Below are 60,948 nucleotides of genomic sequence, written 5' to 3' on the forward strand. Positions count from 1 at the left end.
ATTATATAAACAGTTACAGATAGAGTTACAGTTGATAGATACAGTTACCAGTACAGACACAAATCGACACAGTTACAGTTACAGACACAGATGCAGATACAAACATAGATCCAGTTACAGTTACAGATACAGTTATAGATACAGTTTTTCTTGTGTGTGTGTGTGGGTTTTTTGTTTGTTTGTTTGTTTTCTGTTTTTTGTTTTTTCACTCTTGTTGCCCAGGCTGGAGTGCAATGGCATGATCTCTCCTCACTGCAACTTCCGCCTGCCAGGTTCAAGCAATTCTCCTGCCTCAGCCTCCCAAGTAGCTGGGATTACAGGCGTGCACCACCACACCCAGCGAATTTTTGTATTTTTAGTAGAGACTGGGTTTCTGTGTTGGTCAGGCTGGTCCAGAACTCCTGACCTCAGGTGATCCACCCGCCTTGGCCTCCCAAAGTGCTGGGATTATACCTGTGAGCCACTGCACCTGACCTAGATACAGTTTTAAATACAGATACAGTTTCAGATACAGATACAAATACAGGTACACATACAGTTACAGATACAGTTACTGATACAGATACAGTAATAGTCACAGATACAGTTTCAGATACAGATACAGTTTTAAATACAGATACAGTTACCATTACAGTTGCAGATACACATACAGATACAGTGACAGTTACAGATACAGACACAGTGACAGTCACAGATACAGACACAGTGACAGTTACAGTTGATACAGATACAGATATAGATACAAAGCAGTTTCATGGCCCTACAATTCCTCTACATGTCACCTTACTCATCTTACCCTCCTCACTAACTCCTGGCAACCACTGATCTTTTTCATAGGGAATCATATAGCATGTATCCTCTTCAGATTGGCTTTTTTCATTTAGCAATAATCATTTAAGCTTCATTTATGTCTTTCATGGCTTGATAACTCATTTTTTTCATCACCAAATAATATTTGGTTTTCTGCTTGTGCTACAGCTTATTTATCCATTCACCTACTAAAGGACTTCTTGGTTGCTTTTAGATTTTGGCAGTTATTAATGCTATAAATATATGTGTGCAGGTTTTTTGTGTGGATTTAAGTTTGCAGCTCATTTAGGTAAATACCCAGGAGCATGATTGCTAGATCAGGTGGTAAGAGTATGTTTAGTTTTCTAAGAAACTGACAAACTGTCTGTCAAAGTAGCTGGACCATTTTGCATTCCCACCAGCAATGAATGAAAGTTCCTGTTGCTCCATATCCTCACCAGCATTTGGTGGTGTCAGTGTTCTGGATTTTGGTCATTCTGATAGATGTGTAGTGGTATCTCATTGTTTCAATTTACAGTTCCCTGATGACACATGATGTTAAATGAATTTTAAATGGGCATTGTAAGACACACTTACAATGTTGAAGGCACAAGGATGGCACAAAAAACTCAAAATAATTTTTAAAAATAGAATAATTATATTAAATATTAATTATTAAATTACATATGTTAAATAATTAAAAAATAATTTGATTTTGGATAATTCATGAAAGCCAATGAAATAATCATCATGGGAAGCTAAATTTGATATACTCCCTTGCAGCTGACTTGTGGTAGAGAATTATTTTTATGTTGATTTAGTTTTGTGGGATCACTGCCATCATTCAGCACTTTAGGACACAAAAGAAAGATCTTCACTGGCCTCTCAGGCCTCGTACCCAGTGTGCAAGTCCTGTCTAGACCACCATGACAACATCTCTTCCTCTCCGCAAAGGCTGCCATTTGCTCGACTCCCGTGTCATCTCTGTAGACCTGGACTACAGACTCTAGGCTGGCCTCTTCTAATCCTGCCTCTGTCAAGCTATGAGCTATTTTCTTGGAAAAGGAAGCCGACCAGGGTCCTTTGATTGCCCCGTGAACTGCTCCCAGCCAGTGCCGTTCCCGCCCTTTCCTGCACGAGCCCTCCAGTCCCCATCTGGGGAGGATGGTCTCAGTCCACTCCTCAATATTTGTCACCAGAAGTCTTGATCCTCCCTCGTTCCTGGGCCCCCGCTCATCCTTCAAGACCACCTCCAATACCACCTCCTGGGGGCTCACCTGACTCCTCCCTCCCCCAGCACCTTCTAATACTTCCTCATGTGTCTAACTGTGTCTGTGTTTGTATGCACGTCTGTGTGTGTGCACATCTGTGTGTGTGTTACAGACCTGGTCCTCCCACTAATGGCAGACTTCTCATTCCTCCTAGACTCAGCATCCTGCCCGCTGCACAGGGTTGGTCCTCAGATGACAGTGAAGAGGGTCCCACCTGCTCTTCTCATTCACCAACTTTGAGATTCAGAATCAACAGGAAGGCCTTCCAAAGAATGCTTTCCCTGCAGATAGCAAATCTGTGAAAGACAACGACCCAAAAGATGATAATGGGAAATAAAAGTCGCTTCAGGAGAAGTTGGTAAATGAATTTACAATTCCATTGGTTCCATAGTGTTTCCATGGACACCTCTGCTACAGACATAACCCAGACCCAAGACACTTTTTCATTTCTCTTAAGCCTACTGCTCATATCCTACCACTAATTGCAACTTTTACCTCACTAAATAGTACTTCACAAAGGAGGAAACACGGTCATGATTTCCTGAGTCGTATGGACTTTGTTAATTTTCTAGATAATTTTGGCACTAAAGGAGTAAAGGAGAGAAGAGTCAGTAAAGGATAAACCATGAAAGCAGCTCATAAATAGATTAATGATATTATATATTTTTCTTTGTTGATATTAATTTTTAATGATAAAACAAGTGACTGCAAGATACATAATTCCCCATTATAAAATATGATTATGTATTATGGTAAAATATATATAACATAAAATTTGCCATTTTATTGTTTTTGAGTGTACAGACATTAATTAAGTGCATTCACATTATTGTGTGAGCATCACCACCATCCATCTCCAGAACTTTCTCACTTTCTCAGACTGAAAATCTGTACCCGTTAAACACTAACTCCCCTTTCTCTCCTCCCCACAGCTTCTGGCACCCACCATTCCACTTTCTGTCTCTATGAATTTGACAATTCTAGGGACCTCATATAAGTGGAATTATGTAGTATTTGTCCTTTAGATGATGCTTATGTTACTTAGAATTGTCTTCCTAAGGCTGAATCACCTTCCATTGTCTGTATATATGTTTTGCTTAGTCATTCCTCGGTCAGTGGAGATTTTAGTTGCACCCACCTTTTGGCTACTGTGAATGGTGCTGCTATAAACATTGGTATACAAACGTTTGTTTGATTCCCTGCTATTAAAAAAACTTGTTTTTTAATAAATGAAAATATCAAGCAGTAAAGAAAGTCTTCTGATAAAGCATGATTGCCTCTGTGAAATTAAAACAAACTGATTCTCTATAAAGCATGGATTATGGCTTTTCTGCTTGCAACTAAGATATGATAACCATGTTTTTTTAAGTTTAAAAACTGTATTTTACAGGCTTGCCAAGTTACAGTATTACTCAGGAAGAAAACCTCATACAACAAATGCCACTCAATGCAAGTAATCAGATAACTCTAGCCAAAAAAAAAAAAAAGTTGAATTTCATCTGCACAGATCAATTATCTCAATACCTTGATCATCTAATTCCCTACAGGTCTTCCTGCAGCTCGTCCTGTGTCTCCCTTTCCAGCCTTACCGCCAAGTTTCGTTCCTTCTACCATGTCATTTTCCCCTTGTTCACTCGTGCCTTCTGCCAAATGCACTTACCCTTTTTCTTTAATGGGTTCCAGTTTTAATAGGAAGGTCTCGTTTAGTTGTCCATAAGCCTTACATGCCCCTTCACATCAATGCTGTCTTAGATTGTAAATTCCAAGAAGGCGGGGTAGGTATTGGTTTTGTTTACTTTGAGTTGGGAAGTTGCCTGTGTTTCCTGCTCTTCGTGTGGAGGAGATGGAGGGAACCTGGGCAGGGAAGTTGCAGAGCAGGTCCAGGTCTCCCTTCCATGGCTCTTTCTTGCTTTTATCATTATCAGGGGGTGAACATCTCATCAGCATACTTAATTAGCTTGTCTTATTATGGTGCAATCAGAAAGCAGACCTTTTTGTTCACAGCATCTAGTGTTTTTAATGCTCCTGGCTCCTGACGTTTTTGGCAGCTCTCATAGATTAGTCACTTTCACTGCTAAACAATAGCCTCTTTTTTAGGTAGTAAAGCGTCTAGTCCTGTTTAACATTAGAACTCCAGAATTCATTACAAATTCTCTCCTCTCTTGGCTCAGGTCAGCCTCAGACCAGAACATCTGCACTGAAGAAGGAGGGGTATGATCGGTGTCCTCTCTATTTCTTGGTCTCCCTCCTCCCCTACTTATAAATAATGATGTTTTTATTTCCTTCTTCCAATCCTTATGTCTTCAATTATTTTTGGACCTCCAGTGCAATGTTGTTTAGAAGTAGTAGTCGTAGCAGGCCGGGCGCAGTGGCTCATGCCTGTAATCCCAGCACTTTGGGAGGTCAAGGCAGGAGGATCACGAGGTCACGAGATCGATACCATCCTGGCTAACACAGTGAAACCCTGTCTCTACTAAAAATACAAAAAAATTAGCCAGGCGTGATGGCGGGTGCCTGTGGTCCCAGTTACTTGGGAGACTGAGGCAGGAGAATGGCATGAATCCGCAAGGCGGAGCTTGCAGTGAGCCGAGATCACGCCACTGCACTCCAGCCTGGGCGACAGAGCGAGACTCCATATCAAAACAAAAAAAAAAAAAGAAGAAGAAGAAGTAGTAATCGTAGCAGTAGTAGTAGTGGTAGGCATCCCTATCTTGTTCCTACTTTTTTTCCTATAATTAAATCAAATATTTTATTTGCATAACTGAAGAAAGCGTACAGCTGGTACTAGGAGCTTTAAGGAGTTCTTCTTTAAAGAAGGTCTTGCAGATAGCTATCACTTAAGATACATAATCATCTGTACAAATTCTGATATTAGCTTCTACAGTTTTATTTTTAATTAGCATAACAGAATCAGCCTTTGTGTGAAAATGTGTACTGTTCTATGAATTATAACACATGTATAGATTTGTGTAACCACCACCACAATCAGGATATAAAATAGTTCTGACACCCAAAAAAACTCCCTCATGTTACTGTTTTATAGTCACCCTTTCCCTCACCCCTAACTCTTGCTTAAGCTGCATAGCATAATTTTTGGCATGTTGTACATTTGATTTAATTTGTTTCAAAGTATTTTCTAAATGTCCTTGTGATTCTTTATATTTGTTTATTGATCATCAAGAAGTATGTTATTTAATTGCCAAATACTTGTAAATGTTCCAAATTTCCTTCATTCATTGATTTCGAATTTTATGCCACTGTGGTCAGAGAACATACTTTGTATAATTTCAGTCATTTTAAACTCGCTGAGGTTTGTTTTATGACATAACATGTGATGTAGCTTGGAGAATATACTTGAGAAAAAATGTGTACTCTGTTGTTGTTGGAGAAAGTGTTCATTCATGTCTTTAGGTCTCATTGGTTTTTATAATGTTCAGGTCTTCTATTTTCTTGTTGATCTTCTGTCTAGTTGGTCTATCCATTATTGAAAGTGTGTCAGAAGTCTTACTCTTGAACTCTCTGTATCTCACTTCAGTTCCGTCCATTTTTGCTTCATGTATTTTGGGGCTCTGTTGGTAGGCAGGTGTATGTTTACAGTTGTTACGTCTTTCTGATGATTTACTCTCTTAGCCTGATAACATGTCATTCTTTGTATCTAGTAAAAAGTCATACAACTTGTTTTGTCTCATATCAGTATAGCAACTCCATCTTTCTTTTGGGTACTGTTTGCATGGTATAATTTTTTCTGTCCTTTTACTTTTTACCTCTTTGTGTCTTTGAATCTAAAGTGTATTTCTCACAGACCGTATAGAGCTGGATCATATTTATTTACTATTCGGCCAACCTCTGCCTTTTAATGGAGTGGTTAGTTTATTTACATTTAATATAATTACTGATAAGGTAGGCTTTACATCTGCCATTTCGCCACTTGTTTTCCATATGTATTTGTTTTTTGTTCCCCTATTTATTCCTGCCTCCTTTTGTGTTAGATATTTTTGTAGTATAATATTTGAATTTCCCTGCTCTTTCTTTCTCTCTCCTCTTCCCCTCAACATGTATGTGTGCGTGCATTTTTTGAAGTTATTGTCCTAGTGGATTCCATAGAGATTATAATAACATCTTAAGACAATAAAGTTTGAATTAATACCAACTTAATTTCAATCACATATAAAATCTTTAATATAGCTCCACTCTCTCTTCTTTGTGCTATTATCACATAAATCACATGTTTATACAGTATAAACTTATCAACATGGTTTTATAATTATTGATTTATACACTTGTTTTTTAAGTCATATAGGAAAAAAGAGGAGTCACAAATCAAAAATGCAGTGCTACTGGCTTTTATATTTATATATAAGTATATGTTAATAAACATATAAATGATACTTACTTTTACCATTCTTCTTTCTTTCTTCATATGCTTTTGAGTTACTGTCTCAGGTCCTTTCATTTCAGCCTGGAGGACTTCCTTTAGCATTTCTTGTAGAGCAAGTCTACTTGTTACAAACTTCCTTATTGTTTATCTGGGTATGTCTTGTTTTCTCCCTTCACTTTTGAAGGATAGTTTTGCCAGATGTAGAACTATTGATTTATAGTGTTTTCCTTTCAGAATTGTAAATCTGTCATTCCACTGCCTTCTGGCCTTCATGGTTTCTGAAAAGAAACTATTAATCTTTTTGAGGATGACTTACATACGACACATTGCTTCTGTCTTGCTGCTTTCAAGATCCTGTCTTTGTCTTTCAACAATTTGACTAGGATGTGTCTAGTTGTCTCTTCGAGTTTATCCAATTTGGGATTTGCTCAGCTTCTTGGATGTGTAGATTAGTATCTTCAACAAATTTGAGAAGTGTTCAGCCATTATTTCTTCAAATATTCTCCCTGCCTCTTGCTCTTTCTCCTCTCCTTTTGGCACTCTCATCATGCATATATTGTTGTGCTCAAGTGTGTTCTACATGTCCCAGAAGAGCTTTTCATTTTCCTTAATGCATATTTTCTTCTGTTCCTCAGACTGGATGATCCCAGTGTCCTATATTCAAGTTCAGTGATTCCTTCTCCTGCCATTTCAAATCTATTGCTGAGCCTCTGTAGTAAAATTTTAATTTCAGTTATTGAACTTTTCAGCTCTGGAATTTTCCTTTTGTTCATTTTTACAATTTTGATCACTTTGTTTGTATTATCTGTTTGCTGAGCTATCATTCTCATACTCTCCTTTAATCCTTTAGACATGGTTTCCTTAAGTTCTTGGAGTATATTTATAGCAGTTGGTTTAAAGTCTTTGTCTAGTAATTCAACATTTGGGTATCCTCAGATATTTCTATTGATTGCTTTCCCCGCCCCCCCCCCAGCCCCCCCGCTCTGTGTATGGGCTATACTTTCATGCTTCTTTACATGTTTTGCATTTTTTGTTGAAAGCTGTACCTTTAAAATAATATAGTGTGTCATATCTGGAATTAAGATTCTTCTTTTATTCCCAAGTGGTGTTGTTCTGTCTGTTTGTTGTTGTTGTTGTTGTTGTTGTTGCTATTTGTGAGAGACAGGTCTAGCTGGATTTCCTAGGCTGACTAAGAATCCCTGAGCCTTGCTGGGAAGGTGACCGTTTCCACCTTTAAACCCAGGGCTTGCAACTTAGCTCACACCCGACCAATCAGGTAGTAAAGAGAGTTCACTAAAATGCTAATCAGGCAAAAACAGGAGGTAAAGGAATAGCTAATCATCTATCGCCTAAGAGCACAGCAGGAGGGACAATGATTGGGATATAAACCCAGGCATTGGAGCCGGCAACGGCTACCCTCTCTGGGTCCCCTCCCTTTGTATGGGAGCTCTGTTTTCACTCTATTAAATCTTGCAACTGCACTATCTTCTGGTCTGTGTTTGCTTCCGCTCGAGCTGAGCTTTCGCTCACCATCCATCATTGCTGTTCGTTGCCGTCGCAGACCCACCGCTGACTTCCATCCCTCCAGATCCAGCAGGGTGTCCACTGTGCTCCTGATCCAGGGAGGCGCCCATTGCCGCTCCCCATCGGGCTACAGGCTCGCCATCGTTCCTGCACGGCTGAGTGCCTGGGTTCATCCTAATAAAGCTGAACACTAGTCACTGGGTTCCATGGTTCTCTTCTGTGACCCACAGCTTCTAACAGAGCTATAACACTCACCGCATGGCCCAATATTCCCTTCCTTGGAATACATGAGGCCAAGAACCCCAGGTCAGAGAACACGAGACTTGCCACCATTTTGGGAGCTCTGGGAGCAAGGACCCCGGTAACATTTGTTTGTTCAATGAGTTTCTTGGACTAATTATATGAAGTGTGTACTCTTCACTGTGTGCAACCACTGTTGGAGCACATCTCTTCTCGGGCAACTCACGACTCTGTCTTAGTCTTTACTTGCTGCTTGTTCAGAACCTCAAGATCAGCCAGAGATGAGACATTCGAGCTTTCTGAGGGCTTCTCTGGGCATGCACACAGCCTTGCATTTGTGTGTGGCTTTCTCAATTCCCAGAAATACGTTGGAGTTTTTCGAAGTCCCCTGTAGTCATCCGACTCATTAGTTTCTTCTTTAAGGTTTTTGTTGTCAGCCTCTTGCAGGTCCTGTTATCACCACCTCGGGAGGATACAATGTGAAACAATTGCTACTGACTGTTTTCGAGGAATGCTCCGGAGATACGGCTGTTTATAGCGTGAACTCGGAGTCAGGTCAAACTAAGACAAACAGCGTCAAATAGAGACAAAATGAAGCTTTTCCAGAAAGCTTCCAGACAGGCCAAATAGTGGCAATTCTCTGGGGGTGGGACTTTTTGCATAGCTTCAAACCTGTTATGCTCTCTCCAGTGGCTGCCAGACTGAGCTGCTTTTTAGGCTACTGAAGAGCTGGGGAAAGGGAATATGAGAATGGGTCAAGTTCAAATGGCACAAAGCTCGTCATTCATGCAAGCATGCTGTTCACACTGTTAAAAAAAAAAAAAAAAGAGAAAAAAGCAACAAAAACTCTTTGCCTCCATCTTCTGCCTAATCTCTCTCCTTCTATGTACAACAAAAACCCTTGAGAAAATCATCTATTCTCTGTCAACGTTATCTTTTGAACCCATTCCAGTCATGGTTTTGTCCTTACTATTCTGATGATCCACCAATGCTCCTCCTCTCCAAGTCTCCGATTACCTCTACATTGCTATATTCAATGGCAATGTGGTATTTTTGTTATAGCAACCCAAATGGACTAAGACTAAATAGTCTTAGCTTTGCTGGTAACCAGGGGCCTGGGGAGAGGTGAAGGGCTAACCCTGGTAGGACCCAATTTAGGCATCTCCTTTGCAAGTCTTGCTGACTGGTCTAGCCCCTCATGCTGAGATATCAGAGTACTTGGACCTATTCTATTCTGGTCTTAGAACTTTCTGTCGAAACTCCAAGGCTACAGGAAGTCTCACGTAACATCTTGTCACACACATAAAACAAGGTGGTTACTAACAAGAGAGAGGAAGGAGGGAGGAATGGGAAAGAGAGAAGGAAGGTTTTCTGTTCATGTGAGCCAAGTCAACACGAATCCCCCGTCCAAGCAAAAAGCCGCTGTGTGGGAGCAAGAGACCCCAATGGTCCTTCGGGATACTGCAGGATGGGTCTGAGAACTGACTGTGCATTTTCCAGACTTCTCCACTAATACCTCACAGTGTGGGGGTCTGAATAGTGGCCCCCTCCTACTCGAAGATGCTTATGTCCTAATCTCTGGAACCTGTGAATATGTTACCTTATATCGCAAAGAAATCTTTGCAGAAGTGATTCAGTGAAGGATCTGGAGATGGGAGACTATCCTGGATCATCTGGGTGGACCCAATACTGAAATCACAAGATCCCTTAGAATAGAGGGAGGCCAAAGGGTCAAAGTCAGAATAACTGGGTGTGAGGTTGGAGCCAGAGGTTGGGTGATGCACTTTGAAGACGGAAGGAGGGGCCGCAGGCCCAGGAATTTCGGTGGCCTTCAGAAGCCGGAAGAAGCAAGGAAGTGGATCCTCCCCTTGAAGCCTCAGGAAAGAACCAGCCCTGCCCACACCTTGATGTTAGACTTCTGACCTCAAGATCTGTAAGAGAATGAATTCCTCCTGTTTTCAGTCACTAAGTTTATGTTAGTTTGTTACAGTAGCTACAGGAAGCTAATAATGTACACACAGCTTTTATTTGCCTTTTATTTGCCCAAAGGAAGGAAAGTTCTCCAGGTACTTTCAACATCTAGAGAGCATAATAATATACAGTTATGAGGCAAACGCAGGTGCTAAATGCAAATGGGTTTTCCACTGTCTCCTGTGGATTTTCAGCACCCTTAAAGGGGACACTGGAACACATCCAACATTCAGCTGAATCCCGTTGTGGGCTAATTTAAGGATGAGTTCCTCATGTCCATAAAGCCAAGTTCTGATTCATTTGTTTTTCTTTTTAGAAGCACAATGAAGAGTGACACCTGAATTGCGAGTGACAACAACTGTTCACAGCTTGAAACCCTAAATAATAATCCATGACCAGGTTACCTGCCTGAATTCATGACTTAATTTATCTGGCTCATCCAATAGGAAACATGTGTTTTAAAGAGAAATAAACTTTATTCAGGGTTCCCAGCAGCATTTAACAACTGAGTCCATCTGTTCAACAAAATCTTTAACTGGGAACTTGTCTTCAGTTGTATTGAGGGAATTTTTAAGCCACCCAACTGAAAGGTAAGTTTATGTTAATATTTCTGTCTTAGTTCAGGCTGCTCTAAAAGAATGCCACCAACTGGGTGGCTTAAACAACAAACATTAATTTCTCAAAGTTCTGCGGACTGAAAGTCTGAGATCAGGGTGCCAGCGTGGCCTGGCTCTGGTGCGGACTCTTATCTTGTATTATGGATGGCCGCCTTCTTGTTATATCTTCACCTGGTGAAGAGAGAGTGCTCTGATCTCTCCATCCCCTTATAGGGACACTAATTTCCTTCATAAGAGTTCCACCTTCACAGCCTAAGTAGCTCCCATAGATTCCACCTCCAAATACCATCACATTGGGGATTTAGGCTTCACCATATGAATTTTGGGAGGATACATACGTTCAGACTCTAGCAGTCACCCATATGTTTCCAGTCTTAGCCAACCGTGACTAAGAAGTAAGGACACAGCTCCTCTCTATGCCCATGTTCTAGCCACACAGCACTCCTGTCAGCTTGACGTTATACATTTGCTCATCTCATATGTCCTCCATAGTTCTCAGTGTCTCCAATGGGGTGGCTCAGGGCCTCACACTGACCCCAGGTCTCCTGGCCCTCCTGTCAGCTCCAGCACCTGAGGGCACCACCATCCCCTCTAGGCTCAGCTGGGTGCTCCCTACGCTGACAGCCCTGCAGCATCAGCTGGCCTGGGATGCAAGCAGGAGACTGGCTGCCTCCCCAGCCTGGGGTCACGCTGCATCCCAGAGCAGTGCCCTTGTGGTCAAGCAAATTCTGCCTGGGCCTGGTCCTCACGCCCCTGGCCACAGGCCCCAGGCCCTGCCAGCAGCCTCAGCCCTTCCTGCTCCTGCTCCTACCTGCTCCTGCCCCCACCTGCTCCTGCCCCCACCCACTTCTGCCCCCACCTGCTCCTGCCCCCCGCAACCCAACTCCCAACTCCAAGGCCTCACTGGACCCGCAGTTCCAAAAGAAGAAAAACCTTCCCTACACATCTCATAAACACACCCCGAAGGAGGAGTGATGGGAAGAAGAAACCCCATCGCCCATGCCCCAGCTGCCTCCCTGACTCCTTCATGGGCCCAGAACCCCGTGACCCATCACCCTGAGTGCACAGAAAGTTCTCTAGCTTCTTCTCAGACACCCCGTCCTTATGGCCCACTATGCTCCAGAAAGCAGGCCTGGATTTCAGTCAGTGGTCCTCAACCTACTGGGCTCAGAGACACCCCAGGGGCAGGAGTGTCTTACGCTCCTGCTGCACCACAGACCAGTTACCTAGACTTTCTGGGACACTGGGGATATGGCTGTACTCTTTAAAGCTTCCCAGGAGATTGTCCGTGGACTGAGATAATTCTCGAAGATCATCAATATTCTAAGCTAAAAGTGGTGGTGGAGCTGCTAGCACAGATGGTTTCTTATATTTTATTTCGTCAAATTAAGTACAATGAAGAGCTAAATGGTTTTTGCAAATAGACAGCATGGTTGAATCAGGAGATGGCAGAAGCCTCCAGAATGGGGCCCATGTGACATCCTGGGCAGTGATCTGTGGCAGCTGCTGGGACCCAGGGCTGGGGTGCCTTAGCTGTCTTTGCCTGACGGTTCTGAGCAGCTCTGCCCTCCTTAATTAGCCCAAGGCTGGAACCAGGCTTGTGCAACATGAAGGTTTTGCAATTTAGGGATTGCCCTAAGAAAAGGAACACAAAACCATGCATAGAAAAGTGAGGCACAAAAGTGATTGCTTATTTAGAAGGAGCCTGTGGGGGAGGAGCCCTGCACCTTAAATTTTATTAATTTCATGGTAGATAACTTCTCTGACTTGGCTTCAATATCCTAGCACAGGCTGGGCTCTCTTTGGTGCTAATCAACCATCAATCAAGTGTCACTGTCAAGCTGTCCTTGCTTCCTCGTGTGTGGATAACTGGTTGTGTTCTTAGGCCTTCTGAGGAGGGACTCCTATGTTCAAGGGCCACAGGGCTCTAGACAGTGGGCTGAGAGAAGCCATGCATTCTGTGTTATCTGTGCCAGGACTCCCCAGCCCTGCTCCCAGCACTCTATGGATGAATGGCACTTATCTGCCGCATGCCCCACGAAACTAGCCATTCCTATACTACAGTTCCATGCAGTGAAATTACTGGAAGACCCAGTCTCGGGCATCATTTCACTCACACTTTTGTGCTTCAAATGTGTGGCTTAAAGCAACTCACCCGCGATACCGTGGGTGGCTGGGGTATTCATTTCTCACGCTGGCCCAGGGGAGGCTGCTGCGCCCTGAGAGTCAGCCCCTCGGCTAGGGGCTTGCACTGTCATCTCCTGGCTACAATTTCTGGTCTCTGCTAAGCATTCTTTTCTCCCCATTTCCCATCAATTTTTCTTCCTCTTTTTATTTCTCTTCTTCCCTTTAGAACTACCAGTAAACCTCAGCTGCCCTAGACATTGCTCATTAGCAGGTTTGTTTGGCTGACTCTGCAGCATGAGACATGGTTGGGCATAGAAGCTGTATTAGTCTGTTTCCACACTGCTGATAAAGACATACCTGTGACTGGGCAATTTACAAAAGAAAGAAGTTTAATGGACTTAGAGTTCCACACGGCTAGGAGGCCTCACGATCATGGTGGAAGGTGAAAGGCACGTCTCACGTGGCAGCAGACAAGAGAAGAGGGTTTGTGCAGGGCAACTCTCCTTTTTAAAACCATCAGATCTCATGAGACTTATTCACTATCACGAGAACAACACGGGTAAGACCTACCCCCATGATCCAATTACCTCCTCTAGGGTCCCTCCCACAGCACGTGGGAATTCAAGATGAGATTTGGGTGGGGACACGGCCAAACCATAATAGGAGCCATTGGAGGATTGAGTCAAAGTGGCTTTCAGGAGGCCAGGAACACAGAATGTGCTTTGTAACCCTGTGTAAATAATACGCGACTCAGGATAGCATGCCCCAAAATTCACGTCCACCTGGATTTCAGAATGGGACTTTATTTGGAAATAGGGCTTTACCGATGCAATTCATTAAAATTAGGTCGTACTGAATTAGGGCAGGCCCTAAACCCAATGACTGGTGTCCTTATAAGAAGAGGAGGGGCACAGAGAGACACACAGGGACGAAGGCCATGTGAACACAGAGCCAAGGTTGGAGTGACATGACCCAGGAGCCCTGAGGCTTGCTGGGGAGGAAGTGTTCTCCCTCATGGCTACAGAGACAGCGTGTCCCTGCCAGTGACTTGACCTCAGACTTCTGGTCTCTGGAGCTGTGAGACAATGCATTTCTGGGCTTTGTGGGCCACCCAGTTTGTGACAATTTGTTACCACAGCCCCAGGCACCTAAAATACATGGAAATAAATTACTTTGGTAAACCAAGTCTCAAGTGTGTGGCTGACTGTAAGGTACTGAGAGAGAAAAACACCTCAACTTGCCTGTTTATGCCTGGATTTTTCAGCATGGCTTTCCTTTTCTAACTAAAGGTAAGACCTTAAAGCAAAATCAGGAAAGGTAATACATTGATTTGACTCAGACTTCATGATAAGTGATGTTTCTGAGCCAAACATTGTTTTGAAAACCTTACTTGGGCACTGACAGTGCCAAGTATTTGAATGCAAACAGAAATGCAGTCACGTAAGTGGACATTTCTTTGTGCATTTGGTTATTTTGCTATGTCCGAAGAAGGAATGAAAATCTCCAGTCTCTGCTTGCAGACTCTGTGTGGTAACACATGAGGCACAGGGCGTGGGCTGGTGCTTGGCCTGCCTCCTGCTTTCTTCCATTCCTCCGGCTCTGGGTAGACTGCTATCGCCTAAGGCACACAGAACTTTGGATATTTGCAGGAACTTTTAATGGTTTCAATTTCCCTTTTCTTATCAAGGCGTTTTTTTGTTTTGTTTTGCTTTTTTCTGAGACGGAGTCTCACCCTGTTGCCCAGGCTGGAGTGCAGTGGCGCGATCTCGGCTCACTGCAAGCTCCGACTCCCGGGTTCACGCCATTGTCCTGCCTCAGCCTCCTGAGTAGCTGGGACTAAAGGTGCCTGCTACCACACCCAGCTAATTTTTTGTGTTTTTAGTAGAGATAGGGTTTCACTGTGTTAGCCAGGATGGTCTTGATCTCCTGACCTCGTGATCCTCCTGCCTTGGCCTCCCGAAGTGCTGGGATTACAGGCGTGAGCCACCGTGCCTGGCACTTATCAAAGGTTTTAAAGCTGTTTATATTCTGAAACAGGATAGTGCTTTTTTCTCCTCTCACATAAAAAACAAGTTGGGAAAATAGCTTCAAACTGCCAATAAAAGGTGTAGAAATGATGAATGTTTTTAAATCCCCAAATATACCCTTTTCTTCTCAAATAAGAAAATGAAAGGTAACTGGAGAGTCAGTCCATCAACAAGAGAAAATTAGGCCGGGCACAGTGGCTCACGCCTCTCTAATCCCAGCACTCTGGGAGGCCGAGGCAGGCAGATCACTTGAGGTCAGGAGTTTGAGACCAGCCTGGCCAACATGGCAAAACCTCTTCTCTACTAAAAATAAAAAAATAAGCTAGCCATGGTGGCGCATGCCTGTACTCCTAGCTACTCAGAAGGCAGAGGCAGGAGAATCACTTGAACCCGGGGATAGAGGCTGCAATGAACTGAGATCACACCACTGCACTCCAGCCTGGGTGATAGAGTAAGACCCTGTTTAAAAAAAAAAAAATGATTAAAAATAAAAAAAGGAAAATTGAAACCATCATCTCCTAACTGCCTTTACTTGCAGAAGAATAAACCATCTTGGCTTAGAAATAGTAATGATATAAAAAATCATGAAACAGTTAAGTACAACAGAGATGTTTTGGCAGAAATCTACTACAAGTTATTGATTAATGAGTATAACTTTGGGTGAGCACACATATTTTTGTTATGTTTTAGTCCCTTTATTTTAAATGTGAAGTAAGTTGCAACAAGTGTTGTATGTTTATCATTAAATTCAGCATTTAGTTCTCTTCCACATAATCCATGCAAGATGAGGAGTGAGGACCAGCAAGATTCAACATAAAACAAGGGTTTTTTCCTGATTAATTAGTAAATATAATCTTCAAATATTTGGATTTTTAACAATATCAATGGGAAATGAATAATGACATTCTTGCAGTATCTAGGGGTGACATAAATCCAGAAGGCTCACCCCGGGCTCACAGATGAACCCTGACAGTCTGTCACCTTGTAGAAGGTGACAGATCTCAATCAGCATGATTAGTTGCAAAGTTTCTAAATTAGCTTGAAGCTCACAACAGCATGGCAATGAAAAATACATTAGTAGAGTAGAATAGATGCAAATGACTACAATAAAAATAAATCATTTTATTCAAGCTATTGTTATAATACAATGCATATATGAAAACAGAGCACAATAAGTAAACTCAGCCACTGGTCCCCCTCACCGGCCATCTCAGACCTTCCCACCACTGTGCGCATCCGTGTGACAGCCCGGGATTCTCAAAGCTCCCCTGTGCTGCTCCTGGGGCAGCTGCCTGCTTCCCATCTCTGTGTTTCCTGAAATCTCCTTTCGTGTAATGGGCCACAGCATGACTTAAGTTTTCTCTTCATGTATTCAGATACCCCCGCTAACTACAAATGGAGTGCTACCATTTCTCCCAACAAGAAGCTCATGGTTTTCTCTTTGAAATACAAAGAATGGGGGACTTTGTGAAGCTGTGTTTAAACCACATTTTGAGAATTAAACTATAGTTTGGAAATTCTGTCAAAGTTAACTTTTTTATGTTGAGAGTCTTACTTTTTTTCTTTTTCAATAAAAGACAAAAATGCATGAGTCCAGTTGCCTTTCAGGGTTTTGGAAAGCTTAACATGGACATTTTCACAACTGTAGACAAGCCAGCCCCTCTTCTCAGCCACCACTCTCAGCTTGCCACACATGCAGGTTAAAAGACAGTAACTAGAAAGGTAGCAGATTACAGAGGAAAAAATACAGCCTCCAGGTTTGCTCTGAGGATCGAAGAATGAAATAAATAATGAAACGTACTTTGTTAACTGTTAAGAATTACAATTTTTGAACAGTACTTTTTTTGGTGGGGGGACGGAGTCTCGCTCTGTTCCCGAAGTGGCAGGATGTTGGCTCACTGAAACCTCCACCTCCCGTATTCAAGCAATTCTCCTGTCACAGCCTCCTGAGTAGCTGGGACTACAGGTGTGTGCCACCACCTTGGCTAATTTTTATATTTTTAGTAGAGGCGGGGTTTCACCATATTGGTCAGTCTGGCCTCAAACTCCTGACTTCAGGTGATCCACCCACCTAGACCTCCCAAAGTGCTGGGATTACAGGCATGAGCCACCGCGCCTGGACTGAACGGTACTTTTTAAAGGGCATTTCTGCATTTTTCTTAGATTTAATGACTGCAAGAGACCTCAAGGGAAATTACCACAATTTAGTTTCAGATACAATCTAAAGATTCAAGTCTACCTGAAAACGTAGAACCATGTGAAGGCTATTTAAACAGCGATCACACTCAGCTGGCAATTGGTCCAGCATCTCAAAACCTGTACATGAATCAAGGAAGGGGCTTTCTTTCCTTATGTCCAAGGACTGTACATATGGCAGAAATTTTGGACTGTGTTGCCATTTTGTTGGGGTCAGGGATTATACTTATTTTTTGCCTTGGATAGAATTAGATTGCCTATAGGCACTTATAACCTGCAAAAGTAGTTTTATGCATTTATTCAGATGTGCAGTCTCAGATTATAAGTAACTATAATCTTGAGTCTCAAGCCTTTTCAGCCTATATAAATATATATAAATATACATATATGTACATACACACATATACAATACCTATATACATTTTTTTGAGATGGAGTTTCACTCTTGTTGCTCAGGCTTGAGTGCAACGGCATGATCTCAGCTCACTGCAACCTCCACCTTCCGGATTCAAGTGATTCTCCTGCCTCAGCCTCCCGAGTAGCTGGGATTACAGGCATGTACCACCACACTCAGCTAGTTTTGTATTTTTACCACAGATGGGTTTCTCCCTGTTGGTCAGGCTGGTCTTGAACTCCCGACCTCAGGTGATCTGCCCGCCTCGACCTCCCAAAGTGCTGGGATTACAGGTGTGAGCCACCACACCCGGCCAATACATATTTTATGTATGTAATCTCGCTGTATATATATATAATTCTGCTTTCCAGTGCGGGAAGAGTTGGGGGAATAGAAAGCATTGTAACTTTCCTGCAGCTATAAACCTGCTTGAGAGGAAGATCTGAAGCAGAGAAGGAAAGAAGCAAAGAAAGAATAGCTTCATCCACCCATTCATTTGTTCACTTACTCTTCAAATTCATATGGAGCCGGGCACATGGCTAGTTCAGTATTTGAGGTCAAAGTTCAGTGTCAGTTGGCGCTTTGTGCTGGCATGACACACAGTGATGTTTCAGAACAGTCTTTCCAAAAATGTCATATTGTGAACATCTATGTGCCACTCTAACACATCAACAGTAATGCATCTCTAAAAGACAAACGTTAAAAACGAAAAATGCAGCGTTAAGCTGATCACAAGACTCCTATTCAGACACATGGCAGCCAAACCCTATCTCTAGTAAAAAAATATATGTATGGCTAAAAATAACTGCAGTAAAACAGAGAACATACTGTCCGGAAGGCACAGACATGACAACACAAGACAAAAAGCCGGAATGACAGATCTAACCGCTAACCACAGCCGCAATGAGATTTACTCTCATTCCGTGATGTTTTGTTGACCTTTGCAAAAAGCCTGTAAATATTAGTGGAAAAAAGCGACGTCTTATGTTTTGAAGCTCTTTTGAGCTTTTTGAATGTGAAAATCTGTGGTGTAGTCCAGGAAGGTTTCACTGAATTGGAGGAGATGGCAGCCAATTTTTTGAATTCATTAAATTAACTTTCTTTAACATACTTAGAGTTAAGGTATTATATAATTGTTCTGAACCAGAGAGCAAGAAGTACCCATAAAAAATGTTTAGACTAGATTCTGCTGCTGCTGCTGCTGCTGTTTTGGGTGGAGGGTAGTCATGGGAATAATTGGAGTTCCTTCAAAGTAGTGATTTACAGACTTTAAGGGCTTAATTCTGTATGCTTGTTTGCATCTTCTTAACTGCCTACTTGAACTTCTCTGCCCAGGTTGGCCCCTCTAGATTCTTGGATAAAAATGCTGCCTGGGGACCATGGAATCGAGAAGCATGCACTGAGTCCAGTGGCAGCTTTTAACTTGAGGATAAAAATAGTTCTGTTTTTACAATGCAGGGAGAGAGTCCCAACCTGATCCCAAAACTGTGGAGAAAGAGGGCACGGGAACCTTCTGCCTCCTGCTGCTTGCTTCTTTCCAGCCCTTTCCCTAGTGAGCCAGTGAAAATGGCCAAAAGGCCTTTCCTGCTATATGTCCAGTGAGCTGGGCTGTCCCACAGGCCCTGTGGGGTGTGCCAGCTGCGCAGCCCCTGTCCTGGGAGAAGTCCCAGAAGGTCCTCCATGCCCACACTGCACTACGGGGTCCCCAAGCACAGATGGCCACACTGTGTGCTGTGTGGTTCTGCGAGGTGGGCACCAGACCCAAAGGCAGCCATCAGTATGTGGGATTGGGCCAGTGGTCCTGGTGGCCTGGAGAAAGCCTGGAGCAAACATCCTGCCCAGCTGGGGAAGTTTAGTTCTAATGATAACTTGCTAAATGAATCACACACTCTCTTTTGAGAAATTTCAACCTGAGATGTAGAAAACGAAGGATCCAAGTAGAATCTGGAAGCAGAATGACAGACACCTGGGAGCAAAGGCCTGGGTGGTGTGGGCGCCTCGGCAGCTGCAGGTCATCAGAGGGGGGCTGACCGTCCCGTGCAGTGTGCTCTCCCAGTTCACCATAAGAAGCTCTTCCCTAGTAAGCCCCGGTAGGCTTAGCAACCTGTGTGCTACTGTGTTCCTGGTTGCTTGAAAGTCTAACCCAGGGAGGTTCAGGAAATATGTTAGGCCTGGTTCCAATCCTAGAGGAGACTCTCCTGCAGTAAAGGCTGGGTGGGTGGGTGGGTGGCGTGGGGGACAAAACTAAGGATCAACAGAGAGCAAGAAGAAGCTGCCTTACCCTCCCCAACCTGCCTTCAATCTCATTCTCAAAGCATCTTCCTGGGCTGGGAATTGGAAAACACACGGTTATTTGTTAGGTACAAAAGTTACTACCTGCGGGGTGTTACACTGTCCCACATGTACAAGCCATTATTCTAGAGAAACAGATTCTGGGCAGAGAGCACATTCCCACTTTCTGTGCTCATAAATGCTGTCTGCAGGGACACACGACTTACCGGGCGGGGACTGTGGCAGGATGAAGTGAAGCAGGAATCCAGGGGTCACTTGGTCCCTGCAGTCCTTCGTCTATCCTGTTGCTGTCACTTAGGCCAGAACTCGTACCCCCTGTGGCTGGGGACACGCAAACTGAAAAGACACCAGCTGTCCATAGACAGCAGCGCGGCCATCAGCCATGAGCTTCACATCAACCTGGGGGAGAGGGGAAAGCAGGAGGCGAGGGGAGGGACATGAATTCTAACTACGACTAGGTCCCACAGGAACTAAGAAAATTCACTGGAGTGAGTGCCTCTATCTGGAAAGGATTCTATTAGTCTCTACCTCAGATAGACCTGGGTCTTCGAGATCACAATCAAGTATAGTTACAAAAAAAATTAAATTGTGCTTTTGCAGATAAAGCGTTGGGGCTTAAATTCTCTAATACACACGAGGCGCTTCGCAGCACCCCGCGTACAGCGGGTGCACAGCCAGGCAAGCGGGGATTCTGTCTCCCATCCATACAGTAGGATGGACTGTTGGTGGGTGACAGGAGGGACACACTGGACTAGCACACCGGATGCTGCAGCTGAGACATGCGGAGAGAAAGGCCCAGAGGATGGCAGCTGTGCAAATGAGAGAAGTGTTTGCATGTGGAAGCCATTCCAGATGAAAATCATGTAAGTTGTATTTAAATAAGTATAGATCTGTCCTGGGTCGAATAGTGTCTCCACAAAAGTCATGCCCACCTGGAATATATGAATGTGGCTTATTTGGAAATAGGGTCTTCGTAGATGCCATCCAGTTAAGAGGCGGTCAGGCCAGGCGCGGTGGCTCACGCCTGCAGTCCTGGCACTTTAGGAAGCTGAGGTGGGAGGATCACTTGAGCCCAGGAGTTTTTGACCAGCCTGGGCGACATAGGCAGACCCTGTCTCTAAACAACAACAACAACAAATTAAGTTATTTTAAAAAGTTAAAAGGGGCTAGGCGTGGTGACTCACGCCTATAATCCCAGCACTTTGGGAGGCTAAGGTGGGCAGATCACTTGAGGTCAGGAGTTCCAGACCAGCCTGGGCAACATGGTGAAACCCCGTCTCTACTAAAAAAATCAGCCGGGCATGGTGGTGGTTGCCTGTAGTCCCAGCTACTCAGGAGGCCGAGGCAGGAGAATCACTTGAACCCACGAGACAGAGGTTGCAGTGAGCTGAGATCATACCATTGCACTCCAGCCTGGGTGGGGGAGCAAGACTCCGTCTCAAAAAAAAAAAAAAAAAAAGTAAAAGGAGGTCCCCTGGATTAGGATGGGCCCTATCCAATGACTGGTGTCCTTCTTACTAGGCCATAGACACAGACATACACAGAGGGAAGATAGCTGATATGGTTTGAGTCTGTGTCCCCACCCAAATCTCATCGGGAACTGCAATCCCCATGTATCAGGGGAGGGGCCTGGTGTGAGGTGATTGGATCCTGGGGGCGGGCATCCCTGTTGCTGTCCTGGTGAGTGGAGTGTGTTCTCACTAGATGTGGTGGTGTGAGGTGATTGGATCCTGGGGGCGGGCATCCCTGTTGCTGTCCTGGTGAGTGGAGTGTGTTCTCACTAGATGTGGTGGTGTGAAAGTGTGTGGCACTCCCCTTTTCTGTCTCTCTCCTGCTCCACCATGGTAAGACGTGCTTGCTTCCCCTTCGCCTTCCGCCATGGTTGTAAGTTTCCTGAGGCCTCCAGTGTGAGAACAGATTCACACAATGGCCATGTCCAGATGGAGGCAGAGACTGGACTGGAGTGAGGCAGCTACAAGCCAGCAGACACCAGGGATTGCTGGCACAGCCCCGAAAGGAGAGACAACAATGAAACGGCCCTCCCTCAGAGCCCTCCAGCCCCAGAAGGAGCCAACTCTGAGGACAGACACCTTGATTCTCGACTTCCAGCCTCCTGAACTGAGAGGATAAGCATCTGTCGTTTGGAGCCACCTGATTTATAGCACCTTGTACAGCAGCCCTAAGGAAACGAGCAGAATCCACAGTGTGAAAGCCGACCGTTCCTCAGGTGACATGAGTTCTGGGTCAGACCTGTTAACTTCGAAAAGAAGTGATGTCCTGAAAGCCCATGGGCCTGGGCAACTGAAGGATCTCAAAGGTGGAGGGGAGGAGGTAAATGCTGTCCTCTCAGAGGAGGGCCAGGGACCCTTCGGAGAAATTAGATGGACCAGAATTAGATCCATTGGGTGAAAGTGGCAAAGCACAGGAAGATATTGTGGAGGTTTGGGGGTTTGCTCTTTAACAGCTGGGCACATTCAGAATTGACAAATCCATTGGAGAACTGGAGACAGGAGAGGGTCTGGAGGAAATGCAAAGACAATCAGTTCGTCTGCGATATCTGCCCTCCCAGGAATGTTGGCTCTTCCTAGAATAATCAATATGTTCTTGAAGAATATATGAGAATCCAAACATATAGCCTTCAAATTCTTATTTGGAACTTTGCCAAATCAAAACCCATCTGATCTATGAGGTGTTCAGAGGACGTTCCTGACTGCCTTATCTTAGACTAGACAACTGCAACTTTCGGTCATCCTTTGCTATTTAAGGGTTAATATGAGAACTAAGTGTTTAGCCAAGAAGCTGAAATTATAACTTGAGGTGTTTTTGTCAGCCCAGGCTGCTATAACCGAACACCACAGCCATGGAGGGCTTAAACCCCAGGCACTTTTTTCTCACAGTTCTGGAATCTGGGAAGTCCAATATCAAGGTGCCAACAAATTTGATGTCTGATGAGGGTCCGCCTCTGGGTCTTCTTACTGTGTTGTTAGAGGGGAGAGAGAGAGAGGGAGGGAGGGAGGGAACAAGGGAGGAGGGCGGAGAGAGAGAAAGAGGGAGGAAGGGATGTAGGGAGGGAGGAAGGGAGAGAAAGGTCTCTTCCTCTTCTTATAAGAACACTAATCCCGTCCTGGGGACTCCACTCTGGTGAACTCATCTAAACCTAACTACTTCCCAAAGTCCCCACCTCCAAATACCATCAGATAGGATATTAGGGGTTCAACATATGACTTTTAGGGAGACACAAACATTTAGTCCACGGCATGAAGCAATAAAATTTACTAAGAAAGTTAGTTCCGGAGGCATAGTGGGGACTAAGATTTATTGGCCTGGTAGCTTTTTTTAAAATCAGCTTGTTAACAAAAAAAAAAAAAAAAAAAAAACCTCAGAAAATACACACACATAACCTTCTAGACCAGAGACCAAGCCATTACATGTCCTGTACTTTTATAAAGGCACACAATGACATAATATCTTTCCCTGAAAAATCACTACTAAAAAGAAACATATTAAATAATCCATGCTACTTTTAAAAGAGGAAATGTTCTTCTACTTTACTAATAAAACCAAAGCTTTCTTTTTTTTCTTTTTTTTCGACATGGTGTCTCGCTCTGTCACCCAGGCTGGAGTGCAATGGTACGATCTCGGCTCACTGCAACCTCCGCCCCACCAGGTTCAAGTGATTCTCCTGCCTCAGCCTCCTGAGTAGCTGGGATTGCATGCCAAATCTAATTTTCACATCGTGATTTGTGAGCTGATTAACCTGTATAGTTGGAACTCTTATGTCTTGTGTATGAATTGTAATATGCAGACAGCAAACTCTTAAAGAAACAATAACCACCATATAGCTAGTCTTACAATTTAGAAACGTTTTCCCACATGTGAGTCTGTCATCAGAAAGAACACCAGGGACTATCACTGCACACACTCTGAATGTGCCACTGTAACAGAAAATGCAAAAAAGGAAATAAAAGATGGCCAGGCGTGGAGGCTTATGCCTGTAATCCCAGCACTTTGGGAGGCCGAGGTGGGTGGATCACCTGAGCTCAGGAGTTCGAGATCAGCCTGGCCAACATGATGAAACACTGTCTCTACTGAAAATACAAAACTTAGCTGGGTGTGGTGGCATGTGTCTGTAATCCCAGCTACTCAGGAGGCCGAGGCAGGAGAATCGCTTGAACTTGGGAGGCAGAGGCTGCAGTGAGCTGAGATCATACTGCACTCCAGCCTGGGTGAGACAGAGTGAGACTCCGTCTCAAAATAATAATAATAATAATAATAATAAAAAATATGCACTGATATAAGACTTACAGTGGGTAACAGTCTACTTTCTTGATCTTCTGAATGAGATAACCTTAAAAATTACAAGTTTTACTAGCCTCAGAACCATGTTAAAGGTTATAGAGCAGAGATTTCCAATGCTTGAATTTCTCCATTACAAAAATTCTGAACTCAATATGTTTAAGGTGAGATATGTTTATTATAAGAATTGTAGCAAGTTTGACCACATGGGTGGTACTTTGATGAGAAAGGATATTTAAAATGTGAAATACATTGAGATTGAGTCATGATTCCCTTAGGTATTGACTTTTACAATGTTTGCATTCCCTAAATTCTAAGAACAGTCACAGCCTTTCTCTTTCTGAAGTACTTAACCTGTGGTCACTCATCCACATACTTCTTTCTTTGTTTTCTCTCATAATGTCCCTGTTGTCCTCAAACTCAGCAGAGAGGAATAGGAACACATTTACCTAGCTCTTTAAGCTCAGATTTGTTGCCACCGAGCCACCTGCAATGCACCCTTTAAGAAGCAATGGACTTGCGGGGCCACCTGCTGGAAAGTCAGAACTGAACACACAGGCTCCACTACCAGCTGCTTGCATTACCAGCTGTGTAAGGCGGTGGTCTTGAGACAGACGACTGAGGGCGCAAGGAGACTTAAGGACTCAGAAAGTTCTAAAGGGCATCAACCTCCAGCTGCTCAAATTTTCCAGAGGCTCTCTCCTAGAGCATGTGGGTGGTGCAGCTGACCTGCTGACCTCAACCAGGGTCTCCTCTTCCTAGGAGTCCTGGTCCCTGCACAACGATGAGTAATTAACACTCACGAGGCACCTTCTCAGTGCCAGGCATTGTTCCTGATGCTGTCTGTCATCAACTCTTGAAGGCTGGCATGCTCTAGACAAAGGGACAATTTGAAATGCCACATGGTATCACTGCAGGACGACTCCTTACTCAAGGACACTGATCAGGTACTGACTTAACATTGTTGCCGGGGAATAATTAACCTATTTCCAAGTAACAGAGTTCTATATTAAGGGTAAATTTTGTGTTTTGTATTTTCTTAACATTTATTCAGAGTCATAGGAGAAACATGTTCACCAACTTCTGTTAACACTGAGTACTGCAAATGCATTTTCATGTTTTCACTTGGACTCAAGCATCTGATTGCTCTTAACAAGTTCTCAACTACTTCTTTGCTCATTATTTATTCTTACCTTGAGCCTATTAAATTTTGGTAACAGTAGTGTGTTATGGCTTCTACTCTAAATCACTTCTTTTTGCTACATATATATATGGTTTTTTTTGTTTGTTTGTTTTACCAAACCCTGACTCTTTTCAGCAATCATCTCATTTACGGATACCTGAAGGAATTTATTTAAAAGCCCAGTAGATATGACTAAAGGATGTATTTTCCACCAATGTTTACTTTTTGCAATGTTTGCAAAATGTGTAATATAGTTTTTTCTTTTTATCATTTATGTACTAATTGTTATGAGAATTTAATCCAGAAGAACAAATTGTAATACTTAAAGCTTTTTGGTTATAGCAAAGTGTCTACAGCCATACCACCCTGAACATGCCTAATCTCATCTGGTTATAGCAAAGTAAACATTAATTCAAATTTTTATCATATTCTGTTGTAGAGAAATATGATTAGGGTATGAGTAAGACTATTAAGTATAAAAATATTACATTTAACAAAATTCTATGAGAGATGTGGAATGGAAATAAAAGATAAAAGAGGAGGCCGGGCTGGGTGGCTCATGCCTGTAATCCCAGCACTTTGGGAGGCTGAGGCGAGTGGATCAGTAGGTCAAGAAATCCAGACCATACTGGCCAACATGGTGAAACCCCGTCTCTACTAAAAATACCAAAATTAGCTGGGAGTGGTAGCGCGCGCCTGTCCCAGCTATTCGGGAGGCTGAGGCAGGAGAATCGCTTGAACCCGGGAAGCGGAGGTTGCAGTGAGCAGAGATTGGGCTACTGCACTCCAGCCTGGTGACAGAGAGAGACTCTGTCTCAAAGTAAATAAATAAATAAAAATAAAAGAGGAAACAAACCATGTAAATTTTAAGGGGGGAGGCAATTTCATTTTAACATTTTACGTTATGTGGGAACGTACACATCTCTTACAACTATTAAATTCATTTTTAAAAAATAATAACCCCCGAGCCATCACTCCTTAAAGAATGTGGTAGTGGCACAAGTTTTAAATTCTTTTGAGAATACTCTATCGGAAAAGTGAGCAGGCCAGGGAATAACAATTTTACCCCCAAGAATTGTTGTAAAGATCAAAAAGGAAAGCGCTGTCACAGATGCTCATAAACGGTGCTGGCTCTGCTTCCTTCATCAGTTCCTAGGGTCATGGGACACAAATACTAAAATATTTCCACTATCGGTAACGGTGCTGACGAACAATTTGCTAATCCAGTCCAGACCGACCTCCCATTGGAGCTTGTGTGACCCGCATGAGTCCGTGCCCCGACTCCGCACCCGGAAGCACAGTGCTGGACGCGGGAGGGAACGGGAGTGTCGTGGGACCTCCAGAGCCTAGGAGGTTAGAGGGTGGAGTCAGGGCCCCCCAGTTTTGGACTCCATTGCAGCACTGCAGGCGACTTCTCGGACCCCACCGTTGAAGCACCAGGCCCTCCCGCCCACCCGGGAGCGATCGGGAAGGACAGCGCAAGCCCACAACTTGAACACGCGCTCCGGCGAGTCCTGCCTCCCCTGAATCCCAACCCACGAAATCTCCACCCCTCGCCACGCCCACATCCCCGTCCACCGTCGGGGAGGGGCGGAGTGACGTAAGCCCTGTAGACCAGGCCAGGATTGGTTGGCGAGGCGGAAATGGAGCTGGGAGAGGTGACCTCAGCCTTCCGCACCGGGCGCAGGACGGAAATGGGGCGGGGAGTGGGTGACACCACCCCTCGGCCTCTGGCCGGATTGGTGGGCGTGGCGGGGGCGTGGCGGGGCGTGGAGGGGGCGTGGCGATGTCCGCCCTCCGGACAAGGCGGGGTTGGTGGCCGGGGCGACAGCGGGGCGGGCCCGCGCCGGGGGTCGTGGCCGGGGCACGTGGTGCGGAACCGGCGCCGCGCTTTCTGCTGGTAAGAGGGCCTTGCCTAGTGGGCCTCCCTTCCCGGGTTGGTCTTCCTGATGGACGTTCCTTCCCGGGTGGGCGCCCTGAGCGGGGAACGGGGTGGGCGGGGAGGACCCCGGGCAGCGGCGAGAGTCACGCCTCATTCGTGGGGAAGCGTGGGGAAGCGTGGGGCGCCCGGCCGCAGCCACGCGGAAACAATGGTGTCCGGGCTGTTCCCTAGCGCGCGGTCGGGGGCGGAGGCCCGTGACACAGCCATGGCCCCGGGGCCTCTCGCACCTCCGGAGCCCTGGAGCCCCGCTCACCCGGGCCACTCCTGTCCCAGCAGCACCGAGCGCGTCCCCGGTCCGCAGGGACAAGCTGGGCGGCGCACTTGGCCTGAGCCTGCGTGGCCCTCCCTGGTGGAGTCGAGTGGAACGACCCTGGTTGCAGATGGGGTTGCGGGGAGCCGAGCGCTGGTCAGTCCACTCCCCTCCACAGGGGCCTGCTGAGAACTCCAGCCTTTCTCCAAGGGATCCCTTTCCCGGAGACCTGGGGTGGGGGGTGTGGCGGGACAGACGCGCCCCAGGTTCAAAGGGCCCTGGACAGGGTCCCTAGCTCCCACCAGCATTTAGGCTGCTTTTAAGGCTATAGGAGGAAGCATCTGAGGGGAGACAAAATTCCATGCCAGCTTGATGATCTGGAGCAGGTGTCTCATTCGGTTGGCTTCAGTTTCCTCATCTGTGAAATAGAGACAATATTTGGTCCGCCTGGACCAATGTCCTTGAGACCTTCGTCCTCACAGACAGGGCCACAAAACTACCCCTCCCCACCGCCTGCCAAGGTCAGATTCCGTAGATCATCCAAGTGTAGACTGCATGAAGAGGCGGAGAACCCGGGGCCTGCTACCGATGCCTTCCTTGTCCCTAATGTTTGCAGGCAGGAGTGGAGAAAGAGAATTCACATTGTGTTTAGGGATCAAGTTCTAGCTTGGGCAGTCTGGAGATTTTTTTATTGGTTCTTATACAGACATGAAGGTGTGATTCAGTTATTTGTGTTATATATGCCTTCAATTATCAAGGGACAGGGACTGAGATTCTCAGAACTAGAAGACTCATTTGTGTGTATTGCTGATGGTTCCAGGTGCCACAGCAATTTCTCCTTCCCTCCACCAGTCTCAACATTCAAATCATGTTACTCCCTTGCCAGGCACGGTGGCTCATGTCTGTAACCTCGGCACTTTGGGAGACCGAGGCGGACAGATCGCTTGAGCCCAGGAGTTCGAGACCAGCCTGAGTAACATGAGGAAACCCCGTCTCTACAAAAAATACAAAAATTAGCTGTGTGTGATGGTGCACACCTGTAGTCCCAGCTACTTGGGAAGCTGAGGCAGGAGGGTCATTTGAGCCTGGGAGACAGAGATTGCAGTGAGCCAAGATTGCACCAGTGCACTCCAGCCTGGGTAACAGAATGACACCCTGTCTCGATAAATAAAGTTACTCCTTATGAACTTTAGATTTTTAGAGGGGAGTGAGGTGTCATTTAAAAGGATAATGCTTGCTTTTGCTCGATCCAGCATACTGCTTTTACCTTAATTAGTGGTGTTCTCCAGAGCATATAAAAATGGTTCCATTTAATGGCTTTGTAACGGGGGGAGGTGAAACGGGTAACCCAGAAGTGTGAGTGGGAGGAGAAACTGGAACCTGGCCCAACCTGGTTTGACTGGATGAGTGATTAGCAGGAGTTGCTTTTTAGCCCATCTCTGATGGTGGAACAATCTGATCTTTGTTTCCTCGCTTTTAGTGACAGTTGTAACTTAGATAATTACAGTCGTGTTGCTTCAGGATGGGGATACATTCCGAGAAAGTGCATCGTTAGGCGATTCGTTGTTGTGTGCACATCCTGAGCTGCGCTCACACAAACTTGGACGGTACAGCCTTCTACATACATAGGCTATGTGGTGTAGCCTATTGTTCCTAGGCTGCAAACCCATACCTGTTCCTTTACTGGATACTGTAAGCAGTTGTAACACAGTGGTAGGTATTTGTGTATCTAAACATACCTAGACAGAAAATGAATTTTTAAGCTCCATTATAATCTTTTGAGACCACCGCCGTTGTTGATGGAAATGTTATGTGGCACGTGAGTACATTTTTGAGTGACATTAGCTATAATGCCATTGGTTAATTTGACTACAAGAGCATAATATTAATGAGAATGTACCACAGTGAGCTTGGGATTTGTGGCATTTAATAACCAGGAACTCATGAAAATCACCACATGTAGCATATTGTCCTGCTAAATAGGATTTCTTTTAATGTGAACAGGTAGCTTCCCTGCGTACATTTTTGGCAACAGGTGGACGACAATTTGGTGTATTAACACTGATAAACGCCTCTCCGGCGTGCTCATGGGCTCCATCTTACTTGAGGCTCCTCCAAATGAGTGCCTCAGTGCAGAGATCCCAGCTGGCTGGGAGGTATGTAGCTCTTCCGTGCTCTGTGGCTGGTGTTTGAAGAGGAGGAAGAGAGCACTTGAGAAGGCAGCGGATGGGTCTCCCACCCATCTAGAAATCACATTTGCAACTTGCAGTGCCCTACGATTTCACCCTGCACAGCAACAGCCACTTGTGAACAGTTGCCACGCTTGGTGTCACCGTGGATAAAGTGACCTCTCTGCCGAGAAATCACTTTGAAATCCTATACCAAGAAAACAGTGCTCTTTACCTGAAGCACATCAATGCACAGGCATTTGTCTGGCACGTAGACACGGGGCTGTAGTAGGGTCCTGTCACTCCGCAGCTGTGATTCCAAGGCACTTCATGGCCCCGCAGTCTTGAATTTGCTCAGTACAGCCGGGTGCTTTCTGCTGCAGAAAGCCAATTATAAAAGTCCCAATACCAGAATCGTTTTTACATTCATTCCAACTTCTAAAAAGAGTCCGATGACGTGTTTTCACCTGTATCTGTGAGTGGGGTGGAAGTTGCTGGGCGTCACACGTGGAAGGGGGGTGAGAGCATGTGTCCTGGAGCCTGTGTGGCCTGTTGGTCAGGTGCTTGTGGAGGTTTAGCTGTTACCCTTTGGCTGTTTCTGGACTAAGATCATCAACTTTCTTAAACTGAATTTGGGTTTCCTTGGGCTCTGTTGTCTGTGTTGTGGGTTTGTGGTGGTGGACACAGGATGTGACATTCTTGCTGAGATCCCTGAAGTGACTATATCCTCTGGGATAACAGAAAGTGGAACTTACTTTTGGGCTTTAAGAGTGTAAAAATTTTTATTAAAGTACCGGTAAAACGAAAAGTGCCTACTTTTAGTTTTCACCGTATTTTCTTCAACTCAGGCCCTCCCTCTGTTACCTGTCATCTGACATGGAATTTTGTGTAACTTTCCTTCCAAGTAAAGGAGGGAAGATTAGCCCCAGCCTCTCACTGGTTCCCAGAGCTTTTGTCTCTGAAGCTGCAGTCACTTCCTGGAGCGTTTCTGGCTGAGGGTGTTGCAGTGCTGGCTGGGAGGGTGGGGCAACACTTTACAATTCTGAACAAGTGCTTTCTGGGTAGGTTGCCGGTCAGTGCCTACTAGAGACAGGACTGACCAGTTGCTCTTCCTTTCAAGAACCTTCAAGATCTGCGGTCTGGGCTTTGGTTGAAAGATGGCGGCCCTCACGACCCTGTTTAAGTACATTGATGACAATCAGGATCGCTACATTAAGGTAAGGGAATATTCATTAAAATCTGATATTCACTAAAATCCCTATTCATTAAAATCTGATTTAATCCCATGGGGCCCAGAGAAACTGTCAAGAGCTAATATGAATTATGCCATTTAAATCCAGGGTTAGAAGATCTGCCTAGAGATCTGTTCCATTAGCTTCTTCCTACAGTATAGGTTACACTTTTGGTTTTTGATAAAGTGTTAATATATGTTTCTAAGAATAGCAAATCTAATTGAAATTTTTGTTTCATCTCCATCAACAATTTCTTGTGATAATTACAGATTAAATAGATTGCATTAAGTATATTCTAAGTAATTCAATAATGTTATATATAAATCTGTTTCTTGATGTTAACTTAGAGCATTATGCTGTAAACGTATTCTTCGTAGACACATTACAGATGAAATCTTTAGAATTCTCATTCTGAAAATTATACTTTAGAAAATTTGGCCATTGTCAAGATGATAAATAAGCTAATTTGGACTGTGGCAACATTGGGTATTTTCTGTATCTTTCAGTTGTAATTTAGTTAGATTCAGATAGAAACTTATTTGTGGAACCTGGTACATTTTACATTTACTTCCTCCTTAATCGTTAAAAATAAACCATCTGACATTTTTCTTTTGTACTCTAGTTCTTGGTACAGGGTTAGAACAAACAGTTTTTAAAATCTTAAACCCAAAGCACATGTGATGGGTCTGTCCTATTTCCAGTCAGCCTATTCAAATGCAGCAGCCACAGAGGGTCAGGCAACCACGTGTGCCTAGAACATGGCAACATTATGGAAACCTTTTCTCCCTCAAGGACACCTTTTCAGAATCCTTTGTTGCTTGTTGTCCACAAACAGAAACTCGCAAAATGGGTAGCTATCCAGAGTGTGTCCGCGTGGCCCGAGAAGAGAGGCGAAATCAGGAGGATGATGGAGGTTGCTGCCGCAGATGTTAAGCAGTTGGGCGGCTCTGTGGAACTGGTGGATATCGGAAAACAAAAGGTAGGAGTCAGCATTCTTTGCATTGCAAGACCACAAACAGATTCTGCCTGAGGGGTTGACAAGACTCCACAAGTTCTTAAAAGGTCTTTCGCTTCAAATACTCCAGACATCTTTAAAACAAAAAAGGAAGGGCCAGATTTGGATGGTAAGTCCTGTACGTGACTGCTTCAGTTGTACTGGGACAAAGGTCTTGTGGCACTCAGCATTTTTCTCCAGGAAGGAGAACTGCTGACAGTTACTCAAGACTAAGTTAATGTAACAGTCCTTCTTAGAGAATGGCTGAGATTCCCGTCCCAGCGATCCGTAGCTTTCAAACTAGGAAGTTACACTTTATTCATGTCCGTTTAAAAATTATAAAGACTCCTCCCAACTCCCAGCTCCCCCACACACACAGTGCTGCGTCCCTGAGCCTTTTTTTTTTTTTTTTTTGAGACAGAGTCTCCCTTTGTCACCCAGGCTGGAGTGCAGTGGTGTGATCTTGGCTCACTGCAACCTCCGCCTCTCAGGTTCAAGCGATTCTCCTGCTTCCGCCTCCTGAGTAGCTGGGATTACAGGCGTGCGCCACCACACCCAGCTAATTTTTATTTTTTTTTTATAGAGACGGGGTTTTGCCACTTTGGCCAGGCTGGTCTCAAACTCCTGACCTCAGGTGATCCGCCTGCCTCGGCCTCCCAAAATGCTGGGATGCCAGGCGTGAGCCACTTTTTCATAAGAGATATTTTGTGTGGGGGTCGGTTGCTTTTCATTGCAGGATTCTGACAGGTGAGAATGGTTTGTTTTCTTCCTAAATGAACAGTCTCACTTTGTGGTACAGTAAGTACTCACGTCATCCACAGGTTCTTAGAAACTGCAGCTTTAAGCAAGACAGCATACAACAACGGGTGCTTGAATAAGGTAGTTTTGTTCACTTAAAGTCACAGTTTCTAAAATCCTATCCATGAAGTTGAGTGAGGACTTACTAGGTGTGTGTATGTATGTGTGTATGTGTGTGTGTGTATATATATATGTGTGTTTGTATATATATATTTTTTTTATTGGGACGGGGGTTTCCAGGCTGGTCTCAAACTTCTAGTCTCAAGTGATTTACCTGCCTTGGCATCCCAAATTGTCACACCACCATGCCTGGCCTCTTACTGTATATTATTTCACTAGTTTATTTCAAATGATTTCAGCCTTATGTTAATTGCATGTTTCATGCCATATATTTTCAAAGTTGGTAATATTCTTTTATATTCTTTGATCTAATTACAAGCTTAGGCTTATCTGGGTTCTTTGGCCTGATGATTGGGTGTCAAGCTGAAATCACAGCCCTAGAAGCTTGGGTGTGGCCGTTCAGTTCAGCGTGTTTGTTTCATCAGAAGGAGAGAGTGGAGGCCAGGCAGCTGTGTCCATGGGAGCCCACAGGAGGCTCATGCAGAGCAGGTGCACGCCCAGGCCTCCCGATTCCCCAGGCAGGGCTGTTCATATGAGGTTTTCTTCTGAAAACAAATTTAAGAATTGACTGAAGGTATATTATAACTTCCCACCAATTTCCCCCCGTCTTTGGGAGAATAAACCAAGTTTCTTCATGTTGTCTCTTTTGAGGGTCAGACTCACCTTGCTCCCTTTCCTTTCTTTTTTCCTAATATATTGAAAAATCTAGGTGAGGTAAATCATTTTTGGGAGTTGTTCCATTACAATAGTTAGATTTACTTCATTGATCACTGACGTTGCTGTGCAATTCTTAAGAAAGGGCCTTTCATAAAAAGCTAAATTACTGTTATACTATTTTGAATTACATAACACTGAGTTTTATCAAGGAACTGAAAGATTTCATCACTGGTGGAAATCTTCTGCAGAGCTGCTTGTGGCTGTGGGGTGACCACACATCTTCTCTTCTCTTCCCGCATGTCCGGGTGGCAGTGAGGTTCTGTTTTTCAGAGTGATGATGACTTGATGCAGGGGTGAAGGTGGAGGTGGGTGTTCTCCTGTGTCAGTGCAGAAGTTGGAGTATTTTCAGGCTGATGAAGGAAAGGTGATGTTTGGCATTTCAGAACAATGTTACCTATGGGCCCAAGCAGTTTCTCATAAAATGCTGAAGTATTTCAGAGGAGCCCTACTGAGCAGGAATTTATTTAGAGAAAATCTGTGGTCTTTTGAAAATCATTTTTCTGCTCAGGCAAGCTGAGGGCCAGCTGGGACTGCCAAGGCCATGGGTCCCCTGGGAGCAGAGCAGGGAGATTTCAGCAACAATTCTTTGTCCCTGGTGGCTACAGGCTGTCCTGGTGAGAACTGAAGACAGACACAGCCACAGTGCCACTGGGACAAATGAGGGGCGTCAGACCATACACTGCACATGCAGCCACAGTGCCGCTGGGACAAATTTCGCAGCCACAGTGCCGCTGGGACAAATGAGGGGCGTCAGGTCATACACTGCACATGCAGCCACAGTGCCACTGGGACAAATTTCGCAGCCACAGTGCTGCTGGGACAAATTTCGCAGCCACAGTGCCGCTGGGACAAATGAGGGGCATCAGGCCACACGCCACACACGCAGCCACAGTGCTGCTGGGACAAATGAGGGGCGTCAGGCCACACGCCACACACGCAGCCACAGTGCCGCTGGGACAAATGAGGGACGTCAGGCCACATGCCAAACACGCAGCCACAGTGCCGCTGGGACAAATTTCACAGCCACAGTGCTGCTGGGACAAATTTCGCAGCCACGGTGCCACTGGGACAAATGACGGGCTTCAGGCTACATGCTGCACACTGGCAGCCATCAGGTTACAGGAGTTACTTAAATTACTGGGAACACAAATCCTGGATCCCACAAGAATCCCAGCCACCTGCCCAGTTCCCTAAAGAGCTTGCACACTTAGAGGGGGTGCCCTGCAGTTTGGAGGGGACACTTTTCTCAGCCCATCACCAGCACTGTCCTGATCCAGTTGTCATTTCCGTGACGGCTCATTTTACCTCTTAATTGCAAACTGTTAGTTTAACTTCAGTATCACTTTAGTTTGTGTGTTATGTCTGTTAATACCTATTTTCATGAACAGTATTTTCTAGTAACTAGACTGATATATATGGATGTCATGTTTTAGTATGAACAGTCTCTTCCTCCTACAGCTAAAACCATCCCCTGCCACTTGCTTGTGGCCCTCTGTGATGAGCGTGGGGTGTTTTCCTGCTGGAATATAGGCACTGGTAGAGGAGCTGCGTGGCCACAGGAGTTTTGCTCAGTCTGAGTAGGTCTAAAGTAAAAGGCGGAGACCATTGACCTGATGTGAAAATTGGAAAAGACCTACGATTGCTTTGCCTCCATTTAGATGCAGGGGCGGGCTGGGATGCCTGTCCCGTCCTCCATTCCTATGGGATTGTGGAACACTGGTAGTGCCTTTGGGACAAAGCTCAGAAGGCATAGCAGCTACCACTAACGTTTTAGAATGGCTAAACGTGAATTTAGATATAGTTTTTTGGTTTTTTTTTCTTTATATCTTGGTTTATGGCCTTTTCCATGCATAATTGTAATCTATGCACAGAATTTCAAAAATATCTCTTCTGATTTTAGATTATAGTTGATTTTAACCATCATTTCAGAAAATAATAAACTAAGTTGCATCCCGAACTCAGCCTGCGTGTTTTGTTATATAAAAGTCAAAGAAACATCAGCCTTTAAGAATTTACCAAATCCAGCCGGGTGCAGTGGCTCATGCTTGTAATTCTAGCACTTTGGGAAGCCGAGGTGGGTGGTTTGCCTGAGCTCAGGAATTCGAGACTACCGTGGAGGCAACATAGTGAAACCCTGTCTCTACTAAAATACAAAACATTAGCCAGGCCTGGTGGCCGGCACCTGTAATCCCAGCTACTTGGGCAGCTGAGACCCTAAGAATCGCTTGAGCCTGAGAGGCAGAGGTTGCGGTGAGCTGGGATCACGCCACTGCACTCCAACCTGGGTGACAGAGCAAGATTCTGTCTCAAAAAAAAAAAAAAATTTACTGAACTGCCTGCAGTTGGAAAACATGATTCTGTGCCTGTGCTCTGGAGTACAAGAAAGTCAGGAAGTAAATCTGAATTAGTGACTGCATTGAACAGTGTGCTCTTAAACTCTACAATAGAGGTTGGTTGATAAGGACAGATAAGGAAGCTCAAAGTCTTTTAATAATCTCCACCTTAAGTACTGCGTTTCTTAAACAAAGGCTGTCCTTGGTTCCTTTCCTCTCCATGCTCAGCTCCCTGATGGCTCGGAGATCCCGCTCCCTCCTATTCTGCTCGGCAAACTGGGCTCCGACCCACAGAAGAAGACCGTGTGCATTTACGGGCACCTGGACGTGCAGCCTGCAGCCCTGGAGGACGGCTGGGACAGCGAGCCCTTCACCCTGGTGGAGCGAGACGGTGAGCCCACGCGTGCCCAGAGGAAAAGCACTGACTTTTGGAAAGTCACTGCTAGTCCGTTTTTCTGTTTCCAGTACAAACTGTTTTTATTTTATTTTATTTTATTTTATTTTATTACTTTTTTAAAATCTTTTTTTTGAGACAGAGTCTCACTCTGTAGCTCAGGCTGGAGTGCAATGGCAAGATCTCAATTCACTGCAAGCTCTGCCTCCCCGGGGTTCAAGCGATTCTCCTGCCTCAGCCTCCCCAGTAACTGGGATTACGGGTGCCCACCACCACACCCGGCTAATTTTTTAATTTTTAGTAGAGACGGGGTTTCACCATGCGGGCCAGGCTGGTCTCGAACTCCTGACCTCAAGTGATCCCCCCACCTCAGCCTCCCAGAGCGCTGGGATTTACAGGCGTGAGCCACCACGCCAGGCACAGACTGTTTTTAATACAAGCTAGAAATGGAGGTTTCTCACATGTGCCTCTGTCGCTGAACTTCCAGAAAGCCTACCTTTTCGTGTGCAAACGAGCACCCCATGGCTGGGGTCTACCAGGCTTCCTCTACTGCTGACACTTCTCAGAATGCACATTTGGAATCAAGGCAGAGCCGTCCTGAAAAGCCTGTCCCCTCGTCCCCCTCCCCTGCCCTTACCGACAGCTGCTTCTGCAGTATATGTTAGTGGCCTCGCTCACCCCGGCTGCCTCGGTAGGGGTGGCGACGTCCCTGTTATTCACCGAGTGCTTCCGTGTGCCGGGCACCTGCAGGCCTTTTGAGGCCCGTGCTGTGAGGGACCCTGCAGACCGGCCTCTCTTCTTTCTGCTTCTTCTGGTGTAAAGGCCTTCTGCTTTCATTTCTGAATTTCCACATGTGCCTGCATGGGAGTCTTTGACCAGACGAGGAATCCTCCCGCCCTGGTGCTAGGCCCCTCTGGGCTAAATTCCAGGCTCTTCTCTTCGAAGCCCTTCGTTGCATCTGTGTTCAACCCTTTCCTGGCCCAGTGTCAGTTGTGTTCATTACTGTGCAAAATTGAAAATGACTTTACTTAAAGCAACATTCCATGTCATTGTCCTTGTCATGGTGGAATTACTAACTTGTGGTGGATTGTAGGATTAACCCTCTCTGTGCACTTGGGTGCCCCTCGAGCTTCAGACCCACACGTCTGCTTGGCCATGCCCTCAAGTGCCAGACCCGCATGTCTGCTTGACTGTGCCCTCACTCCTGGAACTCGCTGTCTCTGAACAGAAGTCCTTGTCTTTGCTCCTTGTCTGCTGTCTTACAGTCTCCGTGAATGGCACCTTCTCTCTGCCACCTGCACCGGGAACTGGGTCCCCATCCCTACCAGGCTGTCCTTCGGGACCACTGCCCTTTCCACATTGAAAGCTCCCTGTCTCCCTCACCTGCTCCTCGGCTGGGGCCTGCTCTCCACTTCTGGGCCTTCACGGTGCCACTCCCTTTCTGGGCTGCTCCCAGAGTGACGTCAACATGCCACTTCTCTTCTTGACTCCTCCTGGGGGACTCAGGATGGCACAGAGGGTCCCTCCCCTCGCCTGCCTTCTGCCGGCCCCTTCTCCCACCTGTACCCAGCCACACGGGACCACTGGCAGCCCCCAGGAGCGTGTGCTGCTCAAAACCACCTGGGCACCTGCGCGGGCATCAGCCCCGCCACCACTGCCTCGTCCTCTGTGAGGCCTGCCTTCGACCATCCTCTTAGCCCTCCCTGTCCCAGCCTCAGTAGGCTCCTGACTGTCAAGGAACCTAGAAGAGCACCTGTACTGTGGTAAAGCTTCACTGCCAGCCGCCCGGCCTCCCTCTCCTTGTTGGGGAGCCTTGGAGGGTGGGCAGGTCACATTTGTCTGCAGCTCTGAGCCAGCAGCGTGCCAGCCACTGCAGTTGTTCAGTGTTTGTCGTAGGGAAGAGGACTTTTTTTAGAAAAGCTTATATTTGACTTTCAGTTTTTGTGAAAAGTTGGGTTTCATTGGTCAAAGGAAATTCCCCAGGTGGTGACGACTTTCAGCCTCATACTGCCATGGGCTGGGTCATGCTAAGACAGCGGGACCTGGGAAGCAGGCTGAGCCCCGGGAGGTCAGGAGACCAGTTGGGCAGACCCAGGCCCATGAGAAGGCCGCGCCTTGAGGACGGCTCCCTCCTCTGTCTGGTTCCATGAGGCTGGGATGGCATGGCAGAGGATGGAGGAGGGGTGGGGCCTCGTCTTCAAGTTCTCGCTCACGTCAGCTTCCCCAGAAGCAGGTGTGGTGAGGGGCCACTGTGACTGATGATGCTGATTAGAAGCAGCGTCTTGTCTGTAGTTTTCAGAGTGATAACTACAGGAAGAAAGAAGCAGACGTTAACTGATAAACATGTTAGTTCTCTGGTTTTTAATCAAATTAGGTGTCACAATTGGGTGGGGGTGAGATTATGGTTCTTCTTTGACAACGGTGCCTTGAGGTTCCTCAGTGACTGGGCTTCCTGTCCCCATTGCTCCCTGCTAAGTGACTGGGCCTCCTGTCCCCATTGCTCCCCAGCTAAGTGACTGGGCCTCCTGTCCCCATTGCTCCCCGCTGCTTCTGGTAAATAGGTTTTAATGAACTAAGCAGCTGGCTGCGACTTCCTGGAGTCAGATTGGAGGTCTCCACCCTGACCCAGCGGGAAGCCGTGCCCCCAGCTGACAGCCGTGAACACGGTGGGAGAGGGAAGGGGGGACTTGGGAGCATCCACATGGCTTATCTCTTTGATGATGGCGAATTATCTGACAAATTTAACAATAGTGTTGGGTGGAGACTGGGGGCTCCTGATCTCGGAAGGGGAAGCCTTGCTTGGCTAAGGGGTTATCAGATGTGCACCTGAGACACGCTGCTTCTGGGGTCATTGTAGTCATCACTTCATGATTTTGTGGATTGCTGTTCTAGGCAAGCTGTATGGGAGAGGTTCAACTGATGATAAGGGCCCTGTGGCCGGCTGGATAAACGCCCTGGAAGCGTATCAGAAAACAGACCAGGTATGCCCCCCACGCTGACTTCTGCCTGAGTCCTGGGTTCCGTCTGAGCCATACAAAGACAGGTTCTCTGTTCACACACGGCTTGTAAAGCTCACAGGAAAAGAGAAGACAAGCTCCCCCAGCCCTTATCAGCACAAATGATGTTTCCAGCTTTCGGAAACATTCAAAGTTTAATTGTTTTACAGCTGCTTTAAGGTCGCAATATTGGCAACTCAGCATGGTTTTTGCCACCGCATGAAATGTGACTTTTCAGTCCCTGACGTCAGTCTGTGAGTGTGGTCCCTTGCCGGAATGTAGTGTAGGCTTTGTGATATCACACAGGCCGCTCACTCTCTCTGTGTGGTTTACGTCCTCCTAAAACTGAATTGTGATTTTTAAAATGTATTCTCTGGCTGGGTGCGGTGGCTCACACCTGTAATTCCTTTGGGAGGAATTACTTTGGGAGGCCGAGGTGGGTGGATCACTTGAGGTCAGGAGTTCAAGACCAGCCTGGCCAACATGGTGACATCCCGTCTCTACTCAAAATACAAAATTAGCCGGGCATGGTGGTGGGCACCTGTAATCCCAGCTCCCTGGAGGCTGAGGCAAGAAAATCGCTTGAACCAGGGAGGCAGAGGTTGCAGTGAGCCAAGATCGTGCCACGGCCCTCCAGCCTGGGTGACAGAGCGAGACTCTGTCTCAGAAAAGAAAAAAAGCATTCTCCTAGCTGTGAAATACCGGCTCATTGTTCAAAGTTTGCTAAAAAACAGACAAGTAGAAAGAAAAATACTTGCTTAGAATCCAAAGACAATTAATATTTTGAAATTTACCAAGAATTGGGAGGCCGAGACGGGCGGATCACGAGGTCAGGAGATCGAGACCATCCTGGCTAACACGGTGAAACCCCGTCTCTACTAAAAAAATACAAAAAACTAGCCGGGCGAGGTGGCAGGCGCCTGTAGTCCCAGCTACTCGGGAGGCTGAGGCAGGAGAATGGTGTGAACCCGGGAGGCGGAGCTTGCAGTGAGCCGAGATGGTGCCACTGAACTCCAGCCTGGGCGACAGAGTGAGACTCCGTCTCAAAAAAAAAAAAAAAAAGAAATTTACCAAGATTTTCTGTTGCTTTTTGCCCAGTTGTGATCATGCTGTATAGACATCTTTGCATCTTGCTTTTCTCTAGTATCGTGATGAAATAAGAATAAGATAAGCATTTTTGTCAAAGCATGGAATGTTAGGTCTGAAAAGGGTCTCAGCCCTGCTGGTCCAGGGGATTATTACTTTACATGGTGGGAAGTGACACCCAGAGCCACCTGGCCTGGCGCGGCCAAGCCCGCATGCTGGGCGGGAACTAGGAAGCTTCTCCAGCCTCTGGCCCCGTGGAGCCCTCAGCCTCAGCTGCAGTGCAGGCACCTCGGGCACTGGGGCAACCAAGGGTGACAGGTGGCTGTGCACGGGCAGAGGTCCTGTGGAAGATTTCACGTGGAGGGCAGAAGAGGAGGAGGAGGCAGGGGAGGAAGCGCATCCATGAACAGGGCTGTCTGGGGGCAGCCTGGGCGGTCTTGAACTAGGACTCAGTAGCTTTGAGTCCTCATTTAGGACCTGCCATTCTTTAGCCCGCCTGGCCTTTGGCAAATCACCAGCTTCGTGCACAACCTCATTTTTCACCTTTGGGTTTTGGGGTCAGAGTCGGGAGAGCACCTGTGAAGCCACAATGATCCAGATACACGCAAGGTGCGCACGTTCCCGTCGGCCTCCTCAGGGAGAGCAGCGCTTCTGTGCCTGGGAGCAGCGAAGGTCGCACAGGAGGACCCACCCCTCCTCGTGTCGGTGGCGCCGCTGGTATAATCAGGACTCGTGTGCTGTTCTTCGTGTTGTGGCCCTTATTGCAGAGGGAGCAGCACGGGCTTTCCTGGAAGCTCCCCTCGGTCCTGTGGGGTGGCTCCAGAGAGCCCCAACTTGCGAGACTGGACAGGTCCAAGTGGCCCGGAGCCACAGTGGCCTGGCAGTGCCTGGGGAGGGGATGGCGACAGGTGCGCACAGAGGCCCATGCGGTCGGTGTGGAGAATGCGGGAGATGTGAAATATGTAATCCTGAGCGTGGTGTCTAGAAAGGAGGCTCGCCAAGCTGAATATCCATTCGTGCTGTTCCCTTCTCACAGGAGATTCCTGTCAACATCCGATTCTGCCTTGAAGGCATGGAGGAGTCAGGCTCCGAGGGCCTAGACGAGCTGATTTTCGCCCAGAAAGACACATTCTTTAAGGATGTGGACTATGTCTGCATTTCTGACAATTACTGGCTGGGAAAGAAGAAACCCTGCATCACCTATGGCCTCAGGGGCATTTGCTACTTTTTCATCGAGGTACAGTGCCAAGCTGTAGGCTTCACTTTTTTCTAACCCCTGAGTCTCCTGGTTCTTCCAAGCCCAAAGTAGGCAAGGACCCAGAAGTCAGGTGTGCAGGAAGGAGAGGCACAGGGCTCACGTAGTGCCCCCATTCCCAGCTTCCATAAACCACCGTCATACAGCAGGGTGGACAGCAACACTTCCAGCGATCAGAAGTTAACACACAGCAGCGTCAAGCTAGGACAGTGTGATTTGTAATGTCGCCTTACAGCGGCTGAGAGGAGATTAAATGCTAGTTCATTTCAGGAGATGCAAACACATACAAAGCATTTTAGAAACACTTCCTTGTGAAGGCTGAAACATTGATATGTTAGCACTTAGGCTCCTTATCCCATGACTTAAGGAGAAACTGAGGCCAGGTGCAGTGGCTCACGCCTGTAATCCCAGCACTTTGGGAGGCCGAGCCAGGCGGATCACTTGAGGTCAGGAGTTCGAAACCAGCCTGGCCAACATGGTGAAACCCCGTCTCTACTAAAAATACAAAAAGTTAGCCGGGTGTGGTGGCGGGTGCCTGTCATCCCAGCTACTCGGGAGGCTGAGGGAGGAAAATCACTGGAACCCAGGAAGCGGAGGTTGCAGTGAGTGGAGATTGCACCGTTGCACTCCAGCCTGAGCTACAGAGTGAGACTCCGTGTCCAAAAAAAAAAAAAAAGAGAAACCAAGACAGCACTGAGCATGGGAAGGGCCAGGCCTGGCTGGATTCTCCCACTTACTGGCTGGTGGTCATCTCCCAATACCCCACAGGATGACTGTGGTGATTACATTAGATCCTGTTTGCAGACGTCGTTTATAACCTGAACAGTGCTAGAAATCACTGCAGTTGCTGCCCTGAGCCCTCACTCTGAGCAAGGCACTGTTCTGGTTCTAAAAGTGGCCCCTTGTCACCCCCGGTGCTGGGAGGGGCACTGCGCCTCTTCCATTTGCAGGCCAGGAGGCCGGGCACTTTGCAGGCAGCTGCCCTACGCTGGGCATGCGGCTGCTCAGTGCAAGGGCGAGGTCCGACCCCAGGTGTCGGGCTCCAGGCCCGTGGTGGGTCTCATTCATGTTGGGCCGCCTCTCAGCAGAGGTGCAGGGTCTTTGTTAAACTTCTAGCGAAGGCTTTGAGTGGGAGGCAGATTGCCCTGTGGAATGCTTGTACCTGTGGCTAGTGTTACCATCTCATCTGTGGTTGGCATATGCCACAGATAAGCTGGTATTTTTTTTGTTCCTGCCTAAGTTTTTAATTGGGGAAATGCTTTGCTTTGCTCCCTGAGGGAGCAAATTTTGATCTGGAAAATTGTCAGGCCTTGTAAATGCTCTTTGTTGAATTCACTGTCACGTGATAAAAATAAGCTGCCACTAGGCAGCCAGATACAGTAGCCTTTGTTTCCATGCAGGTGGAGTGCAGCAACAAAGACCTCCATTCCGGGGTGTACGGGGGCTCGGTGCACGAGGCCATGACTGATCTCATTTTGCTGATGGGTAAGTGTGGGATGGGCGTTCCGTCCGCAGCTTAGGGGAAAGTGGACGCGCGTGACCTCCAGGCTGTCTGTCATCAGCATTGGGTGCATTTCAGCATTCCACATGAACCAACTTCTGTCTCGGTTTCCAACTGTGCCTCTCCCTCCTTCCACTCACTTGTGCCTCTGAGAGGCCCCCTTGTTTTATTTTTGCCCCTGAAGCCCTCCTGTGCCTGTCACCACCTGGTGAAACCTTACCCTGCCTCCAGCACCCAACTCCATCGCCCCCAGGTCCTGTCTGGCCAAGCCCCTCGCGGCAGATGGTGCTGTCCTTCCTTTGGACGTGGTCATTTGACGTCTCTTGCAGGGCGTGTGTTTGGGCCCGTCTTATGTGATAACTGGCCCCGTCCAGGTCCCCCCGCCTGATCAGCTCTTTGAGAGCAGGCATCTTGTCATGCTGTCCCTGGCGTCCTCCTGCTCTGAGGCCAAGCACAGCCCTCGCTTCCCGCAGCATCCACAAGCTCTCCATTCCTCCCCGCCAATGCCAGCTGCCCGCGTGACACCCACTCTGTGATACCCACAGTTTACCCTCAGCTCAGGAGCAGCACGTTTCTTGTGGAGTGTGTGTTCAAAAGGCACGTGGGGCAGTGCGGTGGTGGTTAGAGTGGGGCCGTGTGAAGCCAGTCTGCTGATTTGTGTTGCGGTCCATGACCAAGGACCATTTCCTTTCCCCACGTGTTCCTCAGTCTCCTTACCTGAGACATGGGAATGCCTAGGCTGCTCCCTCATTGGCTGTTCAGCTGATTACATCACTGGCTCTTCGGCTGATTCCATCACTGGCTGAGCCTGAGGCCCCGGACGGTGCCTGACAGGTGACACGTGCCTGGGATGCGTCCACGAGCATCATTCTGTGGACCGTTGTGGCTACTCTTGGCCCCTCCCTCAGCCGCGTGGCTGTGGGGCCTGAGCCGCATCTCTCCTGAGCCCGGCTCCCTGGGGTCAGTGCAGGAAAGAGCAGCTTGCCTTGGTGCGGCCTCCCCTGGGTGCTGTAACCCTCTCCCGCTTCCCTCAGGCTCTTTGGTGGACAAGAGGGGGAACATCCTGATCCCCGGCATTAACGAGGCCGTGGCCGCCGTCACGGAAGAGGAGCACAAGCTGTACGACGACATCGACTTTGACATAGAGGAGTTTGCCAAGGACGTGGGGGCGCAGATCCTCCTGCACAACAACAAGGTGCTGATTCAGGCCTCGACCCTGCCACCTGCCTGGGCCACGCTGTGACACAGGTGTCCCCCAGGCCCTGTCACCTTCCCTGGCTCCAGGGGGTCTCCGAGGGAAGGAGCTGGAGTGTCCAGTGCACATGAGTCACCAAACAGTGGAGACACTCAGAAAGCAGGCTGTGACCAGGTTGCTGGTCGTTGGAATTTTTTAGTATCAAAATCCACTTTTAATTCCATCAGACCTGGAGAAGCATGCAGAGGGGACATGGGCTGGCTCCTGCTGGTAGCGGCTCTGCCATGTTTGTGTTTATAGAGTAACCTCCTTACCACTGGACCCAGGGATCATGTAAGCCACACCAGAGCCGAGTGCTAGGTGGAAACTCTGCCGAATGTTTACCTCACTGTTAGGGGAAAAGTGGGTCATGACTTTTCTCTAGGCTGTAGGTTTATGCGGTATGGAGGTAAGTTCTGTAGGCTGTGGGTTTATGTGGTATGGAGGTAAGTTCTGTAGGCTGTAGGGTTATGTGGTATAGATGGAAGTTCTTCAGGCTATGGGTTTATGTAGTATGGAAGTAAGTTCTGCAGGCTGTAGGGTTTATGTGGTATAGATGTAAGTTCTGCAAGCTGTAGGGTTATGCAGTATAGATGTAAGTTCTGCAGGCTGTGGGTTGTGCGGTATAGATGGAAGTTCTCCAGGTGGTGGGTTTATGTGGTATAGATGTAAGTTCTGCAGGCTGTAGGGTTATGTGGTATAGATGGAAGTTCTGCAGGCTATAGGTTTATGCAGTATAGATGGAAGTTCTGCAGGCTGTAGGTTTATGTGGTATACATGGAAGTTCTGCAGGCTGTAGGTTTATCGGTATAGATGGAAGTTCTGCAGGCTATAGGTTTATGCGGTATAGATGGGAAGTTCTACCCAGGCTATAGGTTTATCTTGTTATAGATGGAAGTTCTGCAGGCTGGCAGGTTTATGTGGTATAGATGGAAGTTCTACAGGCTGTAGGTTTATGTGGTATAGATGGAAGTTCTGCAGGCTATAGGTTTATGTGGTATAGATGTAAGTCCTGCAGGCTATAGGTTTATGCGGTATAGATGGAAGTTCTGCAGGCTGTGGGCTTATGCAGTATAGATGTAAGTTCTGTGCCATTGATTCAGCCAGCATCAGTTGAATCAAGCAACTCAGCCCCTGGGACACAAGGGAAATAAGGCCCGGCTGGGCCCTTGAGTTTTGTCTCCCAGAGACAGACGGGCAAGAGCTCTGGAAGGATGTGCTAAGGGCCACACTGGGCAGTCCCAAAGGCTGTGCGCCTGCATGAGGGGAGGGTCATGGTGCTAGGAGCGGCTGAGGCTCATCAGAGGGTCCTGTCGGCCAGCAGAGGTACAGGGCAAGGCTGGCGTGCCCGGTGAGCAGGAGCACGGACGTATTGGCTGCTTGGGGACAGACGGGCAGCGGGGTGAGGCCTGGGACCAAGACCGACATGCCGGCCTGATGGCCTGGGCACGGCCGTGGAACTCCAGGTCTTCCTAGGAGGTGGTGAGCCCTGCCAGGCTTTGAGTTCATCGGTTCTTGCGTTGGGAAGGATCATGGGTTGGGGTGTTGGAGCTGAGTCGGTGGAGCTGGGAGACCCGTGAGGCTGTTGCAGGCACAGGAGCCTTGGCTGGCATCAGGGAGGAGCCTCTGGAATAGGAAGAGAAGGTTCCCACTGGCAATGACTGGACAGTGATGTCATGGACCGAGGGGTTGGGTGCAGGGAGGAGCGGGCCTGGGAGAAGGTGGGTCTGTTTCTCCTGCCTTGTCCCTCAGGCTCGTATTTGCCTCTGTGTATGGTGTTTTAGGGCCTCGTCTGTACCTCCCAGATAACATTGAGCTGTTTGGTTCACAAACAGAAATCTACATATTCAGTGGCTAAGTCACTGAGGAACTTTCTGGAATCCCCTTTAGGGGCACACCTACTCTCTTGACCCACCTTCTGCTGCAGGGATGTGGGGGGCGGGGGCAGGCAGGAAGGTCACGGTGTTGATGACACGCTTGGGAAACAGGAGATGAAGTCTGTCCTGGTCTGAGGAGATAGCGTCATCGGTATTCACAGGCCTGTACCAGATTTGCCGGTCAGCCTGGCTGTCCTCTGTCAGTAGGAACGGGCTGCACGCCTATGTCCTGTGGGCCTGGGAGAGGCCTGCACACAGCCTGGGCTGCATCCGCTCTTCCTCCTCCCGGGAGAGGCCTGCACACAGCCTGGGCTGCATCCCCTCTTCCTCTTGGTGCCTCTGGCTCATCAAGAGCTCCAATGTCTGTGGGATCTCGACACCCCCAGTTCTACAGGTGCTCAGTGGCCAGCGTGGCTCTCCTAGTTCTGCCGGGTGGATCTGAGCCACCCACACTGCAGCGAGAAGCAGTAAAATGCCTCACCTGAGGGTGTGCAGCCTGTCAGGGGCCTGCTTTGTGCTGAGTCACTCGCTGCAGCTGCAGAGTGCACCGGGGCAGGGTGCCTGCACCTGGACCTCCTGCCTGTGGTTGTCCGGGTCCTGGGCCAGGGCCTGTCTCACACCGCTGATTTCCCAGACAACATTCCCAGCTCCTCAGTGAGCAGACAGGGCTGGCACTGAGTGCCTGAGGTGTACCTGAGCCTCTGATTTTTCTGCAGAAAGACATCCTCATGCACCGATGGCGGTTCCCGTCTCTCTCCCTCCACGGCATCGAAGGCGCCTTCTCTGGGTCGGGGGCCAAGACCGTGATTCCCAGGAAGGTGGTTGGCAAGTTCTCCATCAGGCTCGTGCCGAACATGACTCCTGAAGTCGTCAGTGAGCAGGCATGTGGGGCTGGGACACAGGGCGGGGGCCAAGAGCTGCTGTGTCCGGGCAGAGACTTGGGTAACAAAGGTTCTTACTAGGCAGACACCCAGGCCACGCATGCCCCCACTTCCTGGCTCTGGCAAAATCAGTAATCATAACGGCAGTCGTGATACAGAAGCTAATGTAAGATAATGCATCACATGTAAGTGACCTTTGTTACTGATCTGGCCTTTGTTACTAAAATCTGGCCTTTGACCTTACCTCAAGGCTCCAGGCCAAACACCAACGTTGGGCCAAGCGTGTTCTGGTCAGAGTCCCGGAGCCGCCCCTTACCATGGTACTGTGTGGAGGGGACTCTGGTGGCTGGAGGTCAGCCCAGCTTCTGACTGCCCTGCTCAGCTGGGATTCATGGGGAAATGGAGTCGGAGTCTTTCCACTGGGAACGGGAGCCTGGGGCTCGCCCTTCGTGCTCAACACTGAGGTCTTGTCACGAGGAGGAGTCCCCGGACCAGCACCTGGCTCTATCCTGGGTCTGGATGCAGTGTAGCCTGTGGTTATTTATTTTATGAAGTGCTTTCGGTCTGCTCAGGCTGCCACAATAAAGACCACAGACCGGGTGGCTTACGTGGCAGAAACGGATTTCCCACTGTGTCGGAGGTGGGTGAGTCCAGGACCAAGGTGCTGGCAGCTGCGGCATCTGACGAGGGTTCCTCGCTTGTCCTCACATGGCGGAGGGCGAGCTCTCTGTATCTTCTTACTCAGGCTGCGTCCCACCCTTCTGGCCTCATTTAACCTTTGTCTAAATAAGGTTTAGAAAAAGAAAAAAAAAAACCTATTAAAGAAAAAAAGCCAGGCTTTTAATAATTCAAGTTAGTTTTATTCAGGCGTCTCACTGAGGACTGTGGACTGCGGCCTGGGGCCCAGGAGCAGCCTTCAAGAGGTCTGGCCAGGCTGCTCCGAGACAGCGGCTCAGCCCGTAGTTCATCTGCAGGCAGGGGAGCTTCGGTGCGTGCAGAATCACATCGCACCTGCTCAGATGTTACATTCCAGCCAAGCCACACTGAGCCTCAGTGTAAGAGCGCATGTGGTCATAGGTCACAGAGGCACAACCAGTAATGCGGTCAGGCACTATCTCATGTGTGGGAAAAGGTAAGGACAGGGTCATTTATCTCCTAAGGAATGCAGCGACTCGGGCAAGAGGCAGGGCGGTGCGTGCTCCCCCCGTTTTGTCTTCAAAGCATCTTTCCTGAGAGCTGCAGGTAGTGGCAGGGTGGAGCCTGTGAAATAGGCCGACAAGCGGATCGGCGCACACGCAGTTTCTCACATTTGTGACTTTGTCTCACACCTTAGTTACTTCTGTTAAGTTCCCAAATGTAGTCACAATGGAGTGTAGGCCTTAAATATATGAATTCTGGGGGCACACGAACATTCTGTCCAGAATATAAAGCAGGTCAGGGAAGATTGTTTTTATACGTAATTTAAATAGTTTCATCATTTGGAAGATCTTTGGAAAGAGTGAATTGCTTGATACTAAAACTTTGTCTTTTACTTTGAAATAACTGGGTTTTATTTTTTGATAAGAACTCCCCTCTTTCTGGCCGGGCGCGGTGGCTCACGCTTGTAATCCCAGCACTTTGGGAGGCCGAGGCAGGCGGATCATGAGGTCAGGAGATTGAGACCATGGTAAAACCCTGTCTCTACTAAAAATACAAAAAATTAGCCAGGCGAGGTGGCGGGCGCCTGTAGTCCCAGCTACTCGGGAGGCTGAGGCAGGAGAATGGCGTGAACCCGGGAGGCGGAGCTTGCAGTGAGCCCACACCGTGCCACTCACTCCAGCTTGGGCGACAGAGCGAGACTCCGTCTCAAAAAAAAAAAAAAAGAAGTCCCCTCTTTCCTTACTCTCGTTACACAGCTCAGTATTAAGCGACAGAAAATGAGACTCATCGTAGACTCAGCATAGACCCGTTGCAGACCTGTCAGAGGCCAATTGTAGGCTCGATGTAGACCTGTGATAGCAGACCCGTAGGTTACTAGCATTGGATCGAATGCCAAGCTTATAAAGCATTGTATGTCTGTCTTCTATCTGTGGTTTAGGTCACAAGCTACCTAACTAAGAAGTTTGCTGAACTGCACAGCCCCAACGAGTTCAAGGTGTACATGGGCCACGGTGGGAAGCCCTGGGTCACCGACTGCAGTCACCCTCATTACGTAGCTGGGAGAAGAGCCATGAAGACAGGTTGGACACTCCTTGTGGATGATGCTGGGCAGGGCCCTTCGCATGTCTGATAGGACTCTTATACCCGTGGGCACATAGCTATGTCGGGGCACTGCTGTATCGTTGGGCATGTAGTTAAGTCAGCATGAGGACAGCCAGTGTGTGGGAGCCTGGGCCCCTGGCAGACCTCGAACATGGGTTTGCTGTCCCCAGGGCCTCGCACGGGGTCTGACTAAGTGCTACTGAATAGTGATCTGAGACAGATCCCCAACCTTGGGGCCCCAAAGCTCACGGTTTATTTTATTCCATTTCCCCCAGTTTTTGGTGTTGAGGCAGACTTGACCAGGGAAGGCGGCAGTATTCCCGTGACCTTGACCTTTCAGGAGGCCACGGGCAAGAACATCATGCTGCTGCCTATGGGGTCGGCGGATGACGGAGCCCACTCCCAGAATGAAAAGCTCAACAGGTGAGAGTCCAGGGTGCGGCCCAGGTTGGCGTCTCCTGCACAGCGTCCCTCTTGTCCCTTCCCCTTCCCACCGTGTGCAGCTGCCAAGAGAAGCAGGTAGGGGCGATGGCCCGTGACCTGCCTTCCTGTATTTGTGTGAAGTGGGAACTTCAGATGGGAGGCAGGACGAGGCCTTGCAGGAGCAGGTGCTAAAAACAAGGTTCATGCAGTGTTGATCTGTGCACTTCATCTACCCCTCTCTCCATTTCCTTTTTTTCCTGTTCATTTTCCTGTTTCCTTTTTGAGGAACTGCAGTATCATTGCTAACTGCACGTGTTGCTGCTCTGACACATCCTTGACTTGGGCGGACGTGATGGGGATTCTTCCCATAACAGGGCGGGTGCAGCCTCTGAGCTGGCCTTGGGAGCAGGAGGGGCCCAGCAGGCAGGGGTCTCGGGCAGTTCCGGGAGAGGCCTCTGGCCCCAACATAGCTGAGGAGGGCAGAAGGCAAGAATGCATCCTGTGGTAACCAAGGCAGACGATCAGGGGCTAAGACAGAGGCAGAGACCCTGCAGGAAGGAGGGAGGGGGAGACAGAGACCTGGCTGAGAGGACCGGAGGGGAGGCCTGGTCTTCAGAAACAAGTGGATAATGGGAGGAGCCCACGATCCAAGCTTGATATTCACTAGCTAGGCACTGGGGGACCAGGATTGGTCTCTGGGCTGGGCAGTCAGACTGAAGCTGCACTTGAGAACCGGGGTGCTGGATTCTGAAGGCAGGCAGTGCTCGGGGCCCCCAGGCTGGGCTGGGGGATGCTCCCCAGGAAGAAGGCAGAGTGTGTCTGGGCTCGAGAGGAGTCACCTCGCGCCTGGGTGTTGGCTCACAACACCAGCTGACACGACGATGTGTTCCTCTTTACTAGGCATAACTACATAGAGGGAACCAAGATGCTGGCCGCGTACCTCTATGAGGTCTCCCAGCTGAAGGACTAGGCCCGGCCTCCTGTGTGTCACCTCCGACGAGAAGGAATCCTGCCCTCACCTCACCCTTTTCCGACATGCCCAGGGAAGTGGAGGTTCCCTCTTTCCTTTCCCTCTTGTCAGGTCATCTACGACTTCAGAGAACAGACACAAGTGTATCCAGCTGTCCATGGGTAGAGCTACCCGATGGGCTTATGAGTGACCTAGAGTGACAGCTGAGTCACCCTGGGTAAGTTCTCGGAGTGGTCAGGATGGCTTGACCTGCAGAAAATACCCAAGGTCCAAAAGCACAAGGTCTGCAGAAAGTTCTGGTTGTTGACTGGGTACCACAGTTCACACCTATAATCCCAGCACTTTGGGAGGCCAAGGCAGGAGGATCACTTGAGGCCAGGAGTCTGAGACCAGCCTAGGCAACAAAACAAGACTCTGTCTCTACAAAAAGTTTAAGAAATGAACCAGACATGATGGTGTATGCCTGTAGTCCCAGCCACTCAGAAGGCCGAGGCAGGAGGATCGCTCGAGACCAAGAGTTTGAGCTTGCAGTGAGCTATGATTGCACCACTGCACTCAAGTCTGGGCAATGTAGCGAGACCCCGTCTACAAGAAGTTTTTAAAAAAATGAGCCAGGTGTGGTGGTGCACGCCTGTAGTCCCAGCTACTCAGGGCACTGATGTAGGAGGGTTGCTTGAGACTGAGAGTTGGAGGCTGCAATGAGCCGTGACTGCCCCACTGCACTTCAGCCTGGGCGAGAGAACAAGACCCCATCTCAAAAAAAAAAAATTCTGGTTGTCATTGAATTGGGATAAACAGAGAGTTTGATGCTTTCTGCCTTCTGTCTCAGGTGATGCATTGCACATTTGGGATATTTGGAAAGGAAATGAGGAGAGAAGTCAGGGCCTCCTCTGATCTCTCGCTATCTGTGGGTCCTGTCCTTTTCTCAAGACCTTCACCATTACTGGCGTTTTCCTGTCTTCTCTTTAGTATGATCCCTCAAAACCTCACCTAACTGGAAGGATGATTTTGTCTCAGTTTGTACTCCTAAATAAAAAGTAAACATGACACCTCTAAAAGAATCGCTCCATCTGAGTTGCTCGCGGCGTGCCAACATGCTTATTGAGTGGGGTCTGGTTGATGGTGTCAGCTCAGGGCAGGGGACAGCAGGCAGGACCCAGAAAACAGAACCCAGGTCTTCCCAGACGAGCGCTCCCTCCCTCGTCCACACAAGTGGAGGCTCACTCATGGCCCCCTGCATGTTCCAAGAAGTGTCCCTGTCCCTGTCCCTGCTCCTTATGGCTGTGGGGCCACAGGAAGTCCAGCTGGCTTAAACAAAGAATTGATTGGCCCAGTTCACGTAAAAGAACAGAGTAAACTCAATGAAAGGAAAAGGCTCCTTGAAGTGGTTGGTTCCAGGGTTGGAGAGGGGAAATGCAAGATGAGTCTGGACCCTCTCGCATCAGAACGTAAGGATGTGCTCCTGAGGGCATGGGGCTGCGTCCAAGGACACAGGAGCCAGCCTGGAAGAGCTCGCAGGGGCCCAGCAGAGCAACTGGAGTGAGAAAACAGCAGTAGTGTCGGATTTTTACCACGGAATAAATAATCTGTGAGTTCATACTAATATAAATAAATAAAGCGATAAAGTGGGTGAGAAGGAGCAGTGCCCCTTGGTGAAGAATCTCCGCTCATGTGGGAGGGAAGTGGGAGATCCAAGCTGGAGCAGCTGCTGCTGCAGGAGAGACCCCTGACACACTCGCAAATTGGTAGGCGAAGGTTTAAGGAACGGGATATTTGCATAGCTTGAAAGCACCTTCCAAGGGAAAAACAGGAACTTCACAGTGGAGAGACCTGGCAGGTGCCACCCTCAGATCAAAATGAACTTGAGCAGTAATGACACATCCACACCAGGCACTCCTGACACCACGCCCTGAGGAGGACGTGCCAGTTCTGGGAACATCACACTCATTGTGAAAAAACCTCAGACAAACACAAACGGATGAAACGTGAGGAAAATCTATAGTTGGTTTTACGCGGATGTTAATCTCTTAGTTTTGATCCCTGTGCTGTGGCTGCGTAAGAGGTCAGCTGGGCGAAGTGTGTCTGGGGACCCTCTATGACTGTTGCATCTTCTGTCTAAGTCTCCTGTCATTTCAAAGTAAAAACAAAAAAAGAAGACAAGGGTAGTGGCTTCAGGTACAGCTGGACCCAGCACTCAGTGCTATCTGGGCTTGTGTCTCCAACTCTCAACTCCTCCATCAGAACTGTGAGAAATGCCTTCTTTCAGATTCTAATCCTGCAAGAAGAACTGCATGGTCTTCCCCCAGAAATCCTAAGAGGAGCTGCTGGTGTCTCGTGCATGCGAGCTGCATATGGGCCCGCGTTGGCAGGAACCCACGCTGAGAGGTGCTACGGTTTGAATGTCTGGTTCCTCCCAAACTCGTGTTGAAACTTAATAGCTATTGTAACATATTAAGAGGCAGGACCTTGAACTGGTCAGGCCATGAGGGTCCTGTCCTCCTGACTGGGTGAATGCTGTTATTGTAGGAGTGGGCTCTTTACAACAAGGCTTGTTTGGCCTCCTCTTGCTCTCTCTACCCTTCTCTGAGCCCTTGTGTTGTGGGATGACACAGCCAGAAGGCCCTCGCCAGGTCCTGGCCCCTCCACCTCAGACCCCCCAGCCTCCCAAACCATGAGCCAATACATCTCTGCTCACTGTACATTACCTAGTCTTGGGCATCGTGTTACAGCAGCAAAAAGCAGCCTACGGCAGTCACCGTGCTAAAACCTGCAGCACCCTGCGTGGCTCAGGGCAGTCAGGTTCCCTTGAAGTAAGTGGGAGGTCGTCACCTCTGGAAGTGCTAGGGGAGGGTGATCTGGAGGAAATCACAGCGGTGTTCTACTAGAAGGCCGATGACTCCTGGGGAAAGTGCCAGTGCTCACCTCCATCTCTGCAAGCTCAGTCCCTGGTGGAATCTCCAGGAGCACAAGGGCCATCTCGACAGCTCCACGTTCCCAGCACCCGGCCCAAGCCTGGCCCATGATCAGACAAATGCCTCAGTGGGGAGGCATGGACGTTTTCACACATCCAGACTGCCGCATGTGAGAAGCTGAGCTGGCGTGCCACTAGCTGTTTTGATGTAAACAACAGTTTTGTAAAACCCTGGACCTAATAGGTCTAACTAACTGCTGGTTCTGTGAACTTGAGCCTCCACGTCCTCCTGTGTCAGAAGAGCACAAACCACTTTTGCGGAGAGGTTATGAAGACAGAAATGACCCTGTGACCCCTTTGCAAAAAATGAAGAACTGTTCCCACTCATGCATGAAGCTGGATCTTCTCAAGTGGGAAACAGGCATGGTAAATAGATACTGTTTCAGCCTGTGTAATCTGGGACCAGTTTTTTTAAAAGCAAGTCTGAAGTTTTTTTCAGACTATTGCAATATGGTACATGATAGGAATATTGAAATTTATTAAAAACAAAAGACTTTCTCTAAGTGTCACTTCTAAGTTTTATTCAAAAAGCAGATACATCTTAGGTCCTTTAGAGAAAGGTGTTTCATACATCAAGAGGCATTGAAAACTGCAGCCACTTGGCCCTTTAAACATGACATTACTAAACTATTTCATTTACTGAAAAGACAAAATGCTTTGAAAAGTGTCCATGAATCCAACGGTGGTCTGCAGATTCACAAATGAATTATTTGAATATTTCTAGAAGAGCAACCATAGATTTATGTCCATACTATTTACTGGCCTAACAGTTGCAAGAAATTGTATTAAATGGAAAAATGTGAGAAAGTAAATATCTGCTGCCTGATATTGGAGAGGAAAATTGCTACTATGTCACCCAAGTAAGGACCTGCCAATTTTAGGGATCATTTCCCTTTAAAAAATGATTGACAGTACCTTTAGGGGGAGTTAGAGTTCCTCCCAAAGGATTCATTCATTGCTATTTATATAATTCATGTTACAAAGGGCTTTAAAGATGTTTGTCTAATGTTTCATTGCATCCCAGTGAAACAGGAGGCTTCGTCCGTGTGCTATAGAGGGCAAAGGCCTGAGAGCCGTGTGGTGGCCTGCCATCACTCGGCTCCTGGGAGGCAGCCTTGGGACCCAGGCCTTCCCCCTTCCCCTCCCCTTGCTGGGGGACACTCACGGCCTCCCCTCCGTGGCAGGAGGCCAGTTGTTCCTGGTGTGCACTTGGCCTCTCGCCTTTCCCACTGAGGTCTCCGTATTTCTCCTTCTGGTTTCCCGCATGGTGATTTCTTGTTGACAGCTTTGGTAAAGGTGCAATTCATAGACCAAACAATCCACCTGTTTAGTGTGAACAATTCAGTGGCTTCTCATATAGTCACAGAGTTGCACAACCATCTCCAGTTGATTTCAAAACATTTTCATTGCCTCCAAAAGAAACCCAGTACCTGTAACCTATCACCTCCCCCACACAATCGCCCTGTCTCCCTCAGTCCCAAGCATCTACTCATCTACTTTCTGTCTCTATGGACTTCCTTTTTTCTTTTCTTTTCTTTTTTTTGAGATGGAATCTGGGTCTGTCACCCAGGCTGGCATGCAACAGCGTGATCTTGGCTCACTGCAACCTCCGCCTCCTGGGTTCAAATGATTATCCTGCCTCAGCCTCCTGAGTAGCTGGGATAATAGGCATGCGCCACCATGCCCGGCTAATTTTTGTATTTTTTAGTAGAGACGAGGTTTCACCATGTTGGTCACGCTGGTCTCGAACTCCCGACCTCAGGTGATCTGCCCACCTCTGCCTCCCAAAGTGCTAGGATTACAGGCATAAGCCACTGCACCTGGCCTGGACTTTCATATACATGGAATTATGCAATATATGGCCTTTAGTTTTTGTTTGTTTGTTTTTAAGAAACAATGTCTTGCTCTGTCACCCAGCTGGAGTGCAGTGGCACCATCTTGGCTCACTGCAGCCTCAACCTCCTGGGTTCAAGTGATCCCCCAGCCTTCCAAGGAGCTGGGACTACAGGGTGCGTGACTGTGCCCAGCTAATTTTTAAATTTTTTGTAGAGACGGGGTCTTGCTGTATGACCCAGGCTGGTCTCAAACTCCTGGCCTCAAGCAATTCTCCGAAGCCACCATGCCTGGCCTAATATGTGGTCTTTGTGTCTGACTTCCTTCACTCAGAAGAACGTTTTCAAGGTTCATCCATGGTGTCCCATGCGTTAGTACTTCATTCCTTCTTATAGCTGAGTAGTGTTGATTTTAAGTATAGACCACATTTTGCTTATCCATCCATAAGTTGGTGGACATTTGGATTGTCTCTACTCTGTCTATTATGAATAATGCTGCTGTGAACATTCATGTCCCAGTTTTTGTGTGGACACAGCTCCTCATTTCTCTTGGGTATATGCCTAGGAGGGGAATTGCTGGGCAATACAGGAATTCCAATTGTAGCTCTTTGGGGAGCTAGACTGTTGTCCAAAGTGGCTGCACCATTTGACATTCCCGCTAGCAGTGTACCAGGATTCTGATTTCTCCACACCCTCAACAACACCTGTAATCTTTCTGATCGTGCCATTCTAGTGGGTGTGACATGGTATCTCAGCATTTCTCCCTGGACCCAATCAATACAAAAAAGATGTCGCTTCCAGATCCTGAAGGTTAGAGATAAGACTGATAGTCAAACACCTGTAGAATCCAAGAGTTGGAAGGGCAAATGTAGGGAGCAGCCAAGACTCCTGGGACAGAGAGTCCGAGGAAGAGCTACTCCTCAGGGCTAAGTCCAGACCTTGTTGGAGACAGCGTGGCCCCGGCGCAGTGCCCAGCAGAGAAGTCCCTGTGGAGAACTTGCTGGAATATGCCTTCCAGGGGTGCCAGGGAAGTTGTGCACAGGGAGGTGGCTTGCTGAAGGCACTGCATGATGAGACTTCCCCAGGAGGGCGTCAAGGGAACTACTGGCTTCCGGACGCTGCTGGCCACCATGCTTCCACGAGCACAGGCCAGCTGCAGGAAGCTGTCCATGAGGGGGCGCTCTGCTTTGTCCCTCCAGGGCTGCAGTGGGAGGCTGCCTCATTCTGGGAATCAGCATAGGATTACCTACACGTACAATCCGTGCTTTAAAATATCAGCTTAATTAATTACAGTCCACTTTGCTGACTATTTTGACTCATAGGTCGGAACTTGGATGGGAAAAAGAGGCGCCATTGCTCAGACCTCTCATGCCCAGCACTTACGAGAAAGGAGGGAAGAAATTGGAATACCTCTGCTCCCCGGGCGCCTGCTCTGGGGTCAGCAGTAGAGGTTCTCCTGTTCCTGCTCCCACCCCCTAAGTCCTCCCTAAGCCCTACAACTAGTCCTCTCAGGGAGGCTTATCCTAAAAAAAGTCAATTTGATAGCAATCATTTCACAAGCTTGGGTAACCCAGATCTCCCTCGGGGTCTTTGCATTCGTCAACAAATAGTTCCAGGAGATCCTGCTTTGGGAGCCTTTTCCCTATGGCCAAAAGCAAAAGCCAGGCCTGTATCAAGTTCAGGCCACAGCAGGAAGTTGGCCAGTGGGAAAAACACCGTAACCTTGTCTGATGTAGAAAAAGACAGAACTTGTTGTGCCACATTCTTAACCTGGAAGAGGGTCAGCTGAGTGAGCCCTTCTGACCTGAAGAACAGTTAACTCCTCCATGTGACTTAGAGAAAGTCAAGTTCATTCTTTTCTTGTTATTTTTTTGGTGTCTGGGCCAGATAAGTCATGCTAGAAATGTTCAGGATCCTTAATCAACAGTGTATTAATTAGTGAGGATAAGTCTAAGCTACTGTGACCAAAATGATCAAGGCTTCCACAGGGTGAAGGTTTACGCATTTGTTCTTCACACAGAAGTCTGAGCAGCAAGTTCAGGGCTGGTGTGGGGGCTCCTGTATCATTTGGGACCTGGATTCCTTCCATTATGAGCCTCTTCCTTTTAGTTTTATCTCATAGGCCAAGATCTCTGCACCAGCTCCTGCTGGAGCAGACAGTGGGAAGGAGGAAAAGAGAGGGCAAGACATGATCCCTCCATCTAAAGGCACAAGCCACGATTGAACGTTTCGACCCCTTGCCTCTATTCTACAGAAAAGAGTCAGGTGGCCACATCCAGATGTATGAGAGGATGAAAATATGCCTACCTAAAAATTCTACGTAGGAGAGGGAGAACAGATGTTGCAAAACAATAATCAGTTTTCTGCACACTGAATGTCCACCTTTAAGTTCCTCTATTACATCAATTATACCATGACATCTGCCCCAAGGAAAACAAATAGAAAAAAAAAATAAAAGGAAGAAAGAAATAAAAGGCATCCAATTTGGAAACAGCAAAATTTTCTGTTTGCAAATGCCATGATCTTACATACAGAAAACCCCAAAAGAACTCCACCAAAATACTCTTAGAACTAATGAATAGTTCACTTACTAAATGAATTCAGTAAAGATTTTGAATACAAAATCAACACATAATAATTAGGTGCACTCCTATACACCAAAAATAAATTACCCAAAAAGAAATTAAAATGATTTTACTTACAATAGCATCAAAAAGAATAAAATACTTAGGAATACATTTAACCAAGGAGATGAAAGATCTATATACCAAAAACTGTAAGACACTGATGGAAAGGAAGATACAAATGTAAAGGTATCGCACGTTCATGGATTGAAAGAATTAATATTTTTACAGTATCCATAGTACCCGAGGTGATCTACAGATTCAGTGTAATTCCTATCAAAATAAATGGCATTTTTCACAGATAGAAAAAAATTCCTAAAATTTATATAGAATCACAGAAGACCCCAAATAGCAAAAGCAACCTTGAAAAAGAGGAACAAAGCTGGTGGCATCATACTACCTGACTTCAAAATATACTATAAAACTATAGTAACCAAAATAGGGTACTGGCATTAAAACAGACATTCAGACCAATGGAACAGAATGGAAAGCCCAGAAATCAATTCACACACTTGTAGCCAATTGACTTTCAACAAAGGTGCCAAGAACAAATGGGAAAGGACAGTCTCTTCAATAAATAACAACGGGAAAACTGGATATCCACATGCAGAAGAATGGAACTGGACCTTTATCTCACACCATACACAAAAATCAACTCAAAATGGATTGAAGACTTAAGTGTAAGATTCGAAACCATAAGACTCTTAGAACACAGAAGAAAAGCTTCATGGCATTGGTCCTGGCAATGATTTTTTGCCTGTGACACCAAATGCATAGGCAACAAAAGAAAATAATAAACAATTGGGATTTCATTAAACTACAAATTTTCTGCTCAGCAAAAGAAACAACAAAATGAGAAGGCAACCTATGGAATGGGAGAAAATATTTGCACATATCTGATAAGGGGGTTAACCTGCAAAATATATAAGGAACTCATACAACTCAGTAGCAAAAAAAACCAGAAACAAACAAAAGTAACCCAACTTTGAAAATGGACAAAGGACCTGAATAGACATTTTTTCCAGAGAAGATATGCAAATGGCTAACAAGCATATAAAAAAATACTCAACATCGCTAATCATCAGAGAAGTGCAAATCCAAACCACAATGAGGCATCACCTCACACCTGTTACTCTGGCAAAGACAAGAGATAATAGGTGCTGGAGGTGACACTGTTGCACACTGTTGCACACTGTTGGGAATATAAATTAATGCAGCCATTATAAAGATTTCTCAAAACACTGAAACCAGAACTACCATATGATCCAGCCATGTCGCTTCTGTGTATTTATCCAAAAGAAATGAAATCAATATGTCGAAGAGATGTCTGCACCCTCATGTTCATTGCAGCATTAGTCACAATAGCTAAGATAGGGAAACAACTAAACGTCCATCGGCAGATGAATGGATAAAGAAAACGTAGTCTATATACACAATGGACCACTCTGCAGCCAGATAGAAACAAGGGAATCCTGTTGTTTGTGACAGCACAGATGATCTTGGAGACTTTAGGCTAAGTTAAATTAAGCCAGACACAAAAATACAAGGCTGTTAAATCTTACTTCCATGCAGACTCGAAAGTCAAACTCATAGAAACAGACTAGGATGGTGGTCGCCAGAGGCTGGAGGGTGTGGGAATGAGATGGTGAGCAGAGGGTACAGACTTTCAGTTACAAGGTAAAGAAGTGCTGGGATTTACTGTACAGGAGCGGTAGTGATGGTGTGTTCATTCATTTGATTGGGATAATCATTACACAATGTATACATATATCAAATGATTACATTTGACACCTTGAATATATACAATCTTTATTTGTCAACTAAATGTTTTAAAGAATGTAGAACACATAGAGGAAAGACTCATGGAACACACTTTGTTATCAATTTTTCAAAGAAAACTCACCGTCCACATCAGCCCTGAAGCTTTGGAAAGCAAGCAGCATGAGGGGAGAAGGCAGTCCTGGGAAATGGTGCTCACGCCCTCCTGTTCCTTTCACCACTGCACAATCAGGAGGCGACTGTGGACCCTCTTGGGCTCGCAGAGCCCCCTGGGCGGGCGGTTCGTCGTTGGTGACTCTTCAGTGTCATAAGACACCTGTGTGTAGTAGAATCTGTTACTACTCTACATGGAAAGAGAGAGGAGCTTTCACTCACTCACGCAGAATTCCGTCAGTCTGAGTTTCCTCAAATGGCCTTTGATAGGAGGCTGGTTCAACAGACAGGTGCCAACGTAAAAGAAACAGTGGTTTAGTCACAGCAGAAGTTCCTCAGAACAACAGATCGTCATGACCAAACCCCACCCAAACGGGCGCAGGCTGGGCTTTCGCTGAGATGTTCGCGTGAGATGGTCCTGTGGCCTGAACCCCTGGGGTCCAGGCGACCAGCCGGGGTGAGGCTGCTGGAGCCACGCAGGAGGAAGTCAGGGCCTGGACTCCTACGGAGTGGAAAAGACCGGGAGATCCGAAGCCCCATCCAATCCTCGCATCTTGAATCTTGTTGTCTGCTAATGGGCACCCCTTCTGAGAAGACGGCTTTCCTGCTGCCCTTGTCGCAGCCCCATCCCCACTCGGAGGCCCCCACTTCCTCTGCCTATCCCTATTTCTCATCTGCCCATCCCAAATCAGATGATTTCTCTGGAAGTGGGCCTGGCCGCTGGCCTTTCTTAAGCTCTCAGGTGATTCCAGCATGCTGCCTGCTGGAGGGCCTGACCTCTCCAGTCCCACCCGCCCTCCAGGAAGGCTCACCTCCTCCAGCTCCATGCCTGCCCCAGCGTCTGCCCAAAGCATCCTTTTCCACGTTCAAAC

General features: G+C 47.3%; 1 protein-coding gene across 2 annotated transcripts; it reads left to right on the forward strand.

The window, feature by feature from the left end:
• Window positions 1-24,990: 24,990 nt before the first annotated feature.
• Window positions 24,991-51,775, forward strand: CNDP2 (carnosine dipeptidase 2). Of its 2 annotated transcripts, none has more exons than XM_009192916.4 (12): window positions 24,991-25,069; window positions 30,786-30,882; window positions 31,733-31,876; window positions 36,088-36,250; window positions 39,146-39,234; window positions 41,372-41,572; window positions 42,991-43,075; window positions 44,126-44,286; window positions 46,919-47,083; window positions 49,161-49,302; window positions 49,600-49,747; window positions 50,648-51,775. In XM_009192916.4, exons 2-12 carry the CDS (start codon window positions 30,823-30,825, stop codon window positions 50,715-50,717), a joined length of 1,428 nt encoding a protein of 475 aa, XP_009191180.1. In that variant the 5' UTR covers window positions 24,991-25,069; window positions 30,786-30,822; the 3' UTR covers window positions 50,718-51,775. The 2 variants fall into 2 exon arrangements, with proteins under 2 accessions (XP_009191180.1, XP_009191179.1); XM_009192915.4 differs by lacking the exon at window positions 24,991-25,069 and adding an exon at window positions 27,111-27,205.
• The last annotated feature ends 9,173 nt before the right edge of the window (window positions 51,776-60,948 follow it).

This window comes from Papio anubis, chromosome 19, assembly GCF_008728515.1.
Source record: "Papio anubis isolate 15944 chromosome 19, Panubis1.0, whole genome shotgun sequence".
Taxonomy (NCBI): Eukaryota; Metazoa; Chordata; class Mammalia; order Primates; family Cercopithecidae; genus Papio; species Papio anubis.

Excerpts from the sequence above, each read along its gene's own strand:
- CNDP2 (XM_009192916.4), top strand. The coding sequence starts at position 30,823 with ATGGCGGCCCTCACGACCCTGTTTAAGTACATTGATGACAATCAGGAT. Across the intron at positions 43,076-44,125 it reads TGATCTCATTTTGCTGATGG|GCTCTTTGGTGGACAAGAGG; the intron begins GTAAGTGTGGGA and ends CGCTTCCCTCAG. Across the intron at positions 47,084-49,160 it reads CTGAAGTCGTCAGTGAGCAG|GTCACAAGCTACCTAACTAA; the intron begins GCATGTGGGGCT and ends TCTGTGGTTTAG.